Genomic DNA, 72,089 nt, shown 5'->3' on the forward strand with positions numbered 1-72,089 from the left:
TAGTTCTCTCATGTGTCCTTGTGTGTCTCCCTCATGTCTCTCCTGTCTCTCTTGTGTCCTCATGTGTCTCTCTCTTGTGTCCCTGTCATGTCAGGGACATGAAGTAATTATCTTTTATTTTATTGTCTCCACTTTAAGCTCTAAATTCATTGAAACCTTAATAAGAATGGACTGTTTCTGGAAAGAAGGAATATTTTTGTAATAATTTAATATTTATTTCCAATAATAATATTTTTTACTTTTTAATTTACTTGTATTTATTAAAAAGTCACAGAGATTGTTAGTTAATATAAATGTACCAGAGTGAGTCTCTTCCTCTGAAGTCAACAGGACAAAGACACAGAGCAGATTCCATTTCTCTTTAATGCACCTGACTCAAAACAATAAAACCATCAATCAATTATTTCATATGCAGAGAAAAATATACAATTTAAATTCAAGCTCCAGCAAAAAGTGTCTAGTGTCAGACAACAAGCCAGCGGGTCAGCACGATAAGTAGCTACAGCCAGAGTCATGTGATACAGTCACCTGACCACATCCATCACACACGTTTGAATCCCACTACCAGCTCATATTTAAACAGAATCCGATCTATTACTCTACTATTCACTCAGGCAGCGATCACATGACTCGGGCAGCGATCACATGACTCGGGCAGCAATCACATGACTCGGGCAGCGATCACATGACTCGGGCAGCGATCAGAATGCAGTTCACAGAAAACACACAGATACCAGACGTTCTCCTGCACAGCAAAGGAAATGAGAGTACACAGCTGGTTCTCTTCTGATATATTAATATTAATAACATCTAGATTTGGATTAACAGGTTCTTTATCGGACATTCAAGTGGTCTGTAAAATGTAAACGAATGGAGGGAGAGTCCCTGCGTCGGATGCACGAAGGCAACTCGGACGTGGAGGAAGGTTTATACTGGTTTATACTGGGACATGTATTCAAACAGGATGTCTGTACAAAGCTACATGACAGAAGTTCTCTTTCAGTTCTGTGCTACAAAAAAACACCAAACACTTATAGAAAATATGCTTTTCAGATTTGAACAGTGACAGTTAAGCACAAAGAGCATCACAGCTGCGTTATAAGACGTTTCTTAAAGTCCTGTAGAGTCTCACATTCAGGAGGAAGCCAGTGTCCATGAGGCTTCAGCCAGTTGTCCTCTTCTGCAGGTTGGACAGAAGACGAGCAGTATTCATAAAGTTCCCTCAGAACAGGAGGAGACCCGAGGGAAACAAGTCGAGCTCCGCGCAGACTCGACAATGATTCAAATCCTGTGGATGTTTAAACTGCTGCAAGTCCACAGAGTGGATCCACTCAGTGATTCTCTAAATCCACAGAACATCCGCTCAATGAAAGGAAACGGGACACGAGCTGGAAATCGACCCGCCGAGCTGAGTCCATCATCTTCTGGATAGAACACCAGGTTCATATTGAGCTTATGACATGGAGACTTAAATATGGTCCAATGAGTTTGTACAGGTCGTCAATACTTCAAACTGTTTCACCTGGAGCAAGATAAACGATGTTTAACCTCATTGACGTTTTCTGACATCGTTTATTTATCAGCTGATGTCCATATCACTTTGTGGCCTTTGTTTAATCTGTGTAAGATTATTATCAAGGCATTTATTCTGATTGAATTCATAGGAATATTATAAGTATGAGTTCTGCTGAGTGACTTTCCAGTTTGTTTCTCTGACTGGAAATCAATCCTCAGAGAAAACTCAATTCTAATTATATCAGTTAGTTTTCAAAGAGATCAGAGAATAATTGATGCATCTTGATTAAAACCATAAAGACATTTATCTGTGAGTGAATTTAGAAAAAACCACGTGAAATCCAGTAGCAAGTATTTGAAGAATAAGGGTTTTAAGTGATATTCTGTGAGTGCCCCCCCCCCCCCCCCCCCCCCCCGACACATTAGTGCTCTGATGTGTGTTCACGTTACTGAATCACTTCGGTCCCGTGTTACTGAAGTTATCACATTTCAATAGGCCACAGAAGCAAAGGGCTCTGATTATGATGCGAGGGATTATTCACTGTAAAGTGTTATTATTTCATATAACAGCCAATTATCAGGCAAACAGAAAAGCTCTTTCCTATAAAACACCAATAGAGTTTATTAAAGTAGATTAATCAGAGAAATTCTAACTAAAGCTGAAGTGATGGTGTCCTGATGAGTTCTTTATGAATACACGTCTGGACCAATATCAAGAACCAGCGAAGCACCAGTAGAAACAAGAGCACGTTTTAAATCCAGCCACAGAGCGACTTCACTTCATATTTAAGGCAAATGTAAGTTCATGGAATTGTTCCTCTCAAACAGAAGAAGATCAAAATGAACAGAGGGAATTTCACAAATGAAAATATTAAATAATAAGAAACACAGCAAGAGTTAAAATCATGTTGAATCAACTTGTTCCACCCAAGATTTTTTTTAAGTACTTTAACCAAGTGAACCAATAAAAAACAAGAAGAGACAGAATATCAATGAAAGGGGAAATCAGCCCTGACAGGAAACCTGCTCTCAGCGGCTGGACAGTTCAACCATGAAGAGTTTCAATTAGAACTAAATCCTCAAATGAAGAAGTGTTTGTGAAAGGGATCAAACCTCTCCAGTGTCGTCTGATTGTAAATACCAGCGCCTCCCAGTGGGCGGGGTCACTGGCGCTGGAGACACCAGTTACAATCTGGTCATCATAATAAAAAGTGCCTGAGAACTGTGACTGAGCAGACTACGTTTTATTAAGTATGATTTCATCTGATTTGTTCCTTTAAGAGTCGATGTCAGTTCAGTTTAAAGCTGTCCACAGAATAACAGGGACTTGTGTCAGGGCGGATTTCCACTGTAAGACACTCAGAAGAGAGAGAGCCCCTTTGTCCCTGTGGAGCGAGGGCGAGCACCGTGACTCCGCCTCCTGTGTAAACACCTCCACCCGATGGAGACATCATTAACTCAGCTCAGAGTTCAACACCCCCAAACCACCAGACCCCTCAGACCCCTCAGACCCCCGCCCAACAGAACCCCATCCCGTTCACTTTCCCATCAACCCACCTGCAGCCACTCACCTGGAAGAACCAGTTGAACCAGTCACTGCACAAACATCTGTGATTACACTTCCTGTTTCCTTCACCTTCACAAAGAGCCTGATACAGGGGATTCGAACCATCACCTGCAAACCAGCCTCACCTTTGACCCTCCCAGTGGGAGGATCTGAGTGTCTCTGTCTCACTGCTGCTTCACACCTGGATTTGACATGAATCATATTATATATTCTTCCTCTGGTTTCTCTCTGCTCGTTCACTTCTGTCTCCATCAGGAATTCAGTGCTGATGCTCCGACTGCAGGAATAAGACTGCAGAGTTTTTCATGACCTAGTTTATACTCAGTCTATAATTGATATCTAGAATCATCCAGAACTACAGTCGGATGTTCTGGTTCAGTGTGCTGGACGTGTGCATGGTAGGAATCACAGGGACAGGGATTTGATCCCAGAACAATCAAATGGAAACTATCCAAAATGTCCAAAATGCTGCGTTCACAACAAGTGATGGAAACATTCAGCCGGTGTCTTTAGAAGAAGACAGAGGGGGACGCCCGGCTGAGGAGACTGATGGTCGGACCAGTTGAGGAGAACACAGCTCGGGGGATTTAACCGGGTTCTGCAGGAGCCTGGATGGTTCTACCTGAGCCCGACCGGTCTGACGACCCACCAGCTCGGGTCAGAACCAGGACCTGTCTCCAGTGGCTGGTCCAGGGTTCTGTTTGCATCTTGACATAGACTAGGTATTGAATCTCACGTGACAGAGTCCTTCAGGTTTGGTGGGAACCACAGAGTGTTTCTGAAGAGCTGTGAAGACACCATCAGTCGACCTGCATGAGACGTACAGGAGCTTAACGATGCTTCACATTTAAACTCAAGTGAGTAGAAGACACGACAGTGATCCTGCACAGATGAAAAATGGGTTTTGTTCAAATCCAGATTCGGTCTTTTCATCCCCAGACTTCGATCCTCAGCTGAGAACCACACAGATTGATTTAACGTCCAAAGATGTTGTGTTAAATATACAATCACAGTTGTGTGACACTGTCTGGTGAGCAGGCCAAAAGATGACTGCATTGTTTTTAATCTTTACTCTATTTAAGAATTCACAATCATTAATCACTTGATTTCTCGAGCTGATTCAGATTTCCTGGTGATTTTAAGGCCTCTTATCTTCGTGCTGCAGCAAATAACAGAAACAGCTTTGACCTGTTTTTTACCAGGTTGTGTTAAAGAACAATCAAGGCTGCGATGTCCTGCAGGAGGGTTTGTGTTTGGATCCGTGATGATTCTGATTTCACATGTGGACGCAGCACAAACAGGAACCGTCACAGAAGAAGAGAAGATTCCTCTGAACCTCTGGTGTTGAGTTCCTCCTTCAGGTTCAAAGCTTCACTTTCAACAGCCCAGCGGTCCTGATAGAAAGTTTCTAAAAATCACAAAAACTCTGAGAATCACTTTTAGGAAAAGAATTCTTAGAATGATTTCACTTCCGGACGTTAGAAATGTTGCTGCTGTGATAAATAACATTCACGTGAGCCTCTCTGGGTCGAGACTCAGCTCAGGAAATAGTGTTCAAGAGGAGCTGGTGGCACGTTATTCTTTTCTTATACTAAAGTTTACATCCAACTTCTTATTTCAAATATCATGTCACATTGAGTTGGCCTGTCAGAGGCCTGATATGAGATCAGCAGCAGATGATAAAGACCCAGAAGGTCAGGGTCAGGGTCAGGGTCAGGGTCAGGGTTAGGACCCCGTCTGTCTGTTTGCTGCTCTAAACCACTGAAGGACCAGTAAACCAGTTCACACCGAGAGTCTTTCTACACCCAAGCAGCACATGGTGGTTTCAGAGATTTGGTATCAGAGGTAAAGTCAGGTGACATCATGTTGACGTCCATCAAGGCTCCGAGATGAAGGATCAGCTGGTTCTGGCACTCTCCTGCCCAAGGTGTGTACGCACCGCTCCACTCATCCCAGTACTCGACCCATCTCCTAAATTCTTTTCCTCTCGACCTCACCCTCTTCATCTCCCTCCCCCCCGCCCCAGGCGAGTCTTCTAGTCGGGGGGCGGGAGGGCTCGTGCCGCTAGAGAGCTGTGATCTGAGTCAATTCTGTGTTGGAGTTCCCTGTGCCCTGCATCTCTCTCCTCTGCTGGGGGTCCACCCCCACCAAGGGCAGCTCCACGTCTAGTCATGCAGGATTCGGCGTCCCTCCACCAAGCCCCCCATCTCCAGCCTTGCAGCTGTAGGCGGCCGCCACCTCCCTGGCGATGCTCCTCATCCGGCCGGACTGCTGGGTGTCCAGGCGGAACGGGGACGGGAGGCAGAACTCGCGGAAGCAGCGCTTGAAGTTCTCGTCCAGGAAAGCGTAGAGCACGGGGTTCAAGCTGCTGTTGACGTAGCCCAGCGCGATGCAGAAGTGCATCAGGACCAGAGTGAACACGCTGCTCAGGTTGAAGCCCAGCGACTCGGCCAGGACCATGATCTGGATGGGAGTCCAGCACACCACGAAGGCTGCCACCACCACCAGGACCATCCTGGTGATGCGCCGCAGGTTGCGGTCCTTCTCCTTGGAGCCGGACAGGATGCGGACGCTGCGCAGGCGCTTGACCATCAGGCTGTAGCAGATGCTGATGATGGCCACAGGGATGAGGAAGGAGAAGAGGAAGACACAGGTGCCGAACACGGGGTCCCAGTGACTCCTTGGTTCAGGTAAGACCATGATGCACTCAACACCTGGTTTGAAGAGAAGGAAGTGGTTTGGTCAGTGGTTGGGACAAAACCCAGTCAGTCAAAGATGTACTGGGATCAGTTAGAGAATAAAACAGTCAACAGTTTGCTGGTATTAATGTTTTAAACCTGAAAACAGTTGATCAATGATTTGAACTGGAAACAACTGACGTCTCAGGTCTGTTGTGTCTGTGAACAAAGACCCGATGACAACTGACAACTTCATTCAGTAATAAAACATCTGAATCTTGTTAAACTAAACTGAGCAACCAACTAGAATCACCAAAATAAAATCAATTTCCTTATATAACAAAGATGCATTTCCAAAAATAACCATGATTCACTCAATGTCGTCAAACTGGGATAAAACCCACTTTGTCCATTACAGGGAACAATCTGAATAATACTAATGTTTATTGTTATAATAATGAAAAGCACAGAAAACGTTGGAGGGATAAAAAGCTCTGGATGTATTTTTGGAACATGAAAGGATGAAAGGATGAATAAAGAAAGAAAGAAGTCTGATGTTAAAGTGGAAGAATGTAAAATACATGTTTCAGGAAAAGACAAAATAAAAAGATTCTTCATTGAAATAAGAAAGAACAAGTTGTAGAGCATGTGCTGAGGTCATGATGATTTAATATAAGGAAGGACCAGTGAAAACATACAGAGACAGAAATGAACTCGGATATGAATCTGATGATCAATCAATCAATCAATCAATCAGCTGAATGTGTTTCCATGTCCTCCTGATCAAGCTCCATTACTGATCACTGATCAGAGACTCAGAGTGGGAGAGAGGTTTGAGAGACAGTTTATCACCGGAGGTCGAGTGTGCTCCCGACCAGAAGCTGCAACAAATGCAGCCACAGAAAACATAATCAAATAGAAAATGGAATGGAGCCCTGCAGGTGACCGAGGGTCAGAGGTCAAACGGAGCAACCACCAAACATCACAGGTGAAATGCTGAATTTGTTTTCTGGTTTGTGATGAATTACAGCTAACGTGCATGAAGAGGATCTTCTCATTTCTGCCTCCATCTTCTCATTCCCATCCTGATGAAGCTGCTTCCCCTGGACCTCACCCTCTGGTTCTCTAACCCTACGGACACTCTCTGATTTCCTCTGCTCACAGAGCTGCAGCTCCTCTGGTTCACCTCGACATCCAGACAAACTGCAGCCGAGGATGAAAACATGGAGCTGTCCCGACTGTGTTTCTGTCTTCAAACGACCACGTCACGATAATCATTCATCTCTGTATGAAACTCATATTTCTCTCTCTCCACGGCACCAGAGAAGAGAACGAGTCCAAATCGACAACAACAAGAAACAGAATCTGGAATATTAAAGGTCAAATTTGAAATACTACACACAGTATAAGGCTGTTGTATAAATGTTCAATACAAATATAGAAGTCGTGTTAATGTGAAAATTCATTCTAACTAACACACAGACACACACACAGGAAATAAAATGATGATTGATTTAATTCAGTTCCCTGGAGAGATGTTGTCTCTGCCTGTTGCATTCACACACACACACACACACTCACACACACACACACACACACAGACACACACATTCTGCAGCGTGTCTCTGAGGAGGTTCTTCAGTAAAACGTCTCACAACAGAAGGTCGAGTTCTCATCACTTGACAGCTGTTTGCAGAAATCTCTCATCGGCCACTTTACCAAATGTCACCGGACTTCTCCTTCCCCAGTGTTGACACATTTCTAAATCCAATAGCTCGGCTGCTTAGCGTCTGAGGGTCGAGGCAGGAGCCAATCAGAGCAGACTGGAGGAGAGGAGGGATCCGCCCACAGGTCAACAGCCTATCACAGGGCACCATCATTCATTCAAAGGACTCATGTGGGGAGAGTTGAAGAGAGAAAGTTTAACTCTGATTCTCTTCACCAACATGTGATGTTGCAGAACAACTATGATACATATGTGATGATGACATGTTTCATGTGTGTTCATGATATGTGAGAAACAATCTGTTCCCTTCAACATCATCTGACGTGTTCTCTTATCAAACATTTACAATCAGCTGTAAACTCTTGGTTCATCTCTTCCACATCTGTCTCTTTATTCAATACAGATGTTTTTATAGTAAACCTGGTTTAGCCCCTAACCCTAGCCCCTACCTATGTCTGTCACACTTTTCTGAATTATTATGCAAATATCAGAAATACATGTGAAGGTGTTTAAATGCTCCTTACATACATACAACACAGGTTTTTTTAACACATATGTTGATGTGACAAAAAGCTAAATAAGGTTGTGAACCTCAGGTTCTGATCAATGATGGTGGATCTGAGGATTCATAGAAGAAAAAACCTGGAAAGACATCTCATCTATGAGAAATCATTTTCAGGATATTAACTGTGTTCATGCATCCAGATGAATTTCAATCTGAACTCATGCTAACCATGTTTTGCCAGTAGCCTTCGAGGCCTTGGACCAGCCCCCCCTGAGGGAGGATAATAAGATGCCACTACTTCAGTCACGTGTAATCTCCTTCACCATGGATCATTCATTTCAATAAACTGACTGGATTACTGATAAAGTAATGGTACGTTAAATTAAATCACGCTGCTCACCATTAACTGGCTTGATAATGAAAGTTCCCTGAGATTAACTCATTGGAGTAAAACAATAACAGAGATGGATCTGAGTTCACGGTCTCCTGAGGCTGTTCCTCCTGATGAGAGCGAGACACATGAACTCAGGTCACGGTCTCCTGAGGCTGTCCCTCCTGATGAGAGTGAGACACATGAACTCAGGTCACGGTCTCCTGAGGCTGTCCCTCCTGATGAGAGCGAGACACATGAACTCAGGTCACGGTCTCCTGAGGCTGTCCCTCCTGATGAGAGCGAGACACATGAACTCAGGTCACGGTCTCCTGAGGCTGGAGCAGGAAGCTGGAGTCAGAGGACCCACTGAAGACAAGTCAAGTCTCCACGTGTCTCCACACTTTCACATCGAACCGTTTGTCTTCATAACGTTTCATTCAGGTTTATTACACGTTGAGAACAGGAAGGCTTGTTCCTGCACGTCAGGTTATCAAGAGCAAAGTTCATTGAAGTCGTGTTGTGAGGCTGCAGCACCATCACTCGTCTGCAGCTGTGACCGGAGGTTACACCTCTGTGTCCTCTCTGTTTGTTTACAGGAGACAGGAAGATGAAGATGAAGATGATTCTCCCTGAGTTCCTGAGCAGTCACGTAAGAATGGTAGAGCGCCAACCTCCTCCAAGGTTAAATAAACCTACACACGATTGGTTCTTAGTAGAAAAGTGGTCGAACTCCTAAATGATCAGATTGTCCAACATAGAAATAAAGGATCAGAACCTCCTGCATCTGTCTGTGAGTCTGTTTACAGGCTCACATCCCTCCAGCTGCTTCCATGGCAGTTCAGTACGAGCTCATGAAGCTCGGGAACTTCTATCCTGTATATTAAAAGTGTTATTTGTACTGCATGTAGTTTTTAATAACTTCTAGCACTCGTCTGTATCACAAAGTCACTTAGTGTGTGAAGGTCAAATCCCACAGTGAACATGACGGAGATCCCACGATGCTTTAGGTCTGAACCGTCTTCAACTAATTCAACTTCTCCTTTTTAGTAAAGTCACTCGGTGTCAACACACACGAGTGAGACGGTTCAGGCAGCCGAGGGTTAAACAGACCAGGAGTGTGTAACTGGGAGTGTGTCACTGGGAGTGTTTAACTCCCAGTGACATGTTGGGCTCTGTTCCTGCTTCAGGCTTATTTAAAGCTCCTGTGTTTAGAATGACTTGTTCACATGTTAACATAGAAACTGAGCAGCAATAAGTCTGCACACACACACACACACACACACACACACACACACACACACACACACACACACACACACACATCATTATCTTTCTGAAACGACCATATATGGCAACCACAGAGCAGTGAAATACATGCACATAGTTTAATGTGTGGACGAGTCTGCTCCACTTCAAGATGTTTAATGAATATTAGACAATAACTCAGTGTGTGTGTGTGTGTTGTCTAAACTAAAACACATGAATGGCTGAGTGGGATTATTTATGGAGCACACACACACACTCAGACACACACACACAGACACACACTGTATACAGTGTAAGGAGCCAGCTGGATCCACTTAGTAAAGTGAAAAGCAGCTTGAAATGAAACGAGTGGATTGAAAGAGAGGAGCTTCTGTTTTCCATCTGGAGTCAGAACAAACTTCAGTTGCATCATCTTTTCATTCAGGTTTGTGTCTTTGTGTCTCTTGAGAATCTGAGTGTGTAACATGAACCTGACTCATGAGGAGAGCCACGTGCAGCACCGGCTGCAGGAGCATTCAGAGAGGAGTTAGAGAACATCAGATCCACTGTCCTCTCTGATGAAGCCTGAACTAATGCCTGTGGTGTGAGGAACCTGGATCATCTCATCATTCCATGGAGAATGAATGAAAACTGATGGAAACTGAAACTATGATCCAGTGACTTCTCATAGTGACAGGGACAAACTGTGTTGGGAGATTATCGGATGTGATTATCTTCATTTGTCTTGTATTGATTTATTATTTTGTGCATGGAATAACCGGTAATTAGCTTTTCTCCAGATGAACGACATGGAAAGAAAGAAAAGTGGAGCTGCTGCCTGACTGAAGATTGAAATCATGAGTCAGAGTGAGAGCTCCTCACTTCCCTGCAGCTCTCTGGGGTCAAATCATTCCACTACCTCGAGTCCTTCTGTGTGGGACAGGACATGTCTCTGAGACATCGTCTTCTCTGCCTCCTGCTGACTTTACTGCCGCTTCATGTCAAACAGCTTCTGATCACAAGCAGGAGTGACCCTAACCCTAACCCTAACCCTAACCCTAACCCAGCAGAAGGATGGAGAAGCTGAGTTGTTAGATATTTAAAAGACAAAGAGAGAAACTTTGTCTCTGCTCAGGCAGCAGGAAGTGTCACAATGAAAACACTGCAACATGAGGGTTAGGGTTAGGGTTAGGGTCATCCCCCAAATGAAAATGAGAAGGGTTAGGGTTAGGGTCATCCCCCAAATGAAAATGAGAAGGGTTAGGGTTAGGGTTAGGGTCATCCCCCAAATGAAAATGAGAAATGTTGCCATGATTCAAAATCCAGTCTTGGGTCCAGCAGAGAAGTATTTTCTCAACACGTCGATGAAAAAGATTAAAACCGATGTTCTCATGTTCTTGACTCAGGTGGAAGAACAGGGTGTGAACTTTGACCTCAGAGTTCACGCACACGTTCTTTTCCCATCATGCAGTTCAGTTCTCACCAGGTGGACGGAGCTCTGATCAGATGAGCATTCAGGTGAAGGTCAAGGGTCACGCTTGGATAATCACATACTGTCAAATGACTTTATTGACTTACTGTTGTGCTCCTGCTCTTCTTCTATGTTCCCCAGGACCATGGCTGGAATCCCAAAGGCCGAAGCCAACACCCACACACAGATGTTCACCACCTGAGGACGTGATGACATGATGGCAATTCACTTCATCAATAATGAAATCAATATTTTATAGATGGTCTGATGGTCGGGTGACTATTATCTTTTCAATATGATAATATCTTTTCATTCAGGTTAGTCTTAATATTTGAATCAGTTAATGTCCTGTGACCTGAGGTCAGCTGGTTTCCTGGAGGCCAGAAGGTTCTGAAAAGGGAATCGAACTCTTACCTTGGCCTTGTGAGGCGTCCTCATGTCCAGAGCCTTGACCGGGTGGCACACGGCCACGTAGCGGTCCATGCTCATCACCGTCAGGGTGAAGGTGCTGGTGAACATGTTGTAGTAGTCGATGGACACCACCACTTTACACAGAGTGTTGCCAAACGGCCAGAAGCCCAGGAACACGTCGGTGCCCTGGAGGAACCAGAGGGGGGGCAGACAGGTGGAGGCAGGATGCATGTTTATATAAGATCATATATAACTTTAGACTGTTAATATGTAACTTCATACATATGTATACAGTGCTGTGAAAAAGTATTCATTCATGATTTATCATGGGGGGGAATTACTTTGTCACATAGGGCCAGGTGGGTTTGGAAGTGAAGTCATGATTTAAAAACTGCATTTTGTATTTACTTGGGTTATCTTTATATTAAACACATAACTCACAGCACTGTATATAAAAACACATGCGCACACAGCGACTGATCAAATTCACTTCACGTGTTTCTGAGTTTTATCTGTTTCCACCACAGAGATGAAGGAACTGATGAGCTTCAGCTCCTGAACATGAACATCAGGACATTAAGAGATGAACAGGTTCAGTCCACAGTCGGACATAAAGTCACTGTCAATGAAATGATATTAAACTGGTGCTGCTTCATAAGGGACAGAAAGTTAATCCCTCAACCACCATCATGTTCTTTATATATTGTTGTTCTTGCTCTTGTGTCTTCTGAGCGCTCAGAGGACAGGACGGGTGGAGTCACATGTGACGGAGGTGGATACCTGAAACGGGAGCGTGGCGAGGAACAGAGAGTCGGCCAGAGCCAGGTTGAAGATGTAGATGTTCGTGGCCGTCTTCATCTTGGTGTATCTGAGGAGAGAGAGAGCTGGTGTTACAGGAGGTAACATCTGTGGCACTTCAGGAGAGGAGGCGGGTGGAGGGTGTGCACGGGGCAGCAGGTGCTCCATCAGGATGCACACCAGGTCTCTGTGAGGAGCTGCGGCTGACAATGAGATTTGGTCGACACTCTAATCCCGAGCCGGAGTGACGACCTGGTTCACCAGTGGGCATCAAACCCCCGAGTCCTGACAATCTACAAGTCAATGAAGATCTTCCTGTCTGCTGACGTATCACTTACATACATTTAATTATATACAAATGCAAACTCTGTAGTTCTATTTCACAAAATACTTTTATCCACATCTTTCATCCTCTCATCACCTCCTCCTCACTTTTACTCCTCTTATTCACATGTCTTATCTTCACATCTTTCATCCTCTCATCACCTCCTCCTCACGTTTACTCCTCTTATTCACGGGTCTTATCTTCACATCCTTCATCCTCTCATCACCTCCTCCTCACTTTTACTCCTCTTATTCACATGTCTTATCTTCACATCTTTCATCCTCTCATCACCTCCTCCTCACTTTTACTCCTCTTTTTCACGGGTCTTATCTCCACATCCTTCATCCTCTCATCACCTCCTCCTCACTTTTACTCCTCTTATTCACATCTTATCTTCACATCTTTCATCCTCTCATCACCTCCTCCTCACTTTTACTCCTCTTATTCACGGGTCTTATCTTCACATCCTTCATCCTCTCATCACCTCCTCCTCACTTTTACTCCTCTTATTCACGTCTTATCTTCACATCTTTCATCCTCTCATCACCTCCTCCTCACTTTTACTCCTCTTATTCACGGGTCTTATCTCCACATCTTTCATCCTCTCATCACCTCCTCCTCACTTTTACTCCTCTTATTCACGGGTCTTATCTTCACATCTTTCATCCTCTCATCACCTCCTCCTCACTTTTACTCCTCTTATTCACGTCTTATCTTCACATCTTTCATCCTCTCATCACCTCCTCCTCACTTTTACTCCTCTTATTCACGTCTTATCTTCACATCTTTCATCCTCTCATCACCTCCTCCTCACTTTTACTCCTCTTATTCACATGTCTTATCTTCACATCTTTCATCCTCTCATCACCTCCTCCTCACTTTTACTCCTCTTATTCACGTCTTATCTTCACATCTTTCATCCTCTCATCACCTCCTCCTCACTTTTACTCCTCTTATTCACGGGTCTTATCTCCACATCTTTCATCCTCTCATCACCTCTTCCTCACTTTTACTCCTCTTATTCACGGGTCTTATCTTCACATCTTTCATCCTCTCATCACCTCCTCCTCACTTTTACTCCTCTTATTCACGGGTCTTATCTCCACATCTTTCATCCTCTCATCACCTCCTCCTCACTTTTACTCCTCTTATTCACATGTCTTATCTCCACATCCTTCATCCTCTCATCACCTCCTCCTCACTTTTACTCCTCTTATTCACGGGTCTTATCTCCACATCTTTCATCCTCTCATCACCTCCTCCTCACTTTTACTCCTCTTATTCACATGTCTTATCTCCACATCTTTCATCCTCTCATCACCTCTTCCTCACTTTTACTCCTCTTATTCACGGGTCTTATCTTCACATCCTTCATCCTCTCATCACCTCCTCCTCACTTTTACTCCTCTTATTCACGGGTCTTATCTCCACATCTTTCATCCTCTCATCACCTCCTCCTCACTTTTACTCCTCTTATTCACATGTCTTATCTTCACATCTTTCATCCTCTCATCACCTCCTCCTCACTTTTACTCCTCTTATTCACATGTCTTATCTTCACATCTTTCATCCTCTCATCACCTCCTCCTCACTTTTACTCCTCTTTTTCACGGGTCTTATCTTCACATCTTTCATCCTCTCATCACCTCCTCCTCACTTTTACTCCTCTTATTCACATGTCTTATCTTCACATCTTTCATCCTCTCATCACCTCCTCCTCACTTTTACTCCTCTTATTCACATGTCTTATCTTCACATCTTTCATCCGCTCATCCCCTCCTCCTCACTTTTACTCCTCTTATTCACATGTCTTATCTTCACATCCTTCATCCTCTCATCACCTCCTCCTCACTTTTACTCCTCTTTTTCACGGGTCTTATCTTCACATCTTTCATCCTCTCATCACCTCCTCCTCACTTTTACTCCTCTTATTCACGTCTTATCTTCACATCTTTCATCCTCTCATCACCTCCTCCTCACTTTTACTCCTCTTATTCACATGTCTTATCTTCACATCTTTCATCCTCGCATCACCTCCTCCTCACTTTTACTCCTCTTATTCACATGTCTTATCTTCACATCTTTCATCCTCTCATCACCTCCTCCTCACTTTTACTCCTCTTTTTCACGGGTCTTATCTCCACATCCTTCATCCTCTCATCACCTCCTCCTCACTTTTACTCCTCTTATTCACATCTTATCTTCACATCTTTCATCCTCTCATCACCTCCTCCTCACTTTTACTCCTCTTATTCACGGGTCTTATCTTCACATCCTTCATCCTCTCATCACCTCCTCCTCACTTTTACTCCTCTTATTCACGTCTTATCTTCACATCTTTCATCCTCTCATCACCTCCTCCTCACTTTTACTCCTCTTATTCACGGGTCTTATCTCCACATCTTTCATCCTCTCATCACCTCCTCCTCACTTTTACTCCTCTTATTCACGGGTCTTATCTTCACATCTTTCATCCTCTCATCACCTCCTCCTCACTTTTACTCCTCTTATTCACGTCTTATCTTCACATCTTTCATCCTCTCATCACCTCCTCCTCACTTTTACTCCTCTTATTCACGTCTTATCTTCACATCTTTCATCCTCTCATCACCTCCTCCTCACTTTTACTCCTCTTATTCACATGTCTTATCTTCACATCTTTCATCCTCTCATCACCTCCTCCTCACTTTTACTCCTCTTATTCACGTCTTATCTTCACATCTTTCATCCTCTCATCACCTCCTCCTCACTTTTACTCCTCTTATTCACGGGTCTTATCTCCACATCTTTCATCCTCTCATCACCTCTTCCTCACTTTTACTCCTCTTATTCACGGGTCTTATCTTCACATCTTTCATCCTCTCATCACCTCCTCCTCACTTTTACTCCTCTTATTCACGGGTCTTATCTCCACATCTTTCATCCTCTCATCACCTCCTCCTCACTTTTACTCCTCTTATTCACATGTCTTATCTCCACATCCTTCATCCTCTCATCACCTCCTCCTCACTTTTACTCCTCTTATTCACGGGTCTTATCTCCACATCTTTCATCCTCTCATCACCTCCTCCTCACTTTTACTCCTCTTATTCACATGTCTTATCTCCACATCTTTCATCCTCTCATCACCTCTTCCTCACTTTTACTCCTCTTATTCACGGGTCTTATCTTCACATCCTTCATCCTCTCATCACCTCCTCCTCACTTTTACTCCTCTTATTCACGGGTCTTATCTCCACATCTTTCATCCTCTCATCACCTCCTCCTCACTTTTACTCCTCTTATTCACATGTCTTATCTTCACATCTTTCATCCTCTCATCACCTCCTCCTCACTTTTACTCCTCTTATTCACATGTCTTATCTTCACATCTTTCATCCTCTCATCACCTCCTCCTCACTTTTACTCCTCTTTTTCACGGGTCTTATCTTCACATCTTTCATCCTCTCATCACCTCCTCCTCACTTTTACTCCTCTTATTCACATGTCTTATCTTCACATCTTTCATCCTCTCATCACCTCCTCCTCACTTTTACTCCTCTTATTCACATGTCTTATCTTCACATCTTTCATCCTCTCATCCCCTCCTCCTCACTTTTACTCCTCTTATTCACATGTCTTATCTTCACATCCTTCATCCTCTCATCACCTCCTCCTCACTTTTACTCCTCTTTTTCACGGGTCTTATCTTCACATCTTTCATCCTCTCATCACCTCCTCCTCACTTTTACTCCTCTTATTCACGTCTTATCTTCACATCTTTCATCCTCTCATCACCTCCTCCTCACTTTTACTCCTCTTATTCACATGTCTTATCTTCACATCTTTCATCCTCGCATCACCTCCTCCTCACTTTTACTCCTCTTATTCACGGGTCTTATCTTCACATCCTTCATCCTCTCATCACCTCCTCCTCACTTTTACTCCTCTTATTCACGGGTCTTATCTCCACATCTTTCATCCTCTCATCACCTCCTCCTCACTTTTACTCCTCTTATTCACGGGTCTTATCTTCACAGCTCCAGCTCTCATCCCTCCTGCATGAATCTCTTAGGATTGTTTGTTTTAATGATTTATTTGATTATATAAAAAGAGCTGAGACATCATGATGGACAGCTGAGACTGACTCAGGATTGGTCAAGAGCGTGGAAGGGGCGGGACCTGGACACCGTAGCTCCGTCCCCAGATCAGTCTGCACAGACTCTGACTGCAGAAGCACAAGGTGGTGAGTTTGTATGTGTTATAGTTTGGCTTCATTTCGTTTCCATCTTAATAAAGAGATTTCAGCTGAACTCTGGAATGAGCTCTTCACAGGACAACGACTGTGGGTTTTCATCTTTCAGTCTAATCCTGTTCTGAAGGGACAACGTCCTCACAGCTGATAGAGGACACATCACTGCACCAGGAACTGAGAGGATATAATATATTCATGGATGTATCAGGCCTGCGGAGCACCACACCAGACAAATCATAAAGCTGTTGTTTCTTTCTGTTCTTTGTTTCTTTTTGTTTTCATCTCATTCGGTTGTTTTACATCTCTTCAGTCTTCTTTCATCGTTATCAGATCGGTTCTAGTTCTGTCTCTTTGTGGTTCTATGTAGATTCTGCTACACCTCCCTTCTTGACTTCCTGGTTTATTCTTCAGTTCCTCCTGTATCACATCTAAATATGACTTCATCTCTTCTTTCTCTGCATCCCCCCCCGCTCCCCTCCCTCTCTCTGCGTACTGCGGACCTGCTGGCCGACGTCTTCACAGAGAACCTCCTCCTCTCTTCACGTCAGGGACTGAGGCTGGGTCCTCTCTCTCCTGCAGAACCTCTTGTCGTCTCTCTTTCTGTCTCTCTGCTCTGGACATAACAATATCTCATTTGTAAATTTCTACCTATGTTCATTTCCCTCTTCACTTAATGAGTCCTTCATATAAATCTACTTAGATCTCCACCTACTGTGCATGCAGTGTTCAGTGGGCAGCACAAATACACACACACATACACACACACACACAAACACACAGGTGAAAACTAATTATGTAATTGACAATCAAGTAGGTACACAATGAATATTTTGTTCCACAAGGCGGTAACAGGAGATAGAGGTGACGGTGGACAGGGGACGAGGGAAACACTGGTTATTAAACTGGTTAAATCCCCGATGAGCTGGAGGTGGATCTCACCCACTGGTCACACCGAGGAGCGTCTCAGGTCTGAGCCCGGGGACTTGAATAGCTCTCAAACACAAGTATCTCCAGAGGACTGGACTCGTGTACTTCCAGCTGAACATTACAGCCTCTTGCTTTGCTGCTCCGCCCTCACGTCCCTGTGGCTCTGGATCCTTCCTCCACGTCTACGAGGTTTGTTGTTGGTTTATTGAGAGCAGAGCAGATTGTCAGTGGACGCGTGTCCTCGTCTGTGGAGCCACTGGAGACAGATAACATCTTCCAGCCAGACGAGCTGAAGAGGGAAACAATCACTTCATAGAAATCACTCTCCATATAACTGATGGGAATCTTCCTCAGTGAGAATCTATAAATCTGAACAAATCCAATAACAACCATATGAAAACAACAAAAATCACAAATCTGTCTTCTTCATTGAGGCCATTTTCTTTTTCCTTCCTTCAAAGGAGACAGTCTCCTGCTCAGATCAGATCCCCCCCCCCCCAACATCTTTCATCTTTATTTGCACGTAACTGTGATCATGCTATTATTAAATGCATTGGATGGATCAGCTCTCTGAACCTTTCACAGAACACGTTTGCAGCTGATGATGAAAGCTGCTGGATTTGCTGGTTCACGTTTCCTGGACTGAGTGAAGTCACTTCTCTGTCTGACCCGATGACCTGCTGGGGGTTATTCATCCATTTGAAGAAGGTCTGTGCTTCTCTGGATGATCTTCATACATCCCATCTCAGATCTGATTTAAAGATTGTTCATCTAATTCAGTCAGGAACATTCTTCACGTAAACAGAGAGGAGTCACATGTTCGATTCCTTCTCTCCGACTTTTCTTCTCCTTCATTTCACACTGAGCTTCTTCTCTCCATTAACAGAGGAGAAGTCTGTGTGATAACTCTTCATCTGCTGAGCTGTTCGCTTCAAATATTAATCTTCACTTTGAATTATTCACACACTGCAGGTCTGCACTGTCGTCTTGAAGGAGCCGTCACGTGTGTGTGTGTGTGTGTGTGTGTCTGTGTGTGTCTGTGTGTGGGTGTGTGTTAATGAGAGGTTGACTATGTGTTGATCTAAACCCCACAGAGACAGATGATTGCTGGTAAACAGGACAAAGGCAGGAAGTAAAGAGACAAATAAAGCAGAGCCCTTCAATTCGGACCAATCTGCAGGATCAACATCATTTGACAATAATCCCATTTTATTTCTCTGGTGAGTCTTTGTGTCGTCTTCCCTCTCTTCTCTCCCTCTATCACAGCGTTTTATAAAAACCCATCTGTCTGTTCCAGCCACAGCAGAACACCTTTCACATCCCTGTGGGACTTCCGAAGAAAGAGCTCTTGAATAAAAACCAATTCTGGATCCCAATCTCACATCCCAGCTGGTAATATGTTCACAGCCCTCCTCCAGGGGCATCGGCCACGTGTCTGTAAGTCTGCCAGCGTCTCACTAAGCTGAGGAGGTTCTATTATCTCCCTGGAGCCCACAGGGGATTCAAGCCAGCAGTGAGGGATTATGGGAAACGCATGCTGATGTAAACTGTAAATCCTGGTTCCATGAGGTGTTTAAAGAAAGAGTCCAGTGGTAAACACCGAGTGAAGCCGTTCATTCAGAACCTGGGCTAACGTTTGCTGAAGGGAAAACTTTCATTTCACAGAATAAACATTGGAGACAAAGATCAGTGTTTATGTTCAAGTCTCGTACTTATGATTATATTTGTGTTTTCTTCTTATTTATAGTTATATAGAATAAAACATATAGTTCAACGTCAGATATCATATTAATTTCAAAGCTGTATATTGGCCCATAACTTGGAATCATACCCGCCTGAAGTATTAGCATCAGCAACAACACATCTCTGGTGCAAACAAAGAAGTTCCTTCTTTAAGTTATTATGAAAATAAAAATGATTCAAGATGGTTGGGAATTATTCTGCCCTCATCCCCTCTGTTTTTTGTTATATTTAATTTATTGTTATTATATTCAAGGTTTCTAAGAAAGTGTTATTTTATTAAAGTTGAGACATTTAACAGTTGTATAAATTATCTATTATCTTATATATTGGATAAATATATATAAAGAATGTGAGAATATTGAATGTGAGCAGCTTGAGCTGCTCCCCCCGCGACCCGACCCTGGGTAAGCGGATGACGATGAGTAGTATGAGTGAGAATATTTTAACAATTTATCATTCAAGAGAAATGTTGACAACTTGTATTGACAGGATGGTTTCAGATGGTTTGGATTCTGGACTGTAGAAAGATGTTCATCGACTCTGGGTTCCGTGTCCGTGTCTGAATCCTGATCCTCAGTCTGATTCTCCACGGCTAACCCTAAACCTAACCCTAACCCTAACCCGCAACTCATCATTCTGAGAAGAAGAAGAAGATCAAAGCTGCTGGATTCACTGAAATGTTCCTGTGGCTTAAGGACACAGGAGCATTTCCCCTCAGGACCTGACTCAGCTCTTTAAAATCTCTTTGTGGTAAAACGCTGTCGTCTGAAACACTTTCTCTGTTTTCATGAGAATATCTTCTGCAGACAAGTTTCTACTGAATTCTACTTCATCAGTAACAATATACATAATACTGCTTTTGTTCTTGAGCTTCATTTACTCTAAACCATTTTCTCCTAACTGCTCACACGTCACAGCTCATGGCTTCTTTTCCTGCATTCAAATTAAAAGCTTTAAAACATTTCTTTCTCAACTGCAGCTTTTCCTGCAGAACCCTTTGAGAGCATTAACTGATTTTTCAGATAACAACCCGAACCAGCTTCTAAACCTTCTGTGGATTTCTGGTTATTAACCTAGGTATTAATGTTCCAGCTTCATAAATGGTGTCATAATCACAGCATCATAATGTCAGCTTATAGATCAGAAACTAAATATCACAGGCTCGATGGTTACTTAGTAAAGTTTAGTCAATCTTTTACAACCGATATATAATTAAATCTGATTTTACTTGAAGCATTACTCGTCATAATTTATCTGCCAAACTGACAAAAAACTCAAACTAAATAATTGACCTTCCTGACAAACTGTCTAAATAAACTTGTGTGTGAGTAAAAGTTTGAGTTCAGCTCTTCAGGACGTCAACAAACAAACGATCTGTTCAGATAGATAGATGATCGATGGACACTTTATTAATCCCGAGGGAAATTCAGAAATATCAGCTGCAGCTTTAAAAGAGACCTTGAGACGGACACCAGCGTAAAATCCATGAAGCGTCTGTTCGTGTCCTCATAACGAACGTGAAGGTGACGATTAGCTCCAGTCTCCCACTCGCTCCACCCTAACACCATCACAGCTGCGTCCCCATTAACTCTCTTTTCAGAACCAGTTGTTTTCTGCTTCACTACTGGAAGAATCAGATCCATTTACTGTCTTGTTTCAAACTCAGAGCAGCCGGAGATGAGGCTGAGGTGAGAGATGTGAGTTCAGACTGAACGTCACAGGATCAACCAGAGCTCAGGAAACCTGAGGAGACACAATGTGAACACACAACATGGAGATGGACACTCCTGTTGTTTTAATGTAGAGGAACAAACTGTCCTGAAACGTCTCTGAAACCACAACTCGTGGTTGTATCATCATTACACAGCAGCCATATTGATTCTGAGCTCAGAGCACGTCTCACTGGTTTCTAATGAGACCGGCTGCTCATTTGAAACCAGGGATATCGACAGTTTTATGACTCAGGATGAAGACGCTCACAATCTACAGCAGGGAAATGAGGGACATGTTTTCGTCCAGTGTGTCCTCGGCCTGGACGTCAGCATCGTCTCTCACAGACTCATCAGAATAAAACAAGCTGCTAACTGCTCCTTGGATCTTATGAGGCAGAGTCATGGTCTGGACAGATGAATCCTTACTGGTCTCCACCAGTAAGGATTCATCTGTCCACTGGTGGAATGAGGTGCAGCTGTGGTCAGTAAAACATTATTACATCATTGATTCAACGTAAAAAAATACTTTCTTCATTTCCACGTGTCTCGGTTTCTAATGAGAGCTCCTGTGAACTGACAGACGTGTGTAGAGTTGTGCACTGGTTCAGTCCGTGCTTCTGTGAAGGTGGCTGATCTGCAATCAGCCGAGTAATTCAGCAGCGAATTAGGAGCAGAGGTTCTCAAATCACTCGCTGGAAGCACTTTGGCCTCGTTTATCTGTAAGTGTGTCTGTGGCTCACAGAGATGACTTCTAGTAAATTGTTGTCATTTGCTGTGGAGCAGCTTGTGTGCAGAGTTGAAGTGGAAGTCGTACCACACGGCTTCAGGCTGATGGAGAACAAACCTCCGAGTGACGGAGGCTCGAGGGTCGTTACCTCCTCTCTGTCATTTACTTCTACTCGAGCCACTTTGTGCTTCTCACTCCAACCAACTGCTTTCACACTGTTTGCTTTGATCGTTCTCTTTATGCTCAAATCTGAAAGTATAAACAGAAACAATGTGAGGGGTATAATATAAAAAAGTATAATTCCAAATCCATCTGATGATTGAAAATATATCAAAACCTCAAACAGTGAGGCCAAAATGCTTGTGTGACTATGGGAGGAGTTGAGTTCCCATAATGCAACAGTGTGACCAGGGTTCTTACCCAAACCAAACTGAACCGTGTTGCTCCCTCAGGACATGGGACTTAGCTCTAAATCCAAATCCAACATTTCATCTTGAGATACTTCACCTGGAATCATCACTTTGATTCAACTGAATATCTTTAGATAAAAAACATGAGCAGCTAATCCAGAAAGATGTCATATGAGCCAACCCTAACCCTTTGTCTCACTGGAGAAACAGAAAGCCCATCTAATTACCCTCTGCAGCCAGAGAGCAACGACCTGTGACCTGTTTCTCCTCCGCTCATCAGGATCCGCAGGAGAAACTGGTTCCACTGGTTTTATTTAGTCTTCATGAGACCACAGACAGATATCTGACCTTCAACGTGTTTCATCTCCAAAAGGTAAATGAACTACATTCCTGTTGAAAGTGGTGGATCCTGATCCTGGACTATGATCACAACAGGTCTGCTTGATATATAATATTTCTCCTCAGATACTCGACTGACAATAATCCATCAGGTCATTGATCTTCAGTTCCTCCTCAAAGCAGCCTGGTGTGGACGAGTCGAGATGGAGAGCCCAAAGATACGGTACGAGCTGTAAGCATCAAAGTCCAGCCAGTGCTAACTGCTAAGCTAATTGTTAGATCTGAAAAGCGTGTGAACAACTGTGGGATTAGTGACTGTTCGTTTCAGGGTCTGTGGATCCTCTCATGCTGAATCAAGGCTCTGAGCTCTTCATTATGATTCATACGCTCCGCGGCTTGGTCCAGTTTTCAGTTTGTAAAAGAAAGAAGTTTGGAAACGCTGCTGACCCTGTTTTATTTTGAAAATCTCAGGGTTGAAGCTGAAGTTCTCTTCCTGATTGGCTCTAATCAGTCACATGACTCGACTACCAGCGGTGAAACCAAATTTACACTTCCTGTCAGTAACAGTTCTTCAGCGCCACCTGCTGGTTGAATCCTCAGTGTGGATGTAGCCTGAGCGACAGAATAACAAAGTGTCGTCTCCTTCGGCCTCAACTTGTGCTGAGCTGTCACGTGACTCAGATACTTCCTGTCAGAGGGTCAGCTGACCAGTGACGGGCTGTGACATCAGTCGGACTGCACCTGATCACATGGTGAATCATTTCATTCACCGCTTATTAAAGAGTAAAAAGAAGAAGCACATATATATATATTCACTTTTCAGCTCATCCTGTCTCATGTAGCGTTGTCTTGTTACATCCACGTCCTTCTTCTTCTGGCTCTTCACTTGTCTCCTCCTCTTCCTCTTCCTGCAGCAGCTCTTCACTTGTCTCCTCCTCCTCCTCTTCCTGCAGCAGCTCTTCACTTGTCTCCTCCTCCTCCTCTTCCTGCAGCAGCTCTTCACTTGTCTCCTCCTCCTCCTCCTCCTCTTCCTGCAGCAGCTCTTCACTTGTCTCCTCCTCTTCCTCTTCCTCTTGCTCTTCCTGCAGCAGCTCTTCTCTTGTCTCCTCCTCCTCCTCCTCCTCCTGCAGCAGCTCTTCACTTGTCCTCCTCCTCGTCTTGTTACATTGACGTCTTTCTTTCTTCTTCTGTCTCATTCCGTCTCCTCCTCCTCTTGCTCTTCCTGCAGCAGCTCTTCACTTGTCCTCCTCCTCCTCCTGCAGCAGCTCTTCACTTGTCTCCTCCTCTTCCTCTTCCTCTTGCTCTTCCTGCAGCAGCTCTTCTCTTTTCTCCTCCTCCTCCTCCTCCTCCTGCAGCAGCTCTTCACTTGTCCTCCTCCTCGTCTTGTTACATTCACGTCTTTCCTTCTTCTTCTGTCTCATTCCGTCTCCTCCTCCTCTTGCTCTTCCTGCAGCAGCTCTTCACTTGTCTCCTCCTCCTCCTCTTCCTGCAGCAGCTCTTCACTTGTCTCCTCCTCCTCCTCTTCCTGCAGCAGCTCTTCACTTGTCTCCTCCTCCTCCTCTTCCTGCAGCAGCTCTTCACTTGTCTCCTCCTCCTCCTCTTCCTGCAGCAGCTCTTCACTTGTCCTCCTCCTCTTGCTCTTCCTGCAGCAGCTCTTCACTTGTCTCCTCCTCCTCCTCCTCCTCTTCCTGCAGCAGCTCTTCACTTGTCCTCCTCCTCGTCTTGTTACATTCACGTCTTTCCTTCTTCTTCTGTCTCATTCCGTCTCTTCCTCCTCCTCCTCTTCCTGCAGCAGCTCTTCACTTGTCTCCTCCTCCTCCTCTTCCTGCAGCAGCTCTTCACTTGTCTCCTCCTCCTCCTCCTCCTCTTCCTGCAGCAGCTCTTTACTTGTCCTCCTCCTCTTGCTCTTCCTGCAGCAGCTCTTCACTTGTCTCCTCCTCCTCCTCCTCCTCTTCCTGCAGCAGCTCTTCACTTGTCTCCTCCTCCTCCTCTTCCTGCAGCAGCTCTTCACTTGTCCTCCTCCTCTTCCTGCAGCAGCTCTTCACTTGTCTCCTCCTCCTCCTCCTCCTCTTCCTGCAGCAGCTCTTCACTTGTCCTCCTCCTCTTGCTCTTCCTGCAGCAGCTCTTCACTTGTCTCCTCCTCCTCCTCCTCCTCTTCCTGCAGCAGCTCTTCACTTGTCTCCTCCTCCTCCTCTTCCTGCAGCAGCTCTTCACTTGTCCTCCTCCTCCTCCTCCTCCTCTTCCTGCAGCAGCTCTTCACTTGTCCTCCTCCTCTTGCTCTTCCTGCAGCAGCTCTTCACTTGTCTCCTCCTCCTCCTCCTCCTCTTCCTGCAGCAGCTCTTCACTTGTCCTCCTCCTCTTGCTCTTCCTGCAGCAGCTCTTCACTTGTCCTCCTCCTCCTCCTCCTCCTGCAGCAGCTCTTCACTTGTCCTCCTCCTCTTGCTCTTCCTGCAGCAGCTCTTCACTTGTCCTCCTCCTCTTGCTCTTCCTGCAGCAGCTCTTCACTTGTCCTCCTCCTCCTCCTCCTCCTGCAGCAGCTCTTCACTTGTCCTCCTCCTCCTCCTCCTCCTCCTCCTGCAGCAGCTCTTCACTTGTCCTCCTCCTCGTCTTGTTACATTCACGTCTTTCCTTCTTCTTCTGTCTCATTCCGTCTCCTCTCTCTGGTTCTAGGTGAGCTTCTTCTCCCTCGTTTCCTAATGAAAGCCGTGAGCACTGACGCTCTCATCTCCTGCTCTGGTCCCATCGTCTGGTTATTATTATCCTGTTTATCATTATTCTGGTTATTATTATCCTGTTTATCATTATTCTGGTTATTATTATCCTGGTTATTATTATTCTGGTTATTATTATCCTGGTTATCTTTCATTTCTTTAACCTCACACCTCGTTTCCTTCAGCGTGACACTGAGCTTGTTTCTCTGATACTTTCTCTTTCATGATGTCTCAAATACAACTGATGAGGTTTTAATTCATTTTTTAATTAAACACGTTGAGGATGTGTCTACACCACCAACAGTTTGTAGGAAGTGTGTTTTTAACACGAGGAGATATATTCATCTAGGTTTTGTGCAGAATTCATGAGCAGAAAATAATGCTTTTATGTCAGTCATCATAATCATCTATATGAATATTTGTATCTTTGCTTTTCCAATCCCTGACATTTAAGCCATTGAAAATGTTGAGGACTACTTAATAACTTACAACACACTAGAAAATAAAAAGGTTTGAAATAGTGTGACAGTATTATTATGCTCCCATCAGCTTCATCAGTTTATCAAATGTTCTGTACCAGCTGTATGGATTTGAATCACATCAGCAGCAGATTGAGTTTCTGTGTCTCTCGTCCTGAGACGTCTCTCGAGTGCTGGGACTCGGCCTCGTGGACACCGAGTGGTATTGATTGAAATGGTTCAGATCAACTGGTGCGCCAGTTAAAATTGTTTGCGTAATAAAATGTTCTTGGTTATGGCTGGTGCAGAACTGACTCATATGTGTATCAAATATCAAAAACATAATATGATATATTATACACAAAATACAGTCCAGAGGAATACTGAGGCTAACCCTGATGACCAGTCGCAGGTGATCGGCTGCTCTGCTTAGGCTCCATTCTTTACAGGACACGTTGGCAGTTGATTTTTCCTTTTCATTCTCAGCCCTGCTCATAAAAACCTGCATGAGTCATATTTCCCCATGCGTTCCTTCCACTCTCCAAAGCCCAGCCCGCCTCTGCCTGTACTGCTACACAATGAAGCACTCCTCGGTCAGAAATCAGCCGCGCTCCCCATTGATCAGAAATCAGGACGGAGCTCAGAGGCTGCTGGGGAAAGGCTCCTGCCGGGGACACGGCCGTGGTCGGGTCGGGTGGAGACGAGATTAGCCGTGATGATGGTAAATGTCCCGACTCTGATTCACCATCTGAGGCCTCATTAAGGGAAATGGCTCCCAGAGCCCCAGAGCAGGGATGAGTGCTCACACTGTGAACCCCAACACCACTGTGTGTGTCTGTGTGTGTCTGTGTGTGTCTGTGTGTGTCTGTGTTTGTCTGTGTGTCTCATCCAGTGTGATGAGATGATGCTTCACTGCCAAACCACATGTTGCTTTGTAATTATCTCCAGATAAAACACAGGTTTTACTGCCTCTGTTCTCCAACTCATCGAATTCAAACAGAACGTGTGTCAGATGGAAACTACGTTTAAAAGTGTTAGAGGTCCCACATTCTTCAGAGCTCAGTGAACGATGACACCTCATGCAGATGAAATCAAACCTGAACTCTGGTTCAAGTGTTTCTCAGCTTTCACTCCTTGCTTCCTGGATGAGACGTGTGGTTTGGTGTCTGACTGTTATCTGATCTGTAAAGTGAATTCTTCTTTGGAGCCGAGACGAGAAACTCAAGCAGCTTATAGATACAAGTCTAATATTACTCACATATTTCAGGAGAAGTTATTCGTCTCCATTACTGCAGCGATAGACCTCTTGTTTTGGTCTCTATGAGATTTGATCTTTCTTCTTGAACCTAACACGTCTGTCCTGTTGAATATTAAAAAGTTTTGACCCACAGGATCATCATAATCGTTATTATTACTAATCTTAATAATCCTCAGAAGACGGTTTGGTTTGGTGGTGTTCAGCTTTTAATAGATTTAAACAATTTTCCGACTCTTTTCTGTTTCATCGATTGATTTTGTGAGTTACACAGAAATAATTATGGCTGATACTAAATAAATAAAAAAAATGTCCATAACTTTTGACATGATCAAAACGAAATATTATGCAGAAATGAAATTAGACCCAAAGAGAAACCAAGCTATGGAGAACGTCTCTGTGTCAGTTAGGAGTCTGGCCTCTCGTTACTATAAGACTTCTCATTTGATTCCACACTCCACATTTTAAATGCATCAGGTCCCAGATCAGCAGGAGGACACATGTCTGTACTGGACCCTTCAGACCCAAACCTCCATCAGTGGTCATTCAACTCGTCATAGTAAGATAAAAGAGAAGTTTACTCTTAATGAGCCGTTACACGACCTGAGGTTAACGAGTCCACAGCTCTGTGAGCTCGTTATGCTAACATCAGCCAGCTGATCCAAGATGGCGCCGCAGACAGACGCCTCGCCGGTTAGCTTTTAGTTTTCAGTTCTCCGTCTGTGATGAACTCCTCTGACCAACCACTGCTCCAACCTTTCCTCCGTTTCTTACCAGAACGTAACAACCAAGCTTCAGCAGATCTCTGTGGGATCACGTGTTTATATCAGATATCCAACGACACCAGGGGAAGCTCGTTCAACCTCAGGGATTTCAAACTGCTCTGCCGTCAACTCACCATGGAGGAGGAGCTGCTGCTCCTCAGCCCTCACCTGCTCTCACCTCCTCACTGTGGACCGGGTCATGGAGCCAGAAGGACCAATTCAAGAGGTGGATTCGGTTTCTAACTCAATGAAGTCCACAGTGTTACATCATGCAGCTGAAGCTGCTTCAGACAGGAACCTGCAGTGAGGGCTTCACTACCATCTGAAGAACTGATCCTCCAGGGACCAAGTCCATTTAAAAACAGTCTAGACAGTTTTCTGTAACTAAAAACCCGATACCCTGATACTCTGATACTCTGATACCCTGATACTCTATTACTCTGATACCCTGATACTCTGATACTCTGATAACCCTGATACTCTGATAACCCTGATACTCTGATACGCTGATACTCTGATACTCTGATACCCTGATACTCTGATACGCTGATACTCTGATACTCTGATAACCCTGATACTCTGATACTCTGATACTCTGATACCCTGATACTCTGATACTCTGATAACCCTGATAACCCTGATACTCTGATAACCCTGATACTTTGATACGCTGATACTCTGATAATCTGATACTCTAATACTCTGATACTCTGATACGCTGATACTCTGATAACCCTGATACTCTGATACTCTGATAACCCTGATAACCCTGATACTCTGATACTCTGATACTCTGATACCCTGATAACCCTGACACTCTGATAACCCTGATACTCTGATACGCTGATACTCTGATACTCTGATACCCTGATACTCTGATACGCTGATACTCTGATACTCTGATAACCCTGATAACCCTGATACTCTGATACTCTGATACTCTGATACCCTGATACTCTGATACTCTGATAACCCTGATACTCTGATAAATTGATACTCTAATACTCTGATACCCTGATACTGTGATAACCCTGATACTCTGATAACCCTGATACTCTGATACTCTGATACTCTGATACTCTAATAATCTGATACTCTGATACTCTGATACTCTGATACCCTGATAACCCTGATACTCTGATACCCTGATAACCCTGATACTCTGATAACCCTGATACTCTGATACTCTGATACGCTGATACTCTGATACCCTGATACTCTGATACGCTGATACTCTGATACTCTGATAACCCTGATAACCCTGATACTCTGATACTCTGATACCCTGATACTCTGATACTCTGATAACCCTGATACTCTGATAAATTGATACTCTAATACTCTGATACCCTGATACTGTGATAACCCTGATAATCTGATACTCTAATACTCTGATACTCTGATACTCTGAAAGAGGAGCGACATGAACAGGGTGTACGCCCTAAAATATGCAAATCATAGAGACAGAAGTCACGTGACCACCAGCTGTATTTAGTGTCTATCACACACACACACACACACACACACACACACACACACACACACACACACACACTCAGCTCTTGGGATTAATTTGAGGTGCAGACTAAATTACCTCATAATTAACTGTGGTCATTAGGAAGGAGCAAGACACAGTTATTATCCTGCACATGCATGCACACGCACACGCATGCACACGCACACGCACACGCACACGCATGGCCGCCTGCCCGAGAGAGAGGAGAAATACAATTTCTCCTCTCTCTCTCTCTGGGTTCTTCCTCCTCTTTTCCTTCACTCCTCCTTCCAGCAACATCAAACTCTTGTGTGTTCACCTCTGACCTCTGGTTGTGTGTCTGTCTTGCAGTGTGTGTCTGTAGGTACACATGTGTGAGTGTGACAGACCTGTACATATGAAATATGACCCATCTTCACTAATTGATTTAAAGCTGCCATGAAGCAGGAGGAGTTGTGTGTCTGTCTGGAGTCTCTGTGCTTTTTGTCTACACACACATTCGCACACATCCTGACGGCGAGCTCGGCGTTTTCAGTTCCTGCTGCTGTCACAGAACAGAGCAGCTGTCTGCAGCTCAGCATCCAGAGCGGCTCCAGAGGGTGGAGCACAGACCTCAGAGCAGCCGAGGACTCACACAAACTGATGCTCTTCTTTTTCTTCTTCGCCTTCTTCTTCTTCCTCCTCCTCCTCCTCCTCTTCTTCTTCCTCCTCCTCTTCTTCTTCTTCTTCCTCCTCCTCCTCTTCCTCCTCCTCCTCCTCCTCTTCCTCTTCTTCCTCCTTCTCCTCTTCCTCCTCCTCTTCCTCCGTGAGGAGAAACTGCAGCTTGAGGAGAAGGGTTCTGTTTCCATGGCGACAGACAGATCTAGGATCAGTTCAGCGACGTGAGATGAAGTCTTCATCGAGCTGAAGACACCAGGCAGTGGAGGAGAAGATTGATCTGCACCAACATGCTCAGGAAGTGTCGGCTGAATCGGTTTTATTAACACACGAGAACATGTTGACACGTAAACTCCATAACTCAGAAGGACAACGTCAAAAATGTCCGACCATAGAGCTGCTGTATGTTTTACCATCATTAAAAAAAAATATTCTAATGAATCTTATTTAATTAACTTTCTATATTCGACAACGGAAATTAATTAAACCAAGTTTTCAGTTTACAAATATATCGATAGTCGTGTTTCAGTCTACTGATGCGACAGAGTATAGTACTACAGCCTCTCTGAGGTTTCTGGTATAACTGCAGTATTTTCTTGTGTAACGATCACTTTGTATATTTTTAGACTTAATAATCTGGAGGTGTATAATTAGTGTATAACTAATGTATTGCAGTATTCCATCCTATGAGTTTGGAACCTATGATTAAAAGGAGCCGGCTGCTGTGGCTTCACTGGAACAACTTGTTTTTCACGATATAAACATTCAGATGAATTTGTGTCTCTTACCTTATGATGACATACATGACCAGGAAGTTTCCCACCAGGCCGATGACACAGACGATCATGTAGACCACCACGATGGTGACCTTCACCCCCAGCGGCAGCAGAGCTTCCGTCTCGTTGTAGCCGCCGGTGAAGTTGTTGTGAAAGAGCGACTCGTTGTAGAGCTGCAGGTGGCCGAGCTCGGCCAGCAGGAAGTCATCGGTGAACTCCATGTCCGTCCCCAGGTGTCCTGACAGAGGGACACGTTTCAATGTACTTATACACAGGGTATATAGAAACCAGTAGGCTATTAACCTCAAGACACATATTTGTTTCCCAAAGCATTTATTCAATATCATTTAAATATTAATACAATTGATAAAATACAAGTATCTTGTTATATCCCCCCCCCCCCCCTCCCCTTCATGGGGGTCTCCTGGTCCCACTGGCAAACAGGCAGTGGGAGATTTCAACTCTGGGAAAGAGGGGGGAATCTGGAGTGTTCCACATGACAGCTAGTCCAGAGGGGTGTTATCAGAGAAACGCTCCTTCAAGAGCTCATGAGTTATAATAAAGTGATATTTCTGTGACAGAGGAAGACATGCTGATTGGATTCGTTAATTGTCTGATTGATGTTTGTCTGGGGGGAGGGGCTTCTGGTTTATATATTTATATTGTTTGTTTGTTTTTTCTTTGTTTTGGTAATTAATATGTTATTTATAATATAGATCCTGTATATAATGTGTTTCTGTCCTCTTCCCATGTTGCAGTCAGAGGGTTGAGCCACTGGGTCTTTGACCTGAAGCCTCGGAAGGAACACGGCCGACTGCTGAGGTGTCAGCAGTGATACATGAAGAAGGAGCAGGAGGAGCTGGAGGAGGAGCTGGAGGAGGGGCTGGAGGAGGAGCTGAGGGAGGGACCTGAGTGAGCTAGAGGAGGGAGCTGGAGGAGGAGCTGGAGGAGGGAGCTGGAGGAGGGAGCTGGAGGAGGAGCTGGAGGAGGGAGCTGGAGGAGGAGCTGGAACAGGGAGCTGGAGGAGGAGCTGGAGGAGGAGCTGGAAGAGGGGCTAGAGGAGGAGCTGGAGGAGGGAGCTAGAGGAGGAGCTGGAACAGGGAGCTGGAGGAGGAGCTGAGGGAGGGAGCTGATGGAGGAGCTAGAGGAGGAGCTGAGGGAGGTAGCTGATGGATGAGCTAGAGGAGGGAGCTGGAGGAGGGAGCTGGAGGAGGAGCTAGAGGAGGAGCTGAGGGAGGTAGCTGATGGATGAGCTAGAGGAGGGAGCTGGAGGAGGAGCTGGATGAGGAGCTGGAACAGGGAGCTGGAGGAGGAGCTGAGGGAGGGAGCTGATGGAGGAGCTAGAGGAGTGAGCTAGAGGATGGAGCTGGAGGAGGAGCTAAAGGAAGAGCTGGAGGAGGGAGCTGGAGGAGGAGCTGGAGGAGGGAGGTGATGGAGGAGCAGGAGGAGGAGCTGGAGGAGGGAGCTGGAGGAGGGAGCTGTAGAAGGAGGAGGAGCTGGAGGAGGGAGCTGATGGAGGAGCTGGAGGAGGAGCTGGGCCATTTGTTATGGACGAGAGTGATGACATCTGCACCATCTTGTCTTGGTTCTCCTCACCGTGGAGGAGGAGAGAATGAGACCTGATCCTGGAGGAGCAGCAGGAGATGAAGGATGGAGGCTGATGCACTAAAAACACACATCCCCCACAGTCGTGTCTCTCTCTCTCTCTCCCTGTCTCATTATGAATATTCATTAAATCTGAATTTCCCCGGGGCTCCACATGTTTCTTCTTCTCTTTCTTCTTCCCTTTTCCATCCTCCATTCTCTCCCTCCCTCCCTCTCTGTCTGCATCTCTTCATCCCACCCTCCCATCCTGACACTGCGTTCTGTTTTACAGATTCAATCTCCACTGCAGCCGCAGAGTGTGTGTTGCTGTGTGTGTTGCTGTGTGTGTGTTGCGATGTTTGGGGGGTGTTACTGTGTGTCTTGCTGTGTGTTTGCTGTATGTGTGTGTTACTGTGTGTGTTGCTGTATGTATGTTTGTGTGTGTGTGTTTGCGTGTGTTACTGTGTGCGTGTGTGTTTGTGCGTGAATCGGGGGTGTTACTGTGTGTGTTGCTCTGTGTATGGTACTGTGTGTGTGTGTGTTGCTGGGTGTGTTGCTGTGTGTCTGTGTGTGTGCGTTACTGGGTGTGTTGCTGTGTGTGTGGTACTGTTTGTGTGTGTTGCTGGGTGTGCTGCTGTGTGTTTTGCTGTGTGTGTGCGTGTGTGTATGTGTTGCTTGGTGTGTTGCTGTGTGTGTGGTACTGTGTGTGTTGCTGTGTGTGTGTGTGTGTGTGTGTTGCTGGGTGTATTGCTGTGTGTCAATGTGTGTGGGTAACTTGGTGTGTTGCTGTGTGTGTGGGGGGTACTGTGTGTATGTGTTGCTGTGTGTGTGTTACTGGGTATGTTGCTGTGTGTGTGGTACTGTTTGTGTGTGTTGCTGGGTGTGCTGCTGTGTGTTTTGCTGTGTGTGTGCGTGTGTGTATGTGTTGCTTGGTGTGTTGCTGTGTGTGTTGTACTGTGTTGGTTTGTGTGTGTTGCTGTGTGTGTGTGTGTGTGTTGCTGGGTGTATTGCTGTGTGTCTATGTGTGTGGGTTACTTGGTGTGTTGCTGTGTGTGTGGGGGGTACTGTGTGTATGTGTTGCTGTGTGTGTGTTACTGGGTGTGTTGCTGTGTGTGTGTGTGTTACTGGGTGTGTTGCTGTGTGTGTGTGTGTGTGTTGCTGTGTGTGTGTGTGTGTGGTAGCCTGGATGTGAGGCTGTGTGTGAGAGAGTTACTGTGTGTGTGTTGCGCTGTGTGTGTGAGCTTTGATGAATATCAGTTGAGCTGAGTCTGAAGTGTGTGTCCATGTAAGGTGTGTGTGTCTGTCCCACTTCTACTGCGTGAAGACAAAGACACACTAATGGAACCTCCTTCAACCAGGATGTGACCAATAGAAACAGCTGCTGTCATCACGTCTTCAACACAACACAACACAACACAACACAACACAACTTCTAAACGAGATGTTTCTGAATCCTGGACGTTCCGTGATGAACTGATCAACTCGTTAGATGTTCTCAATGTTCTCACTGGAGGAAACAGGAGAAGAAAACAATGAAGTGTTTGTGGAGTTTAATATCAGATGATATTTCTGACAGTGTTCTCGAGAAATCTGCTTTTTACAGACAAATTCATACTGTCCAGGTCCGAACCTGTCAGGTGCAGCTGAAGGTTCTAGCTCCTGTTCTGCTCTGACAGACTCTAGAACCCAGAGTGGGAGCTGGTTCCACAGGGTAGGAGCCTGGCAGCTGAAGGTTCTAGCTCCTGTTCTGCTCTGACAGACTCTAGAACCACCAGAGAACCTGTGTTTTGGGAGAGCAGTGATCTATCAGGACAGGACAGTGTCATGAGCTCGTTGATATATGAAGGGTTGGATTGTTCAGATCTTTCCACGTGAGGAGCAGGATCTTGATGTTCTGAGTTCCACAGGGAGCCAGTGCAGAGAAGCTCAGAGCAGTGAGATGATCTCTTCTGGTTCCTGTCAGCTCTCGTGCTGCAGCATCTTGGACCAACTGGAGCTTCTCACAGACTCACTGGGTTTAGACTGAACGAGACAACCAGTCGACAGATTTCCACAAGAAGAACATCAGACGCCACGTGAAGTTTGAAACACTTTTTTATACAAATTCAAAAAAATAAACGCTCATATGTTAAAACAACAATGAAATAATAGTTTGATAAAAATATTAAAATACAGATCACGTGTGTGGATCGATGAGGCTGGTGTGTGACGACCCAGCACCTTGTGTAGAGCACTAAGAGTGAAGTGGGTCTCCATGTGACGGTCGAGGGATCAGAACATCCAGAAGCTCCTGATTCACATGAGGACAACTCAGACACACTCCAGCAGACGAGTGTCCCCTGTGGGAAGAGAACGAGACATTACTGGACCTGAAAACTTCACCATATATATTTTAGTGTATATGTCTGCATCTGTCGCACATTTGAAAAATAATATTTTGAGGAAAATAATTATGTTGTCATTTCTTCAGTAGTTCTACTCATCCTGTGGTACTGAAATCCACTTGTTGCAGCAGATGAGGTAGACAAGAGAATAAAAATACTGAGAATATGAACATAATGTTCACCTTTCACTACATAAATACAGTTTGTAGAGAAAAATACTTTAATAAAGTTCAGAGGCACAGGATGATTGTACACAGATGTTACTGTATTTATGTAATAATATTAGGATATATTGAATAAACAAATACTAATACAAGCATGTTGCACTAAGTATACATAACTATATGGTATGGTATACAGAATGAATGTAAGTATAAAATGCTATGAAAGGTTATGAAAAATATTCATCCAATAAGAAACCGGTTAAAACAAAAGTATTTCTGTATACAACACATTGATAATATAATCGACTTCTTGAATCGAACCAACTTTAAAACTATTTTCATCACGATAACTTTCTTGCTATTTTAACTCGATTCCATAAATCACAAGAACAAATCCTACATGTAACATGTGAATGTCGCAGCTTCCAAAGTGAACATACATGTTTCAGTAAGTCAGCTGACATGTCACATGACAAGTGAGAGTAATAAAGTTTCTTACCTGTGAAACATCTGGCTCCTCTGGCGCTGGTCAACGTTCACCATGTGGTTTATGGATGTGTGTTGTTAGCATTAGCATCTCGGTAACTCTTGAACGGACTTAGCTCAACGGACGCAACACGAAGCAGCTGGCCAATCACAAGAGGCTGGAGCAACTGGCCAATCACAAGAGGATTGAGCAGCTGGCCAATCAGAGCAGACAAGGGGGGTCAGAGTGTCAGCAGCACAGAAATATGAAGAAACTATTTCGTGAACAATGTCAACTACTGAAGTAGAGATCAAATTAAACTATGAACACAAACACCAGCATGTTTCCTTTAGAGCAGATTTAATGTCCAGCACACAATCAGCGTCTGAAGAAGAGGAGATGAAGAGAGAAGAAGATGAGGATGAAGATCATTGCTCATCATCTTCAAACTTCACAACAACACAACAGATCCGGATGTGAAGGAAACTCCACTTTCACTCATTACATTTGATTTCACTACTGTCAGACGTTTGAGCTCAAACGTTAGAGAAGAGCTCAAACATTAGACTAGAGCTCAAACGTCACACACACACACACACACACTGTGAGTGTGACACACACACTCACAAACATGACTCCATCAGACAGACACACACACGCACATAATCATGACTCCATCATACACACAGACAGACACACACGCACTAACATGACTCCATCACACACACACGACACCCTGTCACTTAAAAGCACCACGTGCACTACAAACACGCGAAACGCATGATTGACTTTCAGAAAAATAACGCAAGTGCATGACGCACGCGCCGCGCCACGCGCCATCAGTACTGATGTTGCAGCTCAAGACAAACACCGAGACAGGCTGCACACGCTCAGAGGCGCGTGCCCCGCGCACGGTGGTGTCCTAGGATCCACAGTTACACGTCCATATACGTGCACTCACATGTACATACTGTGTGTTGTAAACGTGTGCGTGTGTCTCACCTCTGGTCCGCAAAGCTCCACAGATCCGCGCAGACCGGAGCTCTGCACCGCTGCTGCTGGAAGTCTCTGCGGTACCGTGCGTTACCGTGCACACTCCTGCTCGTGCACACTCCTGCTCTCTGCGTTACCGTGCGTTACCGTGCACACTCCTGCTCGTGCACACTCCTGCTCTCTGCGTTACCGTTGTGTTTCCTCCCGTTCACATCAGTGAGTCCGTCTGTCCTGCAGGATTCAGGACGACGAGAGGAGAGACACTGCTTCAGCTCCAGTGAGAGAGAGGGGGGAGGGGGGAGACAGAGAGAGGGGCGGGGGGGGTCTCTCCTTTGTCTGCACCATTGGATCTGGAAGCGGAGCTGCTGTATGTGTATGTGTGTGTGTGTCTGTATGCAGGTGTTTGTGTGTGTATGTGTGTGTGTGTCTGTATGCAGGTGTTTGTGTGTGTATGTGTGTGTCTCTGTGCGTGTGCGTGTTTAAATGATGAATGGGGGACACGTGATGATTTTATTGATTTTAAAGTTTAATGTGACGATTGTTTTAAAAACGTCAGAGAAGAAGAAACTCGTCGAGCTCTGCACCAAACTTTGGGTAAAATTCTGTTTCATTTCTACAATAAGCGAAGAACATCATTTTTTACTACAGAAACTACAAAACTACAAAAACCAGAACCTGGTCATCTCACACCTAGACTACTGCCCCCCCTCCTGGCAGGTCGACCTGCTGCTGCCATCTAACCTCTGCAGCTCATCCAGAAACCAGCAGCTCCACTGGTCTTCAACCTGAGTTCACTCACACTCCTCCGCTCCCTTCACTGGTTACCAGTAGCTGCATCCGTTTCAAACACTAGTTACTGGTACCGTGCTGTGAACAGATCGGGTCCAGTCAACATCCAGGACCTGTCCTCTCTGCTCTGCATCGACCAATCAGCTGCTCCCTCACTCGGACAGACAGCTGTCCCTCAACATCATCACGACTGTCCCGGCTCCTAAACGGTGGAACCAGCTCCACATGGACATCAGGACAGAAAGTCCACACATCGTACTCCAGACTGAAGACACACCTCTTCAGAAGGAACCTTGGATTAAAAATATTATAATAAAATCTGTTTAGTAGCACTTATGTGTAGAACTTTGTAGTTTGTCTTTTTGAAGCTGAGGTTCTGACTTCAAATCAAATCAAATCAAATCAGTTTGTTGTCACATTCACCAATGACAGCGGCAGTGAAATTCTTGTGACATGTCAGGCAACATCTACAAATAGAAAAATAACATACTACGTAACCAACTGATAACATAACATCGTAACATATAACAAAGTCAATTGAAGCAGCAGTTTACAGGGTGAAGGAGTGGGGAATATTAAATAAGATGAATATATGTGGAGTAAGTGTATTTGTATGAGTGTGGGAGCAGAATGTCCATGGTGACTGTTCAGAGGGTCAGTGTTGATTGTTCAGAAGCCTGATAGGGGGGGGGGGGGGGGGGGGGGGTAGAAGCTGGTTGTGATTCTGGTAGTCCGTGCTCGATGCTCCGGTAACGTCTGCCAGACGGCAGCAGGGTGAGAAGTCCACAGCCTGGATGGATGTGGTCCTTGATGATCTTCATGGCAGCCGGTGATGCTCCTCTGTCTTCAGCAGCCTCTGCAGGGCCTTGTGATCAGCAGCGGAGCAGCTACCAAACCAGGCAGTGATGCAGCTTGAGAGGATGCTCTCCATGGTGCACCTGTAGAAGTTTGTTAACGTTTTTGCAGCCATGCCAAACTTCTTGAGTCTCCTCAGGAAGTAGAAACGCTTTTGTGAAGTTTTCACCACAGAGTCCGCTTGTTTGGACCAGGTCAGGTAATCTGTGATGAACTCACCGAGGAACTTGAATTCGGAGACTCTCTCCACTACAGCTCCATCAATGTGTAACGGACCGTGCCCCCCCCCTGCAGCTTCCTGAAGTCCACGATCATCTCCTTGGTCTTGCAGACGTTGAGAGACAGGTTGTTCTCTTGGCACCATGTCTCCAAGCCTCTGACCTCATCTCTGTAGGCGGTCTCGCCGTTGTTGGAGATGAGACCCAGGATGGTGGTGTCGTCTGCAAACTTCAGGATGATGTTTGAACCGTGTGTTGCCACACAGTCCTGTGTGTACAGGGAGTACAGGAGGGGACTGAGTACGCAGCCCTGAGGGGCCCCGGTGCTCAGGGTCAGTGAGGAGGAGGTGTTGTTACTGATTCTCACCACCTGGGGTCTGCTCGTCAGGAAGTCCAAGATCCAGTTACACAGGGGGGTTTTGAGACCCAGGCTCCTGAGCTTGGGGACGAGCTTCTCAGGCATAATTGTGTTGAACGCGGAGCTGTAGTCCACGAACAGCATCCTCACATGTGTGTTGGCCTTTTCCAGGTGGGAGAGGGTGGTGTGTGTTGTCAGGGCGATGGCATCGTCCGTCGATCGGTTGGGGCGGTGGCAAACTGGGAGGGGTCAAGGGGGTCAGGAAGGGTGGAGCAGATGTGGGTTTTGACCAGCCGCTCGAAGCACTTCATGATGGTGGAGGTCAGTGCTACAGGGCGGTAGTCGTTTAAGCAGGTGATGGATGGTTTCTTAGGTATGGGGATGATGGTGGCCTGCTTGAAGCAGGTGGGGACTGTTGACAGTTGAAGGGAGAGGTTGAATATGGAGGTGAAGACCTCCGCTAGCTGGTCGGTGCACCCCCTGAGGACACGGCCTGGAACTCCGTCGGGCCCAGATGACTTTCGAGGCTTCACTCTTTGAAGCTCTCGCCTCACGTCAGCCACGTCGGGTCACAAGAGCCGGGTCACTAGATTTATTGGCAGAGGACTGTGCTCTGAGCTTAGCACGGACATTTACCCAGGGTTTTTGGTTTGACAAAGTCCTGACACTGACACGAGAATCTGTGTATTCGTTAATGTCCCCATCAGCTGCAACACAGGACATCTGCCAATCTGTTGTTTTAAAGCAGTCCTGGAGAGTGCTGATGGATTCAGCACTCCAGCGTTGAACTGCCCGTTTTTTCCTGTTTTCGGCGCTGTCTGTAGGTTGGGATGAGCATCATGGAAACGTGATCCGACTTCCAAGAGGCAGGGCGGGGGAGGGGTTTGTAGCTGTTCCATATTTGTGAGTAACAATGGTCAACAGTCCGGTCACCCGGAATGGGAAAGTGTCGTAAATTCAGCTAATGGAACTTTCTAACATGGTCATATACCATGATGGCATGCTGCCATGTTAAGTTACTTGATTCTGAAGTTTCATGCTTTGTAAGTGCTATTTCATGTGTTTGGGTTATTTCCCCCCCTCATTGGAATGATCTCTGACCTATGGGATAGTATCTGACCTAAGGGAGGGGCAACGATCTAGCGGGTGACTTCAACATACAGTAACTGAAAACATGTCCAAATTTAGGCATAGACCCTATGTGCTACGTCATTTGATCTATAGTGTTGTTGCAACACCTCCTCTTTAAAAGGTCTTGCCTGGCAGAGGCGAGCCAGATTTTCACTATCTGGCCTGTGTGATTTCTCCGGGCAAACCATGGAGCCCGTCTGACCTGTGGAACCTCTGTGTAATAAATTCTGTTATGCTGCAAGTTCTGGGTCCGCGTCTCCTCTCTTCAAACACCGACTTCGACAAGACACTGCTGTTTGAAAGATACGGCAAAAGTTAATATGCTGATGATATTTAGGCAAAACTTTCCTCATATTAGCCCTATTAAAGTCACCAACAACAATAGAGACTGCCTCAGGGTGAGCATCATCAAGTCTATTAATAACTCTGTACAGATCATCCACGTTTTGTCTGCCTATGGCAGAATGTAGACAGCTGTGATGATGACAGAGCTGAATTCACAGGGAAGGTAGAAAGGGCGCACTTTTATCTTTAGCAGCTCCAGGTCTGGTGAGCAGCGTGTAGAAAGCACAACAACATCTGAGCCCCAGTGAGAGTTAATCATAAAGCTCACCCCTCCACCTCTGCTCTTACCTGACTCAGAGGTATGCAATATTAGATGTGCAATGTGCAATATAATATAATATAATATAATATAATATAATATATTATAATATAATATAATATATTATAATATAATATAATATAATATAATATAATATAATATAATATAATATAATATACTATACTATAATATAATATAATATAATATAATATAATATATTATAATATAATATAATATAATATAATATAATATATTATAATATAATATAATATAATATAATATAATATATTATAATATAATATAATATAATATAATATATAATTAAGATTAAGATCCATTTATTCGTCCCAAACACATGCACAGTCATGCAAAGGCACACTCATGCAGGTAGGGAAATTTAATCTCTGCTTTTGACCCATCTGGTGCAGGACACACAGAGCAGTGAGCAACCATGTACGGCTGGTCTTGTGGCGGGAGGTTCTGGTCCTGATGGACCGAGGGAAGAACCTCAAAGAGTTTGTGACACGGTGGGGGGGGGGGATCAGCCACCATCTTACCTGCCTCAGGGACCTCGAGGCAAACAGGTCCTGTAGAGATGGCAGATTGCAGCCGATCACCTTCTCAGCTGAACGGATGATACGCTGCAGCTCCTCTTGTCGTTAGCGCTGGAAGCAGCGAACCAGATGGTGATGGAGGAGGTGAGGATGGACTCGATGATGCAGGCGTAGAAGTGCACCATCATTGTCTTTGGCAGGTTGAACTTCTTCAGCTCCCGCAGGAAGAACATCCTCTGTTGTCCTCTTTTGGTGATGGAGCCGATGTTCAGCTCCCGTTTGAGGTCCTGGGAGATGACGGTGCCCAGGACGCAGAAGGACTCCACAGTGACGACTGGGGCGTCCCTCAGGGTGATGGGGGTGGGGGGGGCTGGGTTCCTTCTGAAGTCCACAACCATCTCCACTGTTTTCAGCGCGTTGAGCTCCAGGTTGTTCTGGTCACACCAGGTCACCAGATGGTCAATCTCCCACCTGTAGGCGGACTCGTCCCCACCAGAGAGGAGCCCAATGAGGGTGGTGTCATCCGCGAACTTCAGGAGTTTGACGGACTGGTGACTGGAGGTGCAGCTGTTGGTATACAGGGAGAAGAGAAGAGGGGAAAGAACACAGCCTTGAGGGGAACCGGTGCTAGTGGATCTGAATTCAGAGACATACTGACCCAGCCTCACACGTTGCCTCCTGTCAGACAGGAAGTCTGTGATCCACCTGCAGGAGGAGTCAGGCACACTCAGCTGGGAGAGCTTCTCCTGCAGCAGATTCAGGATGATAGTGTTGAAGGCAGAGCTGAAGTCCACAAACAGGATCCTGGTGTAGGTTCCTGAGGAGTCCAGGTGCTGGAGGATGAAGTGAAGGGCCATGTTGACTGCATCGTCTACAGACCTGTTGGCTCTGTAGGCAAACTGCAGGGGGTCCAGGAGAGGGTCAGTGATGGCTTCGAGGTGGAACAGCACGAGGAGCTCGAATGCCTTCATCACCACAGAGGTCAGGGCGACGGGTCTGTAATCGTTGCGTCCAGTGATCTAAGTGTTAATGGGGACAGGGATGATGGTGGAGGTTTCATTTGATTATCGATGGCGTCCAAAGAGCTGAAGAAGAAGAGTCTTCTTCTGCTGACCTGAGCTCAAATCAAATCCCAACTTCTCCCATGAGAAGCTCACGTTGTTCTTCAGTAGGATTTATAATCTGAATACTCGTGATGTCAGCAAACGTGGCTCTGTTGAGCTCCGATGCAGCTTCAGCACAAACAGGATGTGGTTTGTAATCTGGTTTCATCAACAACGCACCGCCACATCGCGTGGTCACTGGACGCTGATCTCATCGGTGAGTCCCCCCCCCCTCCCCCCCATTCACAGAGTGTTCTATCTAATCACTCACAGGGTCGAGTCTGCACAGCAGCAGATCCATATCAGACAAACACCCACAAGTTCAGGCTCCGCCCACCACTAGGGCTCCAATAGAACAACAATAAGGAGACATGTTCTGCTCATCTTCAGAACCCCCACCCGTGTGATGTCATGCAACCTCCAGGTGTTTCAGGAGACACAGTCTGAGGTGCGTTGATATGAGTTGTGTTATTAACATGTGTTGAATACGAGCTTGTGAACAGCACAGTCTGGTTCCCTGTGTGTAGCTCTGGGTCTGACTCACACTCAGGTCACACTGTGATTAGGCCATTTTGCCGTTCTCCACACAAAGTGCCTCTGTAGATGCTGCTTCATCATTTCATGACCACATTAAGTAAACGTATTACATTGAGAATAAATGAGTGGCTGCTCCGGAGTCGGAGCAGAATGAAGTGCTGCCCTCAGGGACCTGGAATTTAAATTGAGACACAGACCTTCAAATATTCAGAGTATTTGATCTGCAGTTTAACTCTGGATTCTTCCATGAAGCCTCAGTGTCTGTTAGTGAAACTGAAATACACAGAATCATTTGAAATCAGACCTCTGTGAGGTCGCTGACAGAAAGTCATTAGTGTGTCTGCTCTAAACTAAAAGGCTCCACTTTAAATCAAATGAAGAGGAATTATTCAGTCACCCAGTTTACTTAATGAAAAAGTACTGTTTGGTTTTGACCTTTGACCCCTGAGATATGATCACTTAATGGGTTGGATCATGATGATGGAACAGAAACTTTGTTCTGCACTGAAAGAACCTGATGCACAGATGTGTTGAGTGAATTTCAGGATCAGGAAATGACCCGACTGTCAGATGATCAATGAGAGAGATAACTCTGGCCTGTGTTTACACCCAGTGATCAATCATCCTGTCAAACTCTCATCATTTAAAATATAATGTGAATTATTGACCTGCATGCATTGCTTGTGATATGTATTTTAAAAGCACTAAGGACCTGTTTTGTGTTGAATGAAAAGAATCCGGTCCTGAGGCAGAATGTTTATTGGTAAACGGATCCTGACGGAACAACAGGCTGTCCGATCTCTTTCCACTCCATTACTCTGGCTGAGTGTTTGGCTGTGTCGGCCTCAGGGCCCCTCAGGAGGAGGAGGCCTCATCAGTCAGTCCGTCAGTCTCTGGTCTCTGGTCTCTACAGACTCCGGAGCAAGAAGGGAAAGGCCGACCTCTCTCACCACTGGTCCCTCTCAAAGGTCAAGGATCCTCCCCTCTGAAAATCTGTGTCAGAAAAACATGGAGACGTCCCTTCTCTCATCAGCATCTTCCTCCGGCTGCACTGCAACATGTTGGATGAAGACCTGATTCAATACTCACAACATGCGTCATCTGAAGCGTTTGATGTTTGAGGAAGATTCCTGAGATGCTGCCCACATTCATGCAATAAACGAGTAGGGCGGAATTTCATCACACATCATAAAGTGATTTAACAGTGAGTCTACAGACTGAATCTGAGATTTCTCATTGACAAGTTTTACATAAAGTGAACTGTTCTGCTCCTGGACTCAGAGAGGAGCTGAAGAAACGATGGAAACTCATGGACAAGCTCCAAAGCTGCTGGAATATCAAAGATCAGCTTGTCATCTTATCAAACCTTCAGTGATTCAAAAACTGGAAATTGTAAACAGAAATTATAAAGAAATAGAGGAAGAAGAAAATAGAAGATAATAACTACAGTAAATATCATCAACACGCTGCTTCCTGAGTATCTGAGGCCTCATGTGATTGACAGCTCTTCAAAATGACTGACAGGTAGCACAGGTGGACATATGCAACATGTTTATTCATGAATGTCTAAATGTAGAACCATGTTTAGGGTTTTTCTTTGTTGTCATTTTAACAAGAACAACATGAACCTTGTTCTATGGAGAGATAATGTTCCTGTTATCCACCTGTGAACTCAACCTGTATCTTAAACTCTAGCTTGAACCTAATCAAAGCCTGACTTTGACCCTTGAGCTCTTTATTGTTGCCATGATTTCAAATGTCTGGCTCGTACACCTGGAGCTCAGGAACAGCTCCGTGATGATAAAAATGAAACAAACACATTTCTCCAGTTTTTACCATCCGTCACAGCAAGAAGCTTCTGGAAACCATCACACGGTCCAGACTGTTTCCCACAAACATCCCCGAGCTGTGAGACCTGATGAAACTGACCTGAGGTCTGTGAGAACTACTCGTCACGACTCACATTAAAACATGAATATCAGCAGGGAAACTGTGAAAGAGACAAAAGATCACAATGTAAACATGCCCCAGGAAAAAGCTGTGGAAGGATGAAATGGGAGATGAGGGGGCAACACACAGACACACACAGACACACACATGTTGAATGGTGTCAGCTGGATTCATGTTGAGATCAGAGGATGAACGGTGAACAGACTGATCTCCTGAAACTCAGCTTGTGACCTCAGGATGAGAGGATGTGCTGCTTTACACACAGTGTGTCTATCTGCAGCATCTCCACAGCTTCAACCCCCCCCCCCCCCCCCCCCCCCATCACACTCGGCAGACTCAGGCTCCAGCTGACCTCAGTGCAGATATATGTTTATATTTCTGAATCATTTTGAGATTAAATGGGACGTTCTCTACTTTTCCTATTGGCAACAAAGAATTACCTTTCATTACTTTTCATTCTGACAGGAACAGAGATTATTAGAGATAAAGTTTCACACACAGGCAGAGAGAGAGAGAGAGAGAGAGAGAGAGAGAGAGAGAGAGACAGAGACAGAGACAGAGACAGAGACAGAGAGACAGAGACAGAGACAGAGACAGAGATAGAGACAGAGAGACAGAGACAGAGACAGAGACAGAGACAGAGACAGAGACAGAGACAGAGACAGAGACAGAGACAGAGACAGAGACAGAGAGACAGAGACAGAGACAGAGACAGAGAGTGAGACAGAGAGAGAGAGAGACAGAGACAGAGAGAGAGACAGAGAGAGAAACAGAGACAGAGAGACAGAGTTGTATTGCTGCTGTAACTCAGGAGGATGATGAAGAGGAATCAGTGATTCAGTGTTTCACTTGTTTTGCTCCCGAGAGTCAAAGTGTTAAAGAAATGAAAAGTGACAGACAGAGATTAAAGTTATATATTGTGGTGAATAAGTGGGTTGGATAACATTAACTTATGAAATCTGGTTTCCTCTGACCGGTCCCCATCAACAAGAGGCGTTTAGCTTCTTAACACAAAGAAGCAAATCACATGTTTCCATCATGAAGAGGTTTTATTAACAGGTAAACAAATAAAAGAGCCCAACAAACAAAGGGACGAGATTCAGATCTGAGGATTACCAGAGAAGGGGTGGGGGGGGTTGACTCATGTCTTCTCCTCCTCTGGTGTGTATCTGCTCCTTCGTCAGCCGTCACCTTGTCCTTGGGTTAAAGTGTCTTCTGTCTCTGTGGCCTCAGTAGTTGTTGTTTGTTTTTATGAATATTCAGAAATAAAAGCTATTCCAGTTCTCCCATCATTAGATAAAGATTGAATTGTGATGTGAATGCACATCTCTGCTGTTCTTGAACCACCAAAGTTTGATTGTGTCCACACACTCTGAGGTGATGGAGTCCAGCTTGACCTACAGGCTGTTTTCATTCTAAACTCTGCGTCGGGTCACAAACGACCACAGCTCCATGAGCTTTGGGCTCTGGGTTGTCAAAGACCAGGAGGTGAATTGAGTCCAGAGGCAGTTTGGCAACAATGACGATGTCCAGCAAGAGCGTTTGTAGAAGGAGACAGTGACACGTTGGAGAGAGGAGACGTGAGGAGGTGAGGACGGACCCGGGACAGTGGGGACGATCGTTGTGGACACATCCCAGACAGATGGAAACATCCCTTGGTTCCCTCCGTCTCCCGTCACTTCTCATTCAGTCTGATGAGGTTTGGATTGATTCTGAACAGCAGGGTTATTAAAATACCATAACGTCATATCCCCTACGTCCATGACGCTGCTGACAGCTGCTCATGTGTGAGGGATGGAGGTGGAGTTACACTGCAGAGAATGAGTGGGAGGAGCCAAGAGGAGGGAGACAAAAAAACACAGTCAATTTTAAATGTTCATTTTACACTTTTACCACTAACCCAGAAAACACGCTGTGATGATCTTCAAATGTAGAAACCTGTTTGTTTCAATTGGTCTATTTTACATTTATACGACCTTTATATATATATATTTGCAAATACATAATAAATGAATGAATGAATCATCTCGGGTATAATTAAAAGGAAAGAGAACATGTCTAAGACAAAAGCAGTTAACTGACTGCAGCACTGACATGTCCTTCACGTCCACTCACAGGAATCAGGAGGGGATCGTATGAAACACTCATCTCTACTTTTCTACCTTTGATGTGAGCAGCTCTGAAAAGTCTTGATTGAAGTACATCACAATTATGCAGCGTACTTTAATACAAATTCCAGATGAGATAATTCAAGGACCAGAGTTTAGTGACCTCCACCATCTTTGAATTATGAAATCAGCTGAGTGTCAAAAGTCCTCAGACGTTATGAACTGAGTGAGTGTGAAGTGGTGAACGAGGAGCGTGGGGATCACTTCTGACCCGTGGTGCTCCAGGTTCTCTTCTGACTCTGTCTCCAGCCAACGAGCACTCGGCCTCAGAAGTTTGATATCTTTCAAAGCTCGGGGGAACTACGGGTTATTACACAGAAGCACACTGAGCCTCAGCAGGAAAGCTTCCTCCTAGTTTCCTCTTTACCAGCTCCTTGGTTCTGGATTTCTCTGAAATCAAATCACAAGAGAATTCTGCTGAGTCCTCTTTGACCGGATCACTGAACTCGTACGTCCAAGCTCCACCCGTCAGCCTCAGGTCTGTGAAGAGACCACGAGCTGTGTCCAATGTCGGGGTCGTCCCCTGTGGTGGAAGACGTCCTCCTCAAATCTGGAATGAGACGGACGCCATCGAAGGACTGGTCCTTGTTGCTGTTGCCCAGCAACAGAGCTGCGGTTGGACAGGCACATGTCCTGTGTCCTGTGTCCTGTGTCCTGTGTCCTGTGTCATCTGTCCTGTGTCCTGTGTCCTGTGTCCTGTGTCCTGTGTCCTGTGTCCTGTGTCCTGTGTCCTGTGTCCTCTGTCCTCTGTCCTGTGTCCTCTGTCCTCTGTCCTGTGTCCTGTGTCCTCTGTCCTCTGTCCTGTGTCCTGTGTCCTCTGTCCTCTGTCCTCTGTCCTCTGTCCTCTGTCCTGTGTCCTCTGACCTCTGTCCTGTGTCCTGTGTCCTGTGTCCTGTTTCCTCTGTCCTCTGTCCTCTGTCCTCTGTCCTCTGTCCTCTGTCCTCTGTCCTCTGTCCTCTGTCCTCTGTCCTGTGTCCTGTGTCCTCTGTCCTCTGTCCTGTGTCCTGTGTCCTGTGTCCTGTGTCCTCTGTCCTCTGTCCTCTGCTCATCTGAAGCTGGATCCTCTCGCTGTACAATGATTGTATAAATATATAAATATAATGATTCCTGGGAAAGGATCCATCGCCTTTGATTCCCAGTGATGAAGAGACACATTTGTTAGCTGCTTTTCAAATGGGACAGTCAAGTCACTGCTGCAGTATAACTATATTATTATTATAAGTATGTTATAAACCTTCTCCATGTTAGTGGATGGAACAGGGACAGCTGGTGTAAGAAGACACTGAACCAGAAGCAGCTTCTTGTGGGAGAAGGTTTCAGACACTTTACATTTCACTTCAGGGTTTACAGGGACCGTCAGAGATTTAAACTGTGTCCACAAAACTACAAACAAACACAACTACATGTAACATCTTATGGAACATGATTCCTGTGACATCATGGAACGTTCCTGCTTCTGATGCGATACAGGATCAGCAGCTCTCGGGCTGGTTTGAGTTCTGACCTCACACCAGCTTCATCTCATACGTAGACTGTTGTGTAGAAATCTGTGTTGAAGCTGCAGCGCTTCAGGTTGTTGTTGTTTTCAGGGAACGCAGCAGGACTCCCTCGAGACAAAGCGCCGGGAAAGACGAGTGCAATTAAATCCACACACCCTCCAACGCAAGAGGCCACTGCACAGGACCACACAATCCGTGTGGAGACACACACAATCACACTAACATCATGTGCATAATCCAGGCTACACACACACACACACACACACACACACACACACAGCTCTCTAACCTTTTCTTCTCTATAAGGTCAATAAACACAATTTTTCAGATTGGGGGGGGTCGAGAAGAAAGAGAGAATAAAGGATGAAATAGAAGAAGACACGGTTTGAGAAAATGGGAAGAAAATGAAGGGATGAAATAAGAGGAAAAATGAGAAGATGAATCATGTAGAAGTGATTAAAGGATGTAGAGCATAAAGGAGGAAAATAGAGAAACTGCAGGAAGGACAGCTTCAGTGAAACAAGAGACAAGCAGCACGGTTCCTGTGGAGTTCTGGATCTTTCAGGTTCATTTCAGGAAATCCAGAGCAGGTGTGTGTTGTACAGATGTATGTGTGTGTGTGTGTGTGTGTGTGTGTGTGTGTGTGTGTGTTGGCTTTCTCTGAGCTTTAATTAAAAGGATTTTTAATTAAAGGATTTTCTGAGTATTGTGTGTTTGCATTCTCATTAAAAATGATCTGTGTGTCTTACTGTAATGAGCAAAGACCGAACGTGCTTCTTAACGACGTCCTCTTCTTCTTAACAGAAATGAGTCGGAAGCTTTTCACTTTGAGACATAAACTTCTTCTTTTTAATAATTCCAGGAAACTGTCATATCTTGAGATCTGTTCATCTCATCAACACCTGACTGTGTTTCCGTTCTGCTACAGTGCAGCTTTCAATCTGGACTCATACGTTCAAACTATAAACTGCTGACTCTGAGAACCAGCAGCTGAGACTCTCCAGGTCCGGCTCTGTGGACCGGGTCCAGCAGCAGCTTGTGTATTAATGTAGTAATGATACCAAGTACTACATTAACACACAAGCACTGAGTACTCATGGGTCAATCTGTTCGTCTGTGCCATGAGTACTCACTAGTACTTGTATTAATGGAGTAATGATTGTACTCAGGGTCAACACTGCAGATGGTGTGATCACATTATGTTCTGTAGTTCATGTCATAATCAAATGTTACAGTGTGCATGAGGAATGTTGAATTCACCAGAGAGACTTTGAGTCTGTTGTTTCCTGATCTTGAAGTTTGGTCTGAATTCAGCTGCACTTCTTCATTCTGTCGTTTTCTCATTGCACAACAAACACCTGCAGCCTGAGGACAACATGTTGTGTTGTATTGTTGCCTCCACGTTGTTGTATGTTATAGAATATTCTTGCTCTTTATGAACAGAAGTATTTTCCCACTGCTTTAACATGAAGGAGGCTGAGGCCTTACTGTAGAAATTGTTGTTTTATGTCCAATGCACCAACTACACCGAGGCAATTTCCTGTATGTGTAAATATACTTGGCAATTAAAATAATTCTGATTCTGATATGATTCTGATATGATGTGATGACATTATTTCCTGTGACTCGAGGAGGAAGAACAGGAAATGACAGAATCATCAGCTTGTTTGATGATGTAAAAACTGGTTCAAAGTCTAAAACCCTAACAGGATATAATATTCATGAAATGTTACAAAATGACAGATAAGAGAAAGATAATTAAAATAAATACATAAGTTCCAGGGGAATCTGGCAGCCTGATTGTTCATGTGCACGTCACATGACTGCAACATCACAGGTTTGAATTTCAGGGGAAATAAATGATGAGTTTATCAAAGAATCTGCTTGTGTCATGTTCACACTGAATGTTAAAGTGATGGGTTAGGGTTATTTCACAGCAGCCACTTCTTCATATTGTGGATGAAATCAGATTGTTTCTGTATCTGAGATTGAACAGCCTCAACATTTCTTTCACCATAAGAAAATCAGTTATTATTCTTGTTTTGTTGAACTGGCTGTAAATTAAATTACTGATATACAAACTACAACTTGTTACCAAATGTCACAGCCAATGAGGTGACCTGCTGTGCACCTCCCACCAGGTCCAATTAGCTTCCGCTGAAGGACCTGAAGACGAGCTCCTCTCTGCAGCAGGTTCTCTGAATGATGTGGAAACACAGGAACCTCTTCAGCGTGCTAACAAGGATCCTCTCACTAACAAGCAGACTAACAAGCCCCCTGCACCGGACAGCTTCATTAACTCAGCTCCATTGTCTGGACCATGTTGACCCTGAAGAGCAGAAGAGGAGCAGGGGGAAAGGAATGGACGGGCCAGAGAGGGACGGCAGAGGTAGAGGTGGAGACCAGGTAAGAAAACATGGGAGTGGAGCAGACTGTCTGCTGCTGTGATCGTTTCCCCGTCGAGCTCCAGGACAGAGGGACGAGAACCCAGCTGGAAACAGAGAAACACAAAACAACAACCTGAAACAGAGAAACACAAAACAACAACCTGAAACAGAGAAACACAAAACAACAACCTGAAACAGAGAAACACAAAACAACAACCTGAAACAGAGAAACACAAAACAACAACTGAAACAGAGAAACACAAAACAACAACCTGAAACAGAGAAACACAAAACAACAACCTGAAACAGAGAAACACAAAACAACAACCTGAAACAGAGAAACACAAAACAACAACCTGAAACAGAGAAACACAAAACAACAACTGAAACAGAGAAACACAAAACAACACAAAACAACAACCTGAAACAGAGAAACACAAAACAACAACCTGAAACAGAGAAACACAAAACAACAACCTGAAACAGAGAAACACAAAACAACAACCTGAAACAGAGAAACACAAAACAACAACCTGAAACAGAGAAACACAAAACAACACAAAACAACAACCTGAAACAGAGAAACACAAAACAACAACCTGAAACAGAGAAACACAAAACAACAACCTGAAACAGAGAAACACATAACAACAACCTGAAACAGAGAAACACAAAACAACAACCTGAAACAGAAAAACACAAAACAACAACCTGAAACAGAGAAACACAAAACAACAACCTGAAACAGAGAAACACAAAACAACAACCTGAAACAGAGAAACACAAAACAACAACCTGAAACAGAGAAACACAAAACAACAACCTGAAACAGAGAAACACAAAACAACAACCTGAAACAGAGAAACACAAAACAACAACCTGAAACAGAGAAACACAAAACAACAACCTGAAACAGAGAAACACAAAACAACAACCTGAAACAGAGAAACACAAAACAACAACCTGAAACAGAAAAACACAAAACAACAACCTGAAACAGAGAAACACAAAACAACAACCTGAAACAGAGAAACACAAAACAACAACCTGAAACAGAGAAACACAAAACAACAACCTGAAACAGAGAAACACAAAACAACAACCTGAAACAGAGAAACACAAAACAACAACCTGAAACAGAGAAACACAAAACAACAACTGAAACAGAGAAACACAAAACAACACAAAACAACAACCTGAAACAGAGAAACACAAAACAACAACCTGAAACAGAGAAACACAAAACAACAACCTGAAACAGAGAAACACAAAACAACAACCTGAAACAGAGAAACACATAACAACAACCTGAAACAGAGAAACACAAAACAACAACCTGAAACAGAAAAACACAAAACAACAACCTGAAACAGAGAAACACAAAACAACAACCTGAAACAGAGAAACACAAAACAACAACCTGAAACAGAGAAACACAAAACAACAACCTGAAACAGAGAAACACAAAACAACAACCTGAAACAGAGAAACACAAAACAACAACCTGAAACAGAGAAACACAAAACAACAACCTGAAACAGAGAAACACAAAACAACAACCTGAAACAGAGAAACACAAAACAACAACCTGAAACAGAGAAACACAAAACAACAACCTGAAACAGAAAAACACAAAACAACAACCTGAAACAGAGAAACACAAAACAACAACCTGAAACAGAGAAACACAAAACAACAACCTGAAACAGAGAAACACAAAACAACAACCTGAAACAGAAAAACACAAAACAACAACCTGAAACAGAGAAACACAAAACAACAACCTGAAACAGAGAAACACAAAACAACAACCTGAAACAGAGAAACACAAAACAACAACCTGAAACAGAGAAACACAAAACAACAACCTGAAACAGAGAAACACAAAACAACAACCTGAAACAGAGAAACACAAAACAACAACCTGAAACAGAGAAACACAAAACAACAACCTGAAACAGAGAAACACAAAACAACAACCTGAAACAGAGAAACACAAAACAACAACCTGAAACAGAAAAACACAAAACAACAACCTGAAACAGAGAAACACAAAACAACAACCTGAAACAGAGAAACACAAAACAACAACCTGAAACAGAAAAACACAAAACAACAACCTGAAACAGAGAAACACAAAACAACACAAAACAACAACCTGAAACAGAGAAACACAAAACAACAACCTGAAACAGAGAAACACAAAACAACAACCTGAAACAGAGAAACACAAAACAACAACCTGAAACAGAGAAACACAAAACAACAACCTGAAACAGAGAAACACAAAACAACAACCTGAAACAGAGAAACACAAAACAACAACCTGAAACAGAGAAACACAAAACAACAACCTGAAACAGAAAAACACAAAACAACAACCTGAAACAGAGAAACACAAAACAACAACCTGAAACAGAGAAACACAAAACAACAACCTGAAACAGAGAAACACAAAACAACACAAGACAACAACCTGAAACAGAGAAACACAAAACAACAACCTGAAACAGAGAAACACAAAACAACAACCTGAAACAGAGAAACACAAAACAACAACCTGAAACAGAGAAACACAAAACAACAACCTGAAACAGAAAAACACAAAACAACAACCTGAAACAGAGAAACACAAAACAACAACCTGAAACAGAGAAACACAAAACAACAACCTGAAACAGAAAAACACAAAACAACAACCTGAAACAGAGAAACACAAAACAACGACCTGAAACAGAGAAACACAAAACAACAACCTGAAACAGAAAAACACAAAACAACAACCTGAAACAGAGAAACACAAAACAACAAGAAACTGAAATGAAGTATCGCGGGAGTTCCTGCAGGACTCAGAGTCATGTCCTCACCTGCCATCCTAACCCTAACCCGGTCTCTGTGGTAGACCCTGTCCTCTATGGGTCTGGTCTCTGTGGTAGACCCTGTCCTCTATGGGTCTGGTCTCTGTGGTAGACCCTGTCCTCAATGGGTCTGGTTTCTGTGGTAGACCCTGTCCTCTATGGGTCTGGTCTCTGTGGTAGACCCTGTCCTCTACTGGTCTGGTCTCTGTGGTAGACCCAGTCCTCAATGGGTCTGGTCTCTGTGGTAGACCCTGTCCTCTATGGGTCTGGTCTCTGTGGTAGACCCTGTCCTCTACTGGTCTGGTCTCTGTGGTAGACCCTGTCCTCTACGGGTCTGGTCTCTGTGGTAGACCCTGTCCTCTATGGGTCTGGTCTCTGTGGTAGACCCTGTCCTCTATGGGTCTGGTCTCTGTGGTAGATCCTGTCCTCTACTGGTCTGGTCTCTGTGGTAGACCCTGTCCTCTATGGGTCTGGTCTCTGTGGTAGACCCTGTCCTCTATGGGTCTGGTCTCTGTGGTAGACCCTGTCCTCTATGGGTCTGGACTCTGTGGTAGACCCTGTCCTCTATGGGTCTGGTCTCTGTGGTAGACCCTGTCCTCTATGGGTCTGGACTCTGTGGTAGACCCTGTCCTCTATGGGTCTGGTCTCTGTGGTAGACCCTGTCCTCTATGGGTCTGGACTCTGTGGTAGACCCTGTCCTCTATGGGTCTGGTCTCTGTGGTAGACCCTGTCCTCTATGGGTCTGGTCTCTGTGGTAGACCCTGTCCTCTATGGGTCTGGACTCTGTGGTAGACCCTGTCCTCTACTGGTCTGGTCTCTGTGGTAGACCCTGTCCTCTATGGGTCTGGTCTCTGTGGTAGACCCTGTCCTCTATGGGTCTGGTCTCTGTGGTAGACCCTGTCCTCTATGGGTCTGGACTCTTTGGTATACCCTGTCCTCTATGGGTCTGGTCTCTGTGGTAGACCCTGTCCTCTATGGGTCTGGTCTCTGTGGTAGACCCTGTCCTCTATGGGTCTGGTCTCTGTGGTAGACCCTGTCCTCTATGGGTCTGGTCTCTGTGGTAGACCCTGTCCTCTACTGGTCTGGTCTCTGTGGTAGACCCTGTCCTCTACTGGTCTGGTCTCTGTGGTAGACCTGTCCTCTATGGGTCTGGTCTCTGTGGTAGACCCTGTCCTCTACTGGTCTGGTCTCTGTGGTTGTAGGACGCTGTCACTCAGCAGCGCTGCGTTGCCAGGCAACAGGAGACCCCCCCCCAGCGTGCACTCACGTTCCTGTTGTCACGGTAACACTTCACACTACAGGTGCTGGAGGAAACGTGATATGAATTTTAATATTAATAATCTGCGTTAATCACTTCTTCATCTGGACGTGATTTAATCCAGTTCAGTTTCATTAATGAGATAATAAATCACAAGTGTGAGATTATTGTGTATTTTTTAATATTGTGTAACTGATATTCAACATGTAACAAAACAGTTCAGTCATTTTTAACAGATTAAATAAGATTATTATTATTAATTATTATTATTAAGAGACATATGTAGAGCGTCTCAAACCATCATGTCTGACAGCTGACCTCAGAGCAGCAGTGTTCAACATCAGTACTGCATACCAACATTACAAACACATGTTAATATCACTATATTACTAATAACATTCCTCATAAAAGGTGAAAGGTTTGGTCACATGTGTGTGTTGTGTGTGTGTTGTGTGTGTGTTGTGTGTGTGTTGTGTGTGTGTTGTGAGTCCATCTCCTGATAACTGCCTGGTCCCGTGGGACCTGTGCGTCACTATGGCAGCAGTGAATCCTGATGTTCACTGAGAGTGGAGGACAGGGGGCGGGGGGGCTTCTCCGTGGGTCTAGTAGTGGATTGTCCTGAGTCATCTTGGATGGTAGCTCTGATGCTCACTTGTCCTCGGCGTCCCTCCTTCCTCTCGGTCTTGTCTCCTGTGGTAGACCCTGTCCTCTATGGGTCTTGTCTCCTGTGGTAGACCCTGTCCTCTATGGGTCTTGTCTCCTGTGGTAGACCCTGTCCTCTATAGGTCTTGTCTCCTGTGGTAGACCCTGTCCTCTATAGGTCTTGTCTAGCAATGGATTGTCCTGGGTCAGCCTGGATGGTAGCTTTGATGCTCACTTGTCCTCGGCCTCCCTCCTTCCTCTCGGTCTTGTCTCCTGTGGTAGACCCTGTCCTCTATGGGTATTGTCTCCTGTGGTAGACCCTGTCCTCTATAGGTCTTGTCTCCTGTGGTAGACCCTGTCCTCTATAGGTCTTGTCTAGCACTGGATTGTCCTGAGTCATCTTGGATGGAAGCTCTGATGCTCACTTGTCCTCGGCCTTCCTCCTTCCTCTCGGTCTTGTCTCCTGTGGTAGACCCTGTCCTCTATGGGTATTGTCTCCTGTGGTAGACCCTGTCCTCTATGGGTATTGTCTCCTGTGGTAGACCCTGTCCTCTATAGGTCTTGTCTCCTGTGGTAGACCCTGTCCTCTATAGGTCTTGTCTAGCACTGGATTGTCCTGAGTCATCTTGGATGGAAGCTCTGATGCTCACTTGTCCTCGGCCTTCCTCCTTCCTCTCGGTCTTGTCTCCTGTGGTAGACCCTGTCCTCTATGGGTATTGTCTCCTGTGGTAGACCCTGTCCTCTATGGGTTTTGTCTCCTGTGGTAGACCCTGTCCTCTATAGGTCTTGTCTAGCAATGGATTGTCCTGAGTCAGCCTGGATGGTAGCTTTGATGCTCACTGGTCCTCGGCCTCCCTCCTTCCTCTCGGTCTTGTCTCCTGTGGTAGACCCTGTCCTCTATGGGTATTTTCTCCTGTGGCAGACCCTGTCCTCTATAGGTCTTGTCTCCTGTGGTAGACCCTGTCCTCTATGGGTCTTGTCTCCTGTGGTAGACCCTGTCCTCTATAGGTCTTGTCTAGCAATGGATTGTCCTGAGTCAGCCTGGATGGTAGCTTTGATGCTCACTGGTCCTCGGCCTCCCTCCTTCCTCTCAGGTCCAGCCTCAGGGAGCTGGACCTGCTGGACTTGGGGTGAAACCAGCATCACAGGAGGGAGCTTCCTTGTCTTGTCTGTCTCCTCCTTTGACCAGGTTAGGACACCAGCTGGTATCTGGTGAATGTGTCGATGGACCTTTGTCTGTCCATCAGCTGAGTTTCAGGACATGCCCTGTGCAGGTATGTGTCTGTTGTTGTCTCGTCTGTGACCTCTCCATGGTTCTGCTGGCCTGTGGCATCCTGAGGTGTCTGTAGCTGTGCTGAAGATCTGCTAGTTTCTCTCTGGTCGGTTCGTCCCTTCAGGTCTGACCATGTCCTCTGTTTGACACCGTCCAACAGCACTCGACTCGACAGAATGCGGTTGTTCTGGTGGATCAGTGAGTCGATGTCCCTCTTAGCAGACAGCTTGATGTCCACGGTCAGAGGAGGAGGCTGATCTGAAGCTCCTGGTGAAGATCAGGGCCTCAGCTCTATGTAGAGCAGCAGCTGGCTCAGAGCATCTACTTGGATTTTACCCCCTTTTGAAAAATTTAACTCAAATAAGATCTGCTCTTGAAGGACATGTTTTTCAACGCATGGTTGAGGGGGAGAGAGGAAGAGGAAGAGGAAGAGCAGAGGACAAACAGGAGAGACAGGAAGGGGGTGAGTCACAAGGAGGGAAAAGAGGAGGAACAGGAGATGGAAGCAAGAGGGAGAGAGCAGGTGAAGAGCTTGTCCTCTCTCTCTTCCATTAAGTAAACACTGATTCCACTGGTTTCCATTCGGAAGTTGAGGAGGAGATGTGTGTGTGAGCCCCTCCCCTTTCTCTCAATCATGTAAACTCACAAAATCCTAGTCCCTAGGGTTAACCCTAACCCTAACCCTAAACACGCCTGAAAACACACATCACATGACCCAGCCGTGCACTGAGCGCGTGCATCCTGTGTAAACACCAATCAGAGAGAGGCAGACTAATCTCTCCTTCGATAAAGAGATGAAAATGAATTTTCCACAGACCGAATCCAGATTTTTAGATATGTCGAGAGGGAACAGGAGTTCAGAATGGATCATTGTGTTTATGTAATATTAAAGCAACACTATGTAACTGTTACTGAGCGGCAGCGCCCCCTGCAGCCACAAGTGATTAGCTCTGTCAGTCTCTGTGTCCGATGTGGTAAGCTATGATGTCATAGGGCTGGATATTACCCATGATCCTCTGCTTTCTGAACCTGAAGAGCTGCTGCTGTAACAAATCCAACAAACTGTTCAGAGTCCTTCATGTTTCACAGTTTCCTGCTGAATATTGGAGATAAACTCTGGTTGTTAATAACTACAGAGTGTTTCTAACTGATCTCAGTTCAGCTGCAGCTGGTTGTGTCTGTGACTCAGTCAGTTGTTCTCACAGGAGATGGAACCCACTCAGCAGAGAGAACAGACGCTCAGGGAGAGAAGGAGGAAACTTTCTGTTTCACACTAAACATCAGACTGATAAATAGTGTGTTAAATAGTGTTGATTTTACAACTCATTGTTCAGTCATTTAAATTTTCTGTCCCACTTTTCACCATTTAAAATAAAATCATATTTTTCTTTAACCTGTTAGAAACTCAAAGTATGAATATGAATATTCTACAAGAGCATATTAAAAAAACAGGAGCAGGAACTGTGTCTCCCAGATCCTTGAGACAGTTTTTCTCTGGTGATCCGACCAGTGAAGCTCAGACCAGAGAGCGGTGGTCTGCTGCTGCTCCAGTAAGAAGCTCTTCAGCCTCACGTGGCTCCAGATGAAGCATCTCAGCTCTGAGCATCACGTCCCACAGCAGCAATTACTGATACACATTTATACTGAGCAGTTTAGTCTAATACCTGTCATGACTTTCTGTTAGATTCTGACACAGTTTGTTATTCTGAACTTTTAATGTTAAACTTGGTGAGTGATTAACTTTTATCCCTAACCCTAACCCTAACCCTTTATCCCTAACCCTAACCCTAACCCTAACCCTAACCCTAACCCTAACCCTAACCCTAACCCTAACCCTAACCCAGGTGTGGACGGTGCAGAGGAAGAGGTCGGGTCTGGATCCAACTGAACCAGGGCTCTGTTGGTTTCAGACTGAAGACATTTGCAAAGACTGAGTTTTAAATTGAGGGAGCGACAGGGAGGAATAGAATGAATATGTATATACATATATATACTGTATACGTATATACATATACAGTATTTATATACATATAAACTGTATATGTATACACATATGAGGAGTCCTCACACTGCTCTAATGTATTTCTGTCACAGTTCAGACACAACCGTGTAATTAGGACAACACGTGCGTCACTAAACAACACACTCTTATCACAGCTGGAGCTGCCATAATGTTTTACTGACGCCTCCATCACCTCGCTGCAATTATAGTTTTCCTGTCGTCCGTCTTTTTTTAACTGGGTGGAGTGAACGGGTTCACCGTGGAAATGATTTTAAATCTGAGTAATTACTTTGTCTGATAAATAACTACAAACTGAGTTCAATGTTCAGTGTCTGTAACTGTCACAGCCCCGAGAATAATGATCATCAGATGCAAATATATAACATAATCATCACACATGATAAAGACACCACATGTGGAGGGAATTTATTTATAACAATCAAAAACCCACCAAAGTCCTTAATGATGCAAAAGAGATGAGATTCCAGGTCAGCGTCAAACACAGACCCCCCCCCCCCCCCCCCCCCCTCTCTCGTTCTGGTGGGTTTACGCAGCCTTTGGGTTTTATTACTAATTAAGGTGAGAGGTGATTCATCACATAACAAGGCAGGTAGTAAATTGTGTTGGCGTGTGTGTGTGTGTGTGTGTGTGTGTGTGTGCTCATTTTATTACCAGCCTTGAGATGTCAACAACATGAATATTGTATGAGACACACACACACACACACAGACAGAAAGACAGAGAGACACTCTCATCATACACACACACACACACACACACACACACTAACACACACTCAGGTTGAACGATGAGCAAAGCAAATTCATTTTGATGGATGAGTAATTAGCTAATGATACGAGAGAGAGAGGGAGAGGGAGAGAGAGAGATGATGACAGAGAGAGAGACAGAGACAGTGAGGGAGAGGGAGAGGGAGAGGGAGAGGGAGAGGGAGAGGGAGAGGGAGAGGGAGAGGGAGAGGGAGAGGGAGAGGGAGGGATGATGACAGAGAGAGAGACAGAGACAGGGAGGGGGAGGGAGAGGGAGAGGGAGAGGGAGAGGGAGAGATGATGACAGAGAGAGAGACAGAGACAGTGAGGGAGAGGGAGAGGGAGAGGGAGAGATGATGACAGAGAGAGAGATTTTATTTTTCACAAACACTTTATTTACATATTCTTCATTTTACAAAACACTTGCTTGCAGTATTATTCAATAAATACACAAAATTGCTGATGTTAAAAAAACTCAGTCTGTTAAAAAGTGTGGAGGACAGCTCATTGTTGAGTCTGTCATTAAAACACAGATCAGATACCATTGTGTAAAAGCTGAACTCGAGTCGGAGTCTGGCCCGGACGTTTCTTATCGAATGTTAAAACAGAATTAAAAAGCCAATAGGTTCTGTTTCGGTAAAATTTCCTGAAAAACACAAGACAAATGATAGCGCAGCCAATCACAGGCTGGGAGGATTCTGATTGGCTGTTACATCCAATCAGGCTATTTCCACAAGAAGCAGGTGAGAGATTTTGAAAGCGACTGAAAAAGAAAGAAGGATTTTCAAAGAACATGAAAGAAAAGGATAATTACTTCACTCTGTATGTTCCTCAGGCCAAAGGCCCACAGTATTATTCTTCAGGTTCACTCAGTGGTTGTGAATCAGGATTTCATCCAGGAGGTTTTCCAGCTGTAACCAAGGACCTCTTTAGAAAAACCTGTTTTCAAATGGGTAACGTCCCCTTTTGAATCAAACTCATTAAAAACGTCCATATCCTCCAAAAGTCTCTTTCATAATTTTACATTCTTCAGCAGATTGTTTTTCACGGCCCTGAACCTTGTGTTAAAGCTTTTCTTAGCCCTGCCACCTCGATAGAGAACAATCTTCTTTCATCATTATTACCGGAGAACCAGCTGAGCCTTGTGTCAAACACCACAAAGCACTCTGGGAAACGTAGGAGGAAAGAAGCTTAGGAAGAATTGGAAGAGAGAAACGTCCATTAAAGAAGCTGCATCAGTTCAGAATTTGGTTGATTAGTGACATAAAAATGATAAAGTCAAATATCTGTGGGTGGAGCTTCCCGCTGACGTGGTAGGTGGAGGTCACAACAGATTAACCTCTGAAATAGATTTCCTCCAGTGAGGCCGATAACATTCCGCTTGTCTGCTGCTCTGGTGTTTGCTCACGTGATACCGGGGGGATCGATGTGTGTGTTGTGTGTAGTGTGTGTGTGTGTAGTTGTGTCAGCAAGCTAGCGATCTAACGACAACACTGTGAAGCAATCACCGGTATCCACTGACATGTGTGGAAGTGGACACAGTATATATAGACGTATTCTTGTATTTTGTATATGTGTGTGTCTGTTTGTGTGTGTGTGTGTGGGGGGGGGGGGGAACTATTGATCCAAAACTATTGACTAGAGCTCTGAACTAAGAAGCAGCATTTGTGGTCGTCAGGTAACTTCGGGTTAACAGAGATTTGAGATAAGAGATCAAAAACAGTCTGAAGCTCCGCCCACTGACCAATCACCTCCTTTGAACCATGACATCATGTTCTTAGAGGATCTGTGGAGCTGGTTGTTCGAGTCTCTGAGGAGGACCAGGGTCTTCAGAGACCCAGAAGATCCTCTGAGCTCCTCTGAGGAGCTTCTGAAAGATCTAGATTCTCCTCAGAGGATGAACCTCTGTCAGCTGCTGGAGCCCAACCAGCCTGACCAGTAAAGTGCTCCCAGTACCACAGACTGCAGCTGCTTGTTTTAATAATGGTTGAGTCTGAAGGTGAAACTATTTTATATGTATTTATTTTGTACTGTGGTTCCACCCAGGACCTGCCAAGGTTATTAAATAGTCTCACAAACAGAAAACACACAAAATGACTCACACAACCTTAAATTCATTATGGGACCGCCCAGGCATCACCAGTTTGTATTAACACAAAAACCATGATACCCTCAACTTTCCATTGAACAACACAATTTCCACTTTTGAAGAGTTCATGTCTGAGATAATTTCTATAAACAACATGAAATCATCCAGTGTTAACTTTGTCAGTTCATCAGCAAACAGCTGTTAAACACGTTAAGGTCAATCTGTTGTTGTGAGTCCCTCGGTAGCTTCAGTTGTGAGCTTGATACCAAACCCTATGGCAAGCCGATTGAGCATTTATTCCATATCCTTGATATCAAATTTCAGTCCCCTCCACTAGTTCGGTCATTGTCAGCACTAGTTGGACATTTGGTCGCACTAGTTCGGCATTTTACTGAACTAGTTGAACAAGAAATCTTACTAGTCACTCTTTTTCAGCAACTAGTGGCACTTTTGTTCAACTAGTTAAAACAGAAACCTTACTAGTAACACTGTGTGCCGCACTAGTAGAGCCAAAGTCTCTACTAGTGCTTTTTGCTGCACTAGTGGTGCTCCGGACCGAACTAGTAAGGCTAAAAGTGTTACTAGCTAACTAGTGAGCTGTAAAAGCTCTGACATGCAAGCTAGTCAAACATGGATTCAGCTCACTAGTAAACTAGTGGCCTCCAATTTTCTGCACTAGTTTACTAGTGGGAGTCCAAATGCACACTGGTAAACTAGTGTTTTTTTTGACCCCACTAGTTTACTAGTACACATTTTGCACCTCACTAGTTTGCTAGTAAGGTACAAATTAGGCCTTTACTAGTAAACTAGTGGGTATTTCGGCTGTACTAGTTTACTAGTGTGCATTTCGGCACACTCTTTGTTGTCGGGGGGGCGAGATGCAGCAGAAGAGAGTCCGACCCCAAGAGGTCGATGAAGATCAGCGTCTCCTCCAGGTCCACATGAAGCCACAGACCCAGAGGAGCAGACGTGGGTCTGTAGCTCCACAGGCAAAGTTCCCTGACACTCAAATCAATCCTGCTCATAAAGCTCACACACAGGGACGAGCAGGCTGCTCTGATCTAAAGGAATCTGATATAACCAGAGACGCTGACCAGCAATGGAGTTTGAGGAGTAAACACAGGAAGTGTGATGGTCGAGTGGCCGGACGCCAGGAGTCAACGAAGACCCACAGGAACTAAAACACAGTCTGATGCTGTGCTCTCTAGTTCCATCGGGTTTGACTCCAGAAATCAACTCACACATAACTCATGGTTTGACAGATTCTTCTGGTATTGAGACAGTTCTGTGTGAGAGGGAGAGACGAGTCTCCAGCATGAGGAACAACTAGGAGGCCTCTAAGTGTCGTGTGGACTCTATGAGGTTTCCTGACATCAAGACCGAGGTCGTCCTGATATTCAAACCCAGACGGGACGATGTGGTTGAGACGTGTAGAGACAGAGATCAGAGAAAGATTTGAATATGAGAGCAGCTCTCCGGATTCACACTGACGAGCTGGTGGCCACGCCTTCTGATGCTTGCACCCAGTTGAACAATGTCTTTTAATGACAGTTTTTCACAAAAAGCGAAAATTCGGCACAATCTGCACAACCTTCACTTCATGTACCAATCACTCGATCCAATCTGGCTCTACTTCACACTCCCTTATCTGCATTAGACTCTGACTTTCCTTCTTTACACTCTGATGTCAATTACACATCACCTTATTGTCAAAACACTACACACAATGTTCAGATGTTGCACACACTTCTCAAGTAAAATCTCAAAGCATCAACCTACAAGACACAAATACTCAAATCTCTAAACATTCAGGTCTGAGCAATTTGCAATCAGGACTGCAGCATTAGAGCCAGAGGAGTGTGTCACTGTAGCCCACTGTGTTGACCTCTCTGTGTCCATACTGTAACTTCATTCTCATGCTGTCTGTGTCAGTGGATCCAGGAGCATGACACAGCTCATGAGTTGTACCAGTACATCTTTATTGATCTTTATTCATTCCCCTGATCTCTTACTTTTCCTCTGTGTGTGAATTCATCCACTTTTATTCTGCACTTTCACCTTTTTGCCATTTATTACAAAAGGTCATAAATCCATGAGGCCATAAACACACACAGAACCAGTAACACACTGGTGCATGAAGGGATTTTTCATGTGCACAGTATTTCACATGAAATGTGAAGCTGGCATCTGCAACATGTTTTACACATTTCAATAGAAGCACATTTATTTATTTCTTCACCACTTTTCATATTCATGATTTGTTACAGTGAGATTTCTGGGGTTTATTTACTTGAATATGTTTTGTACTGGTGATAAAGTGTTTGTGACCAGTTTATGAATTGACCTGTTTATTATACTTTTATGATTCATTCATATATCAATGTGTAGAGTGGAGCTCCTCACTGTGTCGTCCCACTGAACTGAAACACAACTGAACCAAATGCAATGAGACAATGTCCAGCTGACTCCAGTTCATTTACCCATCAAACATGGAACCTTAGACATCATCTCAACAATTTACTTTTTACTTTTTACCAAACAGACATCACCAGAAATCCTTTTTTTATGTCCACGTCATCTTCTGATGTTAAATTTGACTTCTAGCTGAATATTTGAATGTTGTACACAAAGCTCTGCTGGAAGTAGTTTGCTGCTGTACAAAGATACGATCAGGTGTTTGTGCATTGAGGAGGAAGTGGAGCTGGAGTTCATCATCTGATTGTGACTCAGCGTCACCTCAACTTCTTCAAACCAGGTGTTGTGCAATAGTGCTTAAAAAGTGTTACCATAGAATGGTGTGCCTTTAGGCACTCAATAAATTTGGTATCAAAATAAAATATAAAACATTAATATTTAAAATATTAATATTAAATCATAACTTTAACTGGTTAAAGTTCTTGCGGGGCACCACCCTTCATAGAAGGCAGAAGACAGCCAATTTATTGATTAAGATCAGTCTCATTTAGATCTAGTTCAATTAGAAATCTCAATATTTTACCATTAAAGATTATATAATGAACAATGAAGGTTATGGAGTTCTTAGCAGTGTAACGGTTGGCAAGATTCACTTATGCAATATTAATGACAGAACATTTGTGAAAGAAGAACATTTATTTTGAACATAATAAAGAATAAAAACACAAGTTACTAAACAATCAAACTAACTAACTAGGAGGTGTGTGAGTGTGTGTGTGAATGTAAATTAGCATGTTTTAAAGAATGGTCCCTAAGGTAAGAGCCCCCCCCCCCCCCCTTCTGAGGTTGCTTCACGGGGGAAGGTTTAACTAGGTGGAGACTATCCGTGTGTCTGTGAAGATGTTAATCAGATAATGCCAGAGTCAGAGAGACCTACAAAGGAGGCCTGTGAAGGGCCTAACTAACAATTACTTTCAAATAACTTGTTGCCACATTATCAGTTCTGTGACGTCTCCTGGCTTTGTGGTCGTAGATTCACGATTCTGTCGAGCCGTGTGCTAAGATGCTGGTTGAAGTTTTCCTGCAGGACATGGCGTCGCTACGAGGAGTTTGGTAGAGCTTGAAGGGCGAGGAGATTTCCTTGAAGAGTGTGGGCAGGGGAGCTGCACCTCTGACCTCCGGTTGTGGGTTGGATAGAGAAGGAAGCTGGATCAGAGCTTGAGCAGCATTCCGCCCTCGGAGAGATGGAAGAAGAGAGGCTGTAGCAGCCCGCAAGGCTAGGATTGGTCTGCTTACTACATCCCGTCATGAGTCACATTTCCGGTTTCATGCCCCCTAATACCGGCAGAAATCACGGAAGATTTAGAAGATCGAATATGGACCAAATAGAAGAGCGTTTGGCAGAAGATATCCGAAAGTATGATCACTTGTATAACCGTCACTGACTGGACGATTTGTCCGCCAGCAAAAAGGCTACGAGGAGCCGGAGTGGCGATGTAAATAAACAGTCGACGATGACTGCCATACACAAAGAAAGCGTCTCTAAGGCCGTCTTCAACATAAAACGTTACTCCGCCTAGTGTTCTGGCGGTGAATTACTTTGCAAAACGTGCAACCCTTGGAAAGAACCATAAACCAAAACGAGTCCGTCGATGCAGCTGCGTGGCCAGCCGCAGTTGCAGACGCAGTACTATAATTCACACTTTATTGATGTCACATTCAGATTTAGTGATGCTCTCACTCTAAACCCTGCTCTCACACTCAACTCTCCCCTGCTTGAGCTCAGATGTCCTGCTCTTGAATCCAGGGCTGTGTATTGAAACCAGATGTTTGTCCAGATCACACACAACGTACAGCTCATGGACGTGAGGAGCAGAATGTGACAACAAGTGCATTGAATGACTTTGGCTCCACTTTAACATCTAATATTTAGACTCAAGCTGTTTATTTACGAGCTGAATTATCAGGTTGTAGTGATGTAGTCAAGTGATGGTAGAGGGGAACTGGAAATCTCAGCTGTGTCAAAGTCAGATGAAGGTTTCTAGAAGTGTGAACTTTCAGGAGTCTTCTCACAGGAGAGTTGGATGTCAGTAAAATGTGAGTGTGATCAATATGAGGTAGAAAAGGAGTCTCCAGGTTGAGAAGTAGATTCAAACTTTTCTACTCAGTATTTTCACTGAGACGGTTTCTAAACACCAGGTCCACTTGATCAATACACTTATAAAACTTTTCCACATATTTTTAAAGCTGGAAACTTTTTTTTACACATTTTCAAAGTATTTCTATAACTACAAACCTTTTTTGCACATGTTAAATATTAGTTTTTTTTCTATCAAAAAGTCTGAATTGTTGGTTCTATGTTTCTCCTCGTCATGGATCTTTCTTTGCTCCTCACTGCTCCTCGTCTGATCTGTGACTCCTGCAGCACCTCCCTCTGCGTCTCCTGTGCTGCTGGTCGTTGGGCTGGTTGGAGGCTTCACACTGATTCTCCTCCTCTCGCTGCTGCTGTTGTGTTGGTGCAGGAATTCAAAGAGTGAGAGCTGCTCTGGTTCATTTCATTTAAATCAAACTCATTCAAACTATTGTCACGATAGTCATGGAGCAGGGGTTGAAAAATAAAATCATGTAACGTGATCATTATTGTCTTTTCCACAGATCTGTGTTGTGACAGGTTGGTTCCACTCTCTCTTGTTTCATCTTCAACAAAACTTTTTCTCCTCCGACTGCATCTATGAATCAATCAGAGGAGACACGGAGGAAGGTACAGTGTAAAATGAGTCTCCTGCAGAGAAGTCCTCAATGAAAAACCTTCTGGTTTCAGGTGGACGGGCAGATGAGGACAGAAATGTCCAACACGATGTCATGACATCACTACACGAGTGTGGTTTTCCAACATCTCATTTTAGTCACATGGTCCAAAGACAGACATTTGGACTTTTCAGTTGAGTCTGAAGCAGAGTTACAGGTGGAAGGTTCCTCAGACCCAGATCCAGACCAATGCACCAGAATGTAGTCTGACCCGGATCAAACTGAACCAGGGATCGGTTTTGCTGCGTCCACATAATGTTTGAACAACAAGGACGTTCATTAGCATTGGACCACGTGTGGAGCACCTGAAGCTGGTGAAGCTGGTTGTGATAGAGATATTAGAGTGGCAACGAGATCAACTACATGAATCAAACAGTGGTTCTCCACCTTCTCAAGTCGTTTCTGTCTGATCTTCACAGGAACCCGAGGTGATCCAGAAGAGACGTCTGACTACGTTTATGAAAATCCACATTCAGCTTCAGGTACAAATATTAACAACTGGCTGTTCTGCTACTGGCTCATGTGCATCTGAAATAAACCTCAACTGAAACTCCATCATATCATTATTAAATACTTCTTGTACGATAAGTATGCAGTTCAATTGGTGTCTCACATTTCAAATCCTTTGTGTAAAACTATGAACGGCCTTGATCCTGTTGTGGTGTTGAAGTATCAAGTGTGTACTATATTAATTTATAGTTATTGTCTCTTTGTTTCAGGAGGACTATGAATGGTTCATCCTCCAGAAAACAAGAACTTGAAAATCAAAATTCATCCTTAAACACCTTCACATGTTAGACTCACCAGTTTTAAAACAGCTCATTGGAAAGAACAACTTGATCTGGATTGAATTTCAGTATAAATGAAATGCTGTGATATTTGCTTTTGTGTTAACCTTCAATATTTAAATTGGCTGATATGGGCCTTTTAAGATATGAAAAGGTTTATTTTACAGGATAAATAATGTGCTTTATGATTATATTTTATATTGAACATTTTTTGTCTTAATTCAAGTTCTATATTTTCTGTCTTATTTGTGTTTTCTTTCAATTTATCTTTATTTCTTTATGAAATATTGTTTTACTTAAGCTTTTTTGCAGTTTTATATATAACTGATGTTTTTCTCCTTGATATCAGTGTCTACATTGGCCCCTAAAAAAAATTATTCTGTATATTTTTGCCGCAATCATACAACAATAGTTTGAATACAATCTGTGATATTTTCCATTCGTATGTATATATATATGTTGGTTATTATTCACTTATGACTCAATGGAGGACGATGTCAGAAAGGATATTGTCTGTCTGTGTGTTATGTTCCATATACAGTCTGTGGTTATGATCCATATACAGTCTGTGGTTATGTGTGATTATTTCCATGGCTCATAATTCTCTGTTTGATGAAAACACTCGTCTGCAGACAGTTTAGCTTTTTGTTTTGAAATGTGATGACCTGTAACAGATTATATTTCAAACATATAATTGAGTGTGTACGGAGCCCAAAGGACCGGGTCCCACCGCTCCAGGCCATGGAGGAGGCCTGTGGGCGACGCCTGTCAGGGCTTCATGCGCCACTCAAGGTTTTTCTTCCATCGCTGCTTGGACAGGGAGAACATTTCCTGTGATGGAGATGAGGCTCTCTGGCCAGAAAGGAACCGGAAGCCTGATGCCTAATTCATTTAGTTGAACAGGCCGGTTACAGTACTGTACTGTTCTCTGTGTGTACCAAAATTAAATTAATGCATATTTGTGTGCTGTTTTATATTTGACTATGAAAAAAGTAGACCTACACTGAGACATTTTACAAAAGGAGAAATGGCTCATTCTCCAGAGTCATGTCATTCATATGGTGTGTTCCATTTTGATGATTTTCAGTGTGTTTTCAGTTTTGCACTGCATTGTGCTGTAAATGCTTGGTAGTGTGCAGGCAAATGCTTAGTTGTCTGTTCTCAATGAATGGTATGTGTGTGTCATTTGAAAATATGGCTGTGTGTACCAAATTAAAACACGAGTTCCATTTTGTGAACAGGTAAGAGATTTGATGGCAAAGAGTCATCTTGCAAAGGGAGTGTCAGGTCTAGTATTTTGTGTGTGAGGTTTTCAGTTTTCTGTGTGCAGTTTTGAGAAAGCCGTTATTGTTTTGAAAAACGTGTGTTAACAATGGTGAAAAACTGTATTTATAGTCATTAAAGTCAAATACTTGAGTATTGTCAGAAATATTGTTCTTACGATCTTGATGAGACATTGATCTAAGAAAAAATAATAAATCTAATATCATTTCTATTATTATATAGAGAAATAAATAGAAATATAATTGGAACAAAGAATAATATATGCAGGGAAATTGCCCAGTGAAGAGAATTAAGTTTGAGTGAGTGTGGTTCAGGGGACCAGGACCAGTCTGTCCAATAGACTGGTCCTTGATGTGCTTATTGATAAATATGTACAGAGGTTCATTAATAAAGATATTCTTCTTTTATTCTTCTTCTATATGATCGAGGCTTTGTTTCCGTCTGTGGATGAATTCTCACTCACACTAAACTCATCTACCAACAATTACAAAGGAAAACATATTCAGGGTATTTCGATTTTTGGAAATCTATTAAAATGACTTATTCATAGCCGTATACGTCATAATCAATTCACTCTGCACATATAAGACATCTTAGCAGCTCTTTGCTGTAAGTGATTGTGAGCATTTTGATCTTCACACAATCTCAGAGCTGTAATTATTCTTCTAAATGTCAGTTTCATCATAAAGCTGCAGGAGGCGTGACCGGCACCACAGCAGGACGTTCAGCCAGTCAGTGATGGTAGCCTGCAGTCCTCAGGCTTTACTCCTAATGTCCATGATGCATCACAGCTTCTCTCTGAAGCTTCCAGGACCACAGCTTCTGAACCGAGGGCGAGGAGGAGCAGGAGAGAAGAGCCGCTCAGGATGAAGAGAAGACGAGGAGTCATCGCAGGAGGAATCTGTTCTGGATCAGGTTCCTCATCGTCTGCTTCCTGTGGAAATGACTGAGAGCAGCCGACTGTTCATCAGATCCTCTGTTCCATTGATTCTCCTCCGTCAACCTTTTCAAACAGAGAGAGAGAGAGAGAGAGAGACCTACGAGCAGAGGGCAGCGGTGGGAAATATCATATTCAATTTTATTTTTATATCCCCAAATCATAATATACATTATCTCAAGGCTCTTTACAAAGGAGGACAAGACCTAAAACCTGAATAGAGAAACCAACAGATCCCACAATGAGGCGCTCTGACGACTGGGAGAGAAAAGCTCCTTGCTGGTTTGATCCTCTGGTTTCACTTCTGGACAGTGGGAGGAAGTGGAGCTTCAGACCCACTTTACCTGCTGTGGATAAGATGAGGTGCAGTAATAACATTGAGACGAGCCCAGAGGATCAGTGACGAGCCTCAGAGAGGAGAGAGTGAGTCAGGAGAGATGCTGATGAAATACAGAGAAGGAGAGACTTTCTCACTCGTCCTCCGTCTCACTCTCTTTCCTGTCGTTTCCTGTCGTTCTGCAGCTCTGACTCAGTGATGAACAAACCAGCAGCTCCTTCCTGAGCTTCACGGCAGCACAGAGGGAGAACCCTGTGTTCTGATACTTAGGGCTGCACTTCAAATGTATTGTGATGGTTGAGTGACTGGGAACAAGGGGAAGGTTTCCTCGTTTCCCACTCCTCATTCAGCTGCTTCTCTCACAGTGGAACTGACTGTGGAGCTCAGCTGCTTCAGACGTGGACTGTGCACAGATTCCTCCTCTGGAGTTTATCTCACATGAACAACACAGCAGGATTCAGATGAGGGAGGATCAGCTGACAGGAAGGGACCAATGAACTGTGCTGCAGAGATCCTGTGATCATGATCACTTCAACACCACCAGCAGTCTTCAGGTCTTCCTCTTGGAAGTGTGCTGCTCCTCAGGCTGGACGCTCTGGACGCTCTGGACTTCACTGCAGGGCTTCTCCACTGGTCCAGAACTCACTTCTGTATTTTGTCTGAAAGACGATTGGATACGATCATTCTCTCCCGGGTCACATGACTCCTCAGGCCCCGTTTATCCTCTAATCTCGGTTGATGTGGTGAATCCGACAGAATGAATCGTCTCCATTGTGTGTGTGTGTGTGTCCAGGCCTCGGTCAACATCAGGTCAAAGGTTTAATCTCTTATGATTCTCACAGAGCAAAGAGTCTGAACACGTCCGCCTGTCCCTGGTTACCTGTGTGTGTCTGTGTGTGTGTGTGTGTGTGTTAGCTATGTGGTGAAGGTCATCGCTCTTATGCATTCAATATTAAACACATTAGTCTTGTGTAAAGAACATCCTACACACACACACACACACACACACACACACAGACACACACACACAGGTTCTTTTCACCTCTATGGGAACACTTACCATATCTGCTTTTTAATGGTAATACTCATAAAAACTAGCATTTATAAAGATCTTTAAAAAAACTAGTATTTATAAAGATCTTTAAAAATACTATAAAGATCTTTTTTAGACTTGATGACTTAAAGAGCTTCACAGGACAGTTACACACACACACACGCACACACAAAAAAATATTATTCCACATCTATCTTTTTACCTCTTGATTTTTTCTTTAGCATGTTACGTGCACTCTCCTCCCCGGGCTGTGTGTTAGCGTTAGCATTAGCATTAGCATTAGCACATGTCTTTGTGTAATGTCCTCTTGAGACGAGCTCTTTGATCCTGTCTCAGATTCTTTGTTGTCTTTTGGTTTGATCTCATTATCTCTGAAGATGAGAATTCAATCATACTCATGTGCACCTCCTCTTCTCCCCCCCTCTTCTCTCCTCCTTTCCTCTCCTCCTCTTCTCACTCCCTCTTCTCTCCCTCTTCTCTCCTCCTCTTTGAAATGAAATCATAAAAACAGTGTAATAGACAGTTCATAATAATAAAAGTATCCGGGCCTATTGAAGAAATGAAAGAGAAGATGGTTCCATGATTTCAGATCCAGGAGAAAGTTGCCAGTGTTGTTTGCTTTTGAAAAGTTAGGAACTAAAACCAACATGAATACAACATGTGACTCACAATGTGAGTCTCTATTGTTTGTGGATATAATGTCTCTGGCCCAGTGTGCAGCGTTCAGTCACACAAATTCAATAACAGCAGCTCCTGTACAGCCTCACAAAAAAGATAATGCAATCATGCTTTTTTCTTTCAATGAACTGAAACAGAAACGATATCTGAGACAGCAGCAACGGCCGCAGTGGAAATGAATATGCTCTGAGGAACGAGAGTCATCAGGTCTCTGCCGTTTGCTGCGAGATGATTTCACTTAGATCCAGAAGATGAAGTCTCTAATTTGAATGTGCAAATGAACAGAAAGAAAACAAGTCAACAGTTTGATGATGGACCTGGGCCACAAGGTCA

General features: G+C 44.3%; 1 protein-coding gene across 1 annotated transcript; it reads right to left on the bottom strand.

Annotated features, from left to right (window-relative positions):
* Positions 1-3,066: 3,066 nt before the first annotated feature.
* oprl1 (opiate receptor-like 1) lies at positions 3,067-36,612 on the bottom strand. Its single transcript, XM_062391092.1, has 6 exons — positions 36,423-36,612; positions 30,835-31,060; positions 12,272-12,359; positions 11,495-11,677; positions 11,188-11,278; positions 3,067-5,796 (listed from the first exon to the last, which is right to left on the bottom strand). The coding sequence occupies exons 2-6, from the start codon at positions 31,041-31,043 to the stop codon at positions 5,252-5,254; spliced, it is 1,116 nt and encodes a 371-aa protein (XP_062247076.1). The 5' UTR covers positions 31,044-31,060; positions 36,423-36,612; the 3' UTR covers positions 3,067-5,251.
* Between the last annotated feature and the right edge of the window lie 35,477 nt (positions 36,613-72,089).

The sequence above is a fragment of the Platichthys flesus genome, chromosome 7 (genome assembly GCF_949316205.1).
Source record: "Platichthys flesus chromosome 7, fPlaFle2.1, whole genome shotgun sequence".
NCBI lineage: Eukaryota > Metazoa > Chordata > Actinopteri > Pleuronectiformes > Pleuronectidae > Platichthys > Platichthys flesus.

Bases quoted from the DNA above. Each gene is read 5' to 3' on its own strand.
- oprl1 (XM_062391092.1), bottom strand. From the start codon at position 31,043: ATGGAGTTCACCGATGACTTCCTGCTGGCCGAGCTCGGCCACCTGCAG. The intron at 12,360-30,834 runs GTAAGAGACACA...CTCTCTCCTCAG, and splicing joins GTCATGTATGTCATCATAAG to ATACACCAAGATGAAGACGG. The intron at 11,279-11,494 runs GTAAGAGTTCGA...TCACGTCCTCAG, and splicing joins GGACGCCTCACAAGGCCAAG to GTGGTGAACATCTGTGTGTG.